General features: G+C 44.9%; 1 protein-coding gene across 1 annotated transcript; it reads left to right on the top strand.

Annotated features, from left to right (window-relative positions):
* The first annotated feature begins 14,665 nt into the window (after positions 1-14,665).
* Positions 14,666-65,115, top strand: LOC119842772 (zinc finger protein 135-like). Its single transcript, XM_043497471.1, has 7 exons — positions 14,666-14,877; positions 22,587-24,126; positions 36,003-36,139; positions 37,105-37,456; positions 50,653-50,825; positions 53,767-53,868; positions 59,204-65,115. Exons 2-7 carry the CDS (start codon positions 22,598-22,600, stop codon positions 60,226-60,228), a joined length of 3,318 nt encoding a protein of 1,105 aa, XP_043353406.1. The 5' UTR covers positions 14,666-14,877; positions 22,587-22,597; the 3' UTR covers positions 60,229-65,115.
* Positions 65,116-72,089: the final 6,974 nt, after the last annotated feature.

The following is a 72,089-nucleotide window of genomic DNA, read 5'->3' as shown; positions in this document are numbered from 1 at the left end:
TCCAACTGAGCAGAGGGAAATGATCCTGTAGTTGGGACCTTCCTTCCAGATAATGATGTGGTATCGTCTCACAGTGAGGATCTCTCTCCAGGGTGGGGAATTCTGGTTATTTGGAAGAGACAGGTATTAGTAATGAGCGATTCGATCATTAGAAATATAGATAGTTGGGTTTGCAATGACCGGGAGAACCACATGGTGACTTGCCTGCCTGGTGCAAAGGTGGCGGATCTCTTGAGACATCCAGATAGACTTATGTGTAATGCTAGGGAGAAGCCAGTGGTCGTGGTACATGTAGGTACCAATGACATAGGGAAGGATAGAAGAGAGGTTCTGGAGGCCAAATTTAGGCTGCTAGGTAAGAGATTGAAGTCCAGGACCTCTATGGTAGTGTTCTCTGAAATGCTTCAAGTTCTACACGCAGGGTCAGTTAGATAGGCAGAACTGTAGAGTCTCAATGCGTGGATGAGATGATGGTGTAGGGAGGAGGGGTTTAGATTTATTAGGAACTGGGGAAAATTTTGGGAAAGGGGGAGCCTATACAGGAAGGATGGGCTCCACCTAAACCAGAATTGAACCAGATTGCTGGCACTTACAATTAAATAGGTCATAGAGCAGTTTTTAAACGAAGAGCAGGGGGAAAGCCAACAGATGTGTAGGAGCACTTGGTTCAGACAGAGACATCCCTTCGGGGAGGATCTATTAATGTCCTAGTAAGGAGGAGAGGATAGAAAATGATAAAATACAGGTAGGATCTGATGAGAGAGAGTGAAATGAAAAAAAGTCCCCTTCAATTACATCATGTAATGGCAGGCAGCTAAAAAGTGACAAGTTTTTAAAGTGCTTATATACCAACGCTAGAAGCCTAAATAATAAGATGGGTGAACCAGAGTGCCTCATATCGATATAATAGGCATCACAGAAACTAGGTGGAATGAGGATAATCAATGGGACACAGTAATACCAGGGTACAAAATATATTGGAAGGAGAGAAGAGGTCGTGCAGGTGGGGGAGTGGCACTATATGTGAAAGAAAGCGTAGAATCAAATGAAGTAAGAATCTTAAATGAACCAAATTGTACCATAGAATCTCTATGGATAGTATTTGCATGCTCTAATAATAAGAGTATAGCAGTAGGGACCGCCTGACCGGGATGTGACTGTGAAATGCTCAGGAAGATTAGAGAGGCTATTAAAATAAAAAACTCAATAATTATAATGGGGGATTTCAACTATCCCCATATTGACTGGGTACATGTCACCTCAGATGGGATGCAGAGATATAGTTTCTTGACACCTTAAATGACTGCTTCTTGGAGCAGCTAGTCCTGGAACCCACAAGAAGAGAGGCAATACTTGATTTAGTCCTAAATGGAGCACAGGATCTGGTCCAAGAGGTGAATATAGCTGAACCACTTGGTAATCGTGACCATAATATAATTAAATTTAACATCCCTGTGGCAGGGAAAACCCCACAGCAGCCTTACACTGTAGCATTTAATTTCAGAAAGGGGGACTACACAAAAATGAGGAAGTTAGTTAAACAGAAATTAAAAGGTACATCGCAAAAAGCAAACTGCATGGAAACTTTTTAAAGACACCGTAATAGAGGCTCAACTTAAATGTATACCCCAAATTAAAAAACATAGTAAGAGAACCAAAAAAATGCCACCATGGCTAAACATCAAAGTAAAAGAAGCAGTGAGAGGCAAAAAGGTATTCTTTAAAATGTAGAAGTTAAATCCTAGTGAAGAAAATAGAAAGGAGCATAAACTCTGGCAAATGAAGTATAAAAATATAATTAAGAAAGCCAAAAAAGAACTTGAAGAACAGCTAGCCAAAGACTAAAAAAATAATAGCAATTTTTAAAAGTACATCAGAAGCAGGAAGTCTGCTAAATAATCAGTGAGGGCCACTGGATGATTGAGATGGTAAAGAAGGGGTGGGCAAACTTTTTGGCCCAAGGGTGGGGAAATTGCATGCAGGGCCATGAATGTAGACTGGGACAGGGGGTTGGAGTGTGGGAGGGGATGCAGTGTGCAGGAAGGGGCTCAGGGCAAGGGGTTGGAGCAGAGGAGGGGTGCGGGGTGTATGAGGGGGCTCAGAGAAGGGGGTTAGGGTGTAGGAGGGGGTGCAAAATGTTGGAGGGAGCTCAGGGAAGGAGGCTGGGGTGCAGGAGGGGTGTGGGGTGCAGCAGGAGTTTGGGGTGCAGGCAAGGGGCTCAGGGCAGGGAGTTGGGGTGCAGGGTGCAGGAGGGGTTTGGGGAGCAGCTCCAGGGTGGCAGCGGTGTGCACCGGGGCCAAGGTAGTCTCCACTGGCCACCAATGAGAGCTTCAGGGGAGGTACCCACAGGCAAGGGCAGTGCGTTCAGCCCTCTGACCCCCTCCCCCAGGGGTTGCAGGGACATGGTGCTGGCTGCTTCCGGGAGTGAAGCGGGGCCCACAGTGCCACGGAGGTGGCAATCCCATGGGCTAGATCCAAAGCCCTGAGGGGCTGGATCTGGCCCACAAGCTGCAGTTTGCCCACCTCTGTGCTAAAGGAGCACTTAAGGATGATAAAGACATTGCTGAGAAACAACATTAATTTTTTGCATTGGTCTTCACAGCTGAGGATGTAAGGGAGATTCTCAAACCTGAGCCTTTTTTTTAGGTGACAAATCTGAGGAACTGTCCCAGGTTGAAGTGTCATTAGAGGAGGTTTTGGAACAAATTGATAAACTAAACAGTAATAAGTCACCAGGACCAGATGGTATTCACACAAGAGTTCTGAAGGGGGCGGGCATTAGGGTGTCTGTGTGTTTGCGTCAGGGAAGCCTGGCTGTTTAAAAATAGCCAGAGCCTCGCGAACCAGCTGAGCAGCGGGGACAGCAGAGCAGCTCACAGCAGGAGTTTGCCTGGGAGTTCGCCTGGAGTGAGCCCAGTGAGGCTTACATCTTGCCAACGTCTCTGAGGAAGCTCCGTAGTAGGTAGGTGATATGGAAGGGGGGGATTCAGCTGTTGTGACCTGCACTGGATGTGCCATGTTTGTCTTTCTTCCACAGGACAGAAGCGACTTTGTCTGTACAAAGTGCAAGCTGGTCTCCATATTGGAAGAGAAGATTGAAGGTCTGGAGCAACAGGTAACAACCCTGCGTTGTATACGAGAGACTGAGGATTTTCTGGACCAAACTCAGGATAGCCTTCTAGGGGCACAAAGCTCTAAAGATATAGAGCAGGTTGCACAGAGGAGCCAAGAGGCCAGTGAAGAAGCTTGGCAACATGTGACCTCCAGAAGAGGTAAGCGGAATGTCCAGGTTCCAGTAACACAGACACAGGTAACTAACCGCTTTCATGTTCTCTCCACAGGTACCAATGCGGAGAGTGGACCAGATGATATGTCTGGGGGGAAAAAGCGGAAGGAGACTCCGCTGGTTGGGAGGCATGAGATGCGATGTCCTGAGGTTGGGGGTTCCACGACCACCACTCCCAAGAGGAGAAGGCGGGTGGTGGTGGTCGGGGACTCTCTCCTCCGGGGGACTGAGTCATCTATCTGCCGCCCTGACCGGGAAAACCGAGAAGTCTGCTGCTTGCCAGGGGCTAAGATTCGTGATGTGACGGAGAGACTGCCGAGACTCATCAAGCCCTCGGATCGCTACCCCTTCCTGCTTCTCCACGTGGGCACCAATGATACTGCCAAGAATGACCTTGAGCGGATCACTGCGGACTACGTGGCTCTGGGAAGAAGGATAAAGGAGTTGGAGGCGCAAGTGGTGTTCTCGTCCATCCTCCCCGTGGAAGGAAAAGGCCTGGGTAGGGACCGTCGAATCGTGGAGGTCAACGAATGGCTATGCAGGTGGTGTCGGAGAGAAGGCTTTGGATTCTTTGACCATGGGATGGTGTTCCATGAAGGAGGAGTGCTGGGCAGAGACGGGCTCCATCTTACGAAGAGAGGGAAGAACATCTTTGCCAGCAGGCTGGCTAACCTAGTGAGGAGGGCTTTAAACTAGGTTCACCGGGGGAAGGAGACCAAAGCCCTGAGGTAAGTGGGAAAGCGGGATACCGGGAGGAAGCACAGGCAGGAAGGTCTGTGAGGGGAGGGCTCCTGCCTCATACTGGGAATGAGGGGCGATCAACAGGTTATCTCAAGTGCTTATATACAAATGCACAAAGCCTTGGAAACAAGCAGGGAGAACTGGAGGTCCTGGTGATGTCAAGGAATTATGACGTGATTGGAATAACAGAGACTTGGTGGGATAACTCACATGACTGGAGTACAGTCATGGATGGTTATAAACTGTTCAGGAAGGACAGGCAGGGCAGAAAAGGTGGGGGAGTAGCACTGTATGTAAGGGAGCAGTATGACTGCTCAGAGCTCCGGTACGAAACTGTGGAAAAACCTGAGTGTCTCTGGATTAAGTTTAGAAGTGTGTGCAACAAGAGTGATGTCATGGTGGGAGTCTGCTATAGACCACCGGACCAGGGGGATGAGGTGGATGAGGCTTTCTTCCGGCAACTCACGGAAGCTACTAGATCGCATGCCCTGATTCTCATGGGTGACTTTAATTTTCCTGATATCTGCTGGGAGAGCAATACAGCGGTGCATAGACAATCCAGGAAGTTTTTGGAAAGCGTAGGGGACAATTTCCTGGTGCAAGTGCTAGGGGAGCCAACTAGGGGGAGCGCTTTTCTTGACCTGCTGCTCACAAACCGGGTAGAATTAGTGGGGGAAGCAAAGTGGATGGGAATCTGGGAGGCAGTGACCATGAGTTGGTTGAGTTCAGGATCCTGACGCAGGGAAGAAAGGTAAGCAGCAGGATACGGACCCTGGACTTCAGGAAAGCAGACTTTGACTCCCTCAGGGAACAGATGGCCAGGATCCCCTGGGGGACTAACATGAAAGGGAAGGGAGTCCAGGAGAGCTGGCTGTATTTCAAGGAATCCCTGTTGAGGTTACAGGGACAAACCATCCCGATGAGTCGAAAGAATAGTAAATATGGCAGGCGACCAGCTTGGCTTAATGGTGAAATCCTAGCGGATCTTAAACATAAAAAAGAAGCTTACAAGAAGTGGAAGGTTGGACATATGACCAGGGAAGAGTATAAAATATTGCTCGGGCATGTAGGAAAGATATCAGGAGGGCCAAATCGCACCTGGAGCTGCAGCTAGCAAGAGATGTCAAGAGTAACAAGAAGGGTTTCTTCAGGTATGTTGGCAACAAGAAGAAAGCCAAGGAAAGTGTGGGCCCCTTACTGAATGAGGGAGGCAAGCTAGTGACAGAGGATGTGGAAAAAGCTAATGTACTCAATGCTTTTTTTGCCTCTGTTTTCACTAACAAGGTCAGCTCCCAGACTGCTGTGCTGGGCAACACAAAATGGGGAAGAGATGGCCAGCCCTCTGTAGAGATAGAGGTGGTTAGGGACTATTTAGAAAGCTGGACGTGCACAAGTCCATGGGGCCGGACGAATTGCATCCGAGAGTGCTGAAGGAATTGGCGGCTGTGATTGCAGAGCCCTTGGCCATTATCTTTGAAAACTCGTGGCGAACGGGGGAAGTCCCGGATGACTGGAAAAAGGCTAATGTAGTGCCCATCTTTAAAAAAGGGAAGAAGGAGGATCCTGGGAACTACAGGCCGGTCAGCCTCACCTCAGTCCCTGGAAAAATCATGGAGCAGGTCCTCAAAGAATCAATCCTGAAGCACTTAGAGGAGAGGAAAGTGATCAGGAACAGTCAGCATGGATTCACCAAGGGAAGGTCATGCCTGACTAATCTAATCGCCTTTTATGATGAGATTACTGGTTCTGTGGATGAAGGGAAAGCAGTGGATGTATTGTTTCTTGACTTTAGCAAAGCTTTTGACACGGTCTCCCACAGCATTCTTGTCAGCAAGTTAAGGAAGTATGGGCTGGATGAATGCACTATAAGGTGGGTAGAAAGCTGGCTAGATTGTCGGGCTCAACGGGTAGTGATCAATGGCTCCATGTCTAGTTGGCAGCCGGTGTCAAGTGGAGTGCCCCAGGGGTCGGTCCTGGGGCCCGTTTTGTTCAATATCTTCATAAATGATCTGGAGGATGGTGTGGATTGCACTCTCAGCAAATTTGCGGATGATACTAAACTGGGAGGAGTGGTAGATACGCTGGAGGGGAGGGATAGGATACAGAAGGACCTAGACAAATTGGAGGATTGGGCCAAAAGAAATCTAATGAGGTTCAATAAGGATAAATGCAGGGTCCTGCACTTAGGATGGAAGAATCCAATGCACCGCTACAGACTAGGGACCGAATGGCTCGGCAGCAGTTCTGCGGAAAAGGACCTAGGGGTGACAGTGGACGAGAAGCTGGATATGAGTCAGCAGTGTGCCCTTGTTGCCAAGAAGGCCAATGGCATTTTGGGTTGTATAAGTAGGGGCATAGCGAGCAGATCGAGGGACGTGATCGTTCCCCTCTATTCGACACTGGTGAGGCCTCATCTGGAGTACTGTGTCCAGTTTTGGGCCCCACACTACAGGAAGGATGTGGATAAATTGGAAAGAGTACAACGAAGGGCAACAAAAATGATTAGGGGTCTAGAGCACATGACTTATGAGGAGAGGCTGAGGGAGCTGGGATTGTTTAGTCTGCAGAAGAGAAGAATGAGGGGGGATTTGATAGCTGCTTTCAACTACCTGAAAGGGGGTTTCAAAGAGGATGGCTCTAGACTGTTCTCAATGGTAGCAGATGACAGAACGAGGAGTAATGGTCTCAAGTTGCAATGGGGGAGGTTTAGATTGGATATTAGGAAAAACTTTTTCACTAAGAAGGTGGTGAAACACTGGAATGCGTTACCTAGGGAGGTGGTAGAATCTCCTTCCTTAGAGGTTTTTAAGGTCAGGCTTGACAAAGCCCTGGCTGGGATGATTTAACTGGGACTTGGTCCTGCTTTGAGCAGGGGGTTGGACTAGATGACCTTCTGGGGTCCCTTCCAACCCTGATATTCTATGATTCTATGATTCTAAGGAACTCAAATGTGAAATTGCAGAACTACCAACTGTAGTCTGTAACCTATCATTTAAATTGGCTTCTGTACCAAATGACTGGAGGATAGCTAATGTGACGCCAATTTTTAAAAAGGGCTCCAGAGGTGACCCCAGCAATTACAGGCCAGTAAGCCTGACTTCAGTACCGAGCAAACTGGTTGAAACTACAGTAAAGAACAAAATGGTCAGTCAAATAGATGAACATAATTTGTTGGGGAAGAGTCAACATGGTTTTCATAAAGGGAAATCATGCCTCACCAATCTACTAGACTTATCTGAGGGGGTCAACAAGCATTGTGGACAAACGGGATCCAGTGGAGATAGTGTACTTAGATTTTCAGAAAGCCTTTGACAAGGTCCGTCACCAAAGGCTCTTAAGCAAGGTAAGCTGTCATGGGATAACAGGAAAGGTCCTCTTATGGATTGGTAACTGGTTAAAAGATAGGAAACAAAGGGTAGGAATAAATGGTCAGTTTTCAGAATGGAGGTAAATACTGGTGTCCCCCAGGGGTCTGTACTGGGCCCAGTCCTCTTCAACATATTCATAAATGATCTGGAAAAAGGGATAAACAGTGAGGTGGCAAAATTGGCAGATGATACAAAACTACTCAATATAATTAAGTCCCAGGCAGACTGTGAAGAGCTACAAAAGGGTCTCTCAAAACTGGGTGTCTGGGCAACCAAATGGCAGATGAAATTCAATTTGATGAATGCAAAGTAATGCACATTGGAAACATTATCCCAACTATACCTATAAAATGATGGGGTCTTAGTTAGCTGTTACCACACAAGAAAGAGATCTTGGAGTCATTGTGGATAGTTCTCTGAAAACATCTATTCAATGTGCAGCAACAGTCAAAAAAGTGAACAGAATGTTGGGAGTCATTAAGAAAGGGATAGATAATAAGACAGAAAATATCATATTGCCTTTATATAAATCCATGGTACGTCCACATCTTGAATACAGCGTGCAGATGTAGTTGCCCCATCTCAAAAAAGATATATTGGAATTGGAAAAGTTTCAGAAAAGGGCAACAAAAATTATTAGGGGTATGAAACGGCTGCCATATGAGGAGAGATTAATAAGACTGGGACTCTTCAGCTTGGAAAAGAGATGACTAAGGGGGGATATGACAGAGGTTTATAAAATCATGACTGGTGTGAAGGAAGTACATAAGGAGGTGTTATTTCTCATACCACAAGAACTAGAGGGTCACCAATGAATTAATAGGCAGCAGATTTAAAGCAAACAAAAGGAAGTATTTTTTCACCTAACACACAGTCAATCTGTGGAACTCCTTGCCAGAGGATGTTGTGAAGGCCAAGACTATAAAAGGATTCAAAAAAGAACTAGATAAGTTCATGGAGGATAGGTCCATCAATGGATATTAGCCAGGATGGGCAGGGATGGTGTCCCTAGTCCCTCTGTTTGCCAGAAGCTGGGATTGGGTGACAGGGGATGGATCACTTGATGATTACCTGTTGTGTTCATTCCCTGTGGGGCACCTGGCATTGGCCACTGTCAGAAGACAGGATACTGGGCTAGATGGACCTTTGGTTGGACCCAGTATGGCTATTCTTATGTTCAACCCCAGAACCTGGCTGCTCTCAGTGCAAGGAACCATCATTTCACAGAGATCAACCATGGCCCAGAGCAGGCCCCAGGGACACCACCCCCCTTCAAACACATCAGGCTCAGAAGGTTGCCCTTGAGGCAATAACAAGCAACTGGATCAAGCCCTGTGAGTCTGCTTTAAGCTTTTCCAGCCTGGTGCAAGAGCATCAAGAACATCTGGGGCCTCCTGCTAACACAGCTGGCTGAGGTAGAACATGGGCAAGATGGAGGTGAAACCCCTTTGAAAAGCTGGCCTCTGGGAACTTAGGCAGAGCCAAGTCATGAGACACTTGTCCCTCTCTGAGACAGCAGAAAGGTCAGAGGCCCAGAGGAGGAAACATGCCTGAGGAAGGTGGTGGTAAAATAGTGAGTTTGTCCCTTTTAAAACCCTTAGTTATGGGAAGAGTAGCACCATCATTATATACCCAAGTCTCCTGTGGTGTGGGAAGGGGACAGTACATAACACACAGGCTCTGGGGACTATCAGGGCTGACTCACCTGAAATATGGGGGACCAGTGAAGATGCCTGAGCAGAAGCTAAATCCCTCTCCCATCTTCCAATACTCAAGGTGACAGGAATCCTTACCCAGTGAGGTCATGGTATAACAATTCTCCTGCAAGGTGTTCCTGTACAGGTGTTGCTAAGCCAGGTCTTAGAGAGCTCACGGATGCTCAGTAAAACACACAGCCAGCTCCAGAAAGGTCCCCCGCTCTGCAGTCATTCCCCTTCCCTATGCCCTGGGAGGATGGGATGATCTGGAGAGAAATGTGGCTGTTTATTCTGGAGCCTATCAGGGTGAGAAGGACAATTAGGGAGGTCTCATTAGAGGCTTTAGTGTATTTCATATCATGATTCTCCCCAGGCTCTGCTATTGTGGAGAAATGCAACAGCCAAAATATTCAAAAAGAGCAACATAAAGCAAACTCTTAAATATATCTTCAGGTAGCATCTGGCATTTAAAAAATGTTGAGCCTGAAACATCGGGGGTCATTTCTGACGAAGCAGGACTTTGATAAGCAGCCAGATACCTGAACGTGGATTTGGAAGCTCAAATGCAGACTCCTGTATTTAAAAATCCTGACCTGGTTGCTTATTTACAGCCTCCCACTGGGAGTGACCACATGAAACATTCCCACTAATAGAAATTAAATTAAGTCAACAGGACCACTCCTATTCCTAAAGACATGCATGTGTATGTGTTAGCAGCAAAATAAAACCTGTAAAGTAGTAAACAAATCCTACTTCAAGCTCTTAAATCCATATTCATCTTTCTCAGTATGGAGCCTGAGTTTGAAAATATTTTAAACTTGCAACACTGGGACTCAGTTCTGGGTACTCAGCACTTGTGATAATCAGGCCATTTATCCAGGTACCAGAATATGGATTTCAAAGCCCAAATTCAGACTTCTGTATTTAAAGATCCTAACCTTGATTATTTTATTAGTCCTTAGAATACACCTTCCACTAGGAGGGAATGCAGGGAGACAGTGCTAAAGCCACCCAGTGATAGAGATTAAACAAAGCCCGTGGGACTATTCATAGGCCAAAGAAAAGAACGTGTAAGTGTTAGGAGACTCAAATCTTACTGAAGGACAGAAACCAGCGTGCATGCACGATGGAGATTTATTCAATCCTTGTAACAAATGTACATCAAAACAGACCTTTAACAGACACAGAGGAATGGATCTGACTTTAAACGCTCCAGCCTAGAGCCAGAAAGCATCAGAATTGTTCAGGAATTGTTAAACACCCTTTTTATGGAAAACAAGTGAATCTGACCCAACTCCCCCTTCTCAGATCCCGCTGATCCGCCAAGGCTCCCAGATCACATAAGCGGGCAGCCAGAAGCAGCGTCTGACCCGGGAAGTTCCGTCCCGCCTGTGCTGAGCTGTACCAGCTGCTGCCGTCACTACCAGGAGAATCTGCCTCCGGCAAGAGAGGCGGGCGGCGGCCAAACGCCCCCCTTATGTGGGGTGGGAGGGGACAGCGCAGCTGCCAGGCCGGATCGGCGACTCCCCAGCGGGGTGTGTGCGGGGAGAGCCCTTCCCTAGCGCCCCTCGGGGCCCAGCCGGGGGGACTTGCTCCGGGGGCTGGAACCAGCCCCGAGCGCTGCAGACACCAGCCCCTGAGCCGGAGCCTGCAGGTGTGGGGGGGGGGGGAGACCCGGGGGAAGGGCTGGGGCCGGGCAGGAAAGTGACTCTGCCCCAACGGCCCCTCCTCGCCCCAGCTCCGCTCCCTGCGGTGGGATGTTACAGAGAGCTGCTGCCTTTCGGAACCTGCCGCTCTGCCGGCATAAAGCGGGCTCATAGGACCCTTGGCGGATCCTGTCAGAGGGGTTAATGGGGGGTGTGGGGTGGGCACAGTCTGTGCGGCGGCAAACTGGCTGCAGGCAGGGGAAGGAGAGGGGCTGAAGGGGAAAATCAGGGGCAGGAGCCAGGGTTAAGGAGGTACGGGCACAACCAGTGGCAGAGGGGAAACCCCTGGGACAGGGGAAGGGATAAAAGCTCCTCCTAGGTGGGCCGAGCCCAATGTCAGCATTGGCTGCAAAGGGGGAGGGGGAAGGGGGTCAGAGCCTGGGCTTTCCACCCTACACCTCACAGGATGGTGCAGTTCAGCACCCTCTCCCAGGGCTGTGTTCTTAAAGGCACAGGGCATCCCAATGCCTGGGTAAAGCAGCTCTTCTCACTGTTCCTCAGACGTTCTTGTCAACTGCTGGAAATGGCCCACCTTGATTGTCACCACAAAAGGTCCCCCCCCCCCCTTGCTGGTAATAGCTCACCTTAAGTGATCACTCTCCTTACAGTGTGTATGTTAACACCCATTGTTTCATGTTCTTTGTGTATATAAATATGACTATGCTCTGTATAACCTGTAGGCTCAAAAGGTCTGTTATACTCCTCTCCCTCTTTGAATATCTGCGAAGTGGCTTTCCCCCGCCCCTCCCTCCTGGGATGCTTGTGGGATGAATGGGCTGGTTGAACAGCTGGAAGATCAGAAGAGCTCCCAGGTAGACAAGATATCTGGGACTCTAATTAAGCAGCGCTCACACACCCAATGCATGGACACTGCCTGAGGTGGAGTGTGACCAAAATAAGATTTTTTTTGGGGGGGGGGGGACATGAATTATCCTGTTACTCCTTTAGTTTTTCCAAAAGGGAACCAAAGCAAAGTGCTTTGTCTCCACAATGTTTTCATGGGGAGATAGCTAATGCCTGTTAGTTATCCCAGGGTGTTTGAGTCTGAATGTCTAGAGCCCCCCATTTGGGTGGGTGCCATGAAAAAACATTTAAAGCCTTTGAAACTAAAGAAATTAACAGAGGCTTTCAACCTCCCCCCCCCAATTTATCTTATTACCATCCCTTATAAAGGGCATGTCTATGGGGTGTAACACTAAGGATGTGACGTTAATGCACATACGTTACAGAGAGAGGAAAAAAACTAAGGAATGACAAGAGGTTTTGGGCAAAGCCTGATTTGTTTGTCTAGGAGTTATAGCTTCATTAGGATCTGAATTTCATTTTCTTGCTTTAAGATGTGAGACACCATGGGAGAGACCTTTAAAAGTGAAGTTAGGTGCACTACTTTTCCATTTTATAGCTAGATTTGCCTGTTTTTTCCCCACAGTTCTAAGGAATGATGATTGCTTTTGGGCCAAAGCATTGTTTGTTGGTCTAGGGATACAATTCTTACTTACAATGCAAGCAGTCCAAGGTTTAAAACCCATAGAAACCCTTATAAAGGTTGTGTTCGCTTTTGTGCCTTAATTTTTTTTTTACTAGGTTTTCCTGTGTCTATTATTGTGTTGGTGGTTTCTCTTTTTATTTTTAATTCTGAGGAATGACAATTTACTTTTGGCCAAAGCATAGCCTCTTGGAGCAGGAGTTATTCTGAGGAAAAAACACAGTGAGGATAAGGCATTTCAGTTTAAGCAGCGGGGAAAAGGCCTTAGAAAATGACTCTGAAATGAGATCGGAGGGGAACATGCTGATATGAGTGTGCCAAAGCACAGAAGTGAAAATTTTGTATTGAAAACTTGTTCAGAGTGTGTAACAGTGGCGATAGTGGGAAGTCCATATGAAGAACAATGGTAGATTTTCTGCCTAATAGCTTGTGTTTAAAAGGTATACATAAATATTTCAAATAGTGTTTTCAATACTTTACACTAGTTTCAATGCATTAACAGACAATCTGTGGACTGATCTACAATGGAAAGAGACTATCATGGAGTCACCCGGGCGATGCTCTGGAACTACTCCATATGAAGCCAGTCAGGACTCTCGGGAAGCCTCCTCTCTGAACATACTGTCTCCAGGGCAGGAAGCTTACAGAGCTTCGACCTTCCTGGGTCTGACCTTGGAGCATTCAGCATCCCCTTCCACACCATGCACTTCCTGCAGTGAGTCCGCCCTGGCTCCCTGAATCCCCACCAGACCCCAGTTCAAGATGTTCATGATACCCCTCCCCTGTCCGTGGCACACAAGGTGTTCTCCAAACAAAAAACAAACCAAGAACACAAAGGTCCTTTTCTCTCTCTTTCCCTAGAGAGATGTGGGAAATCAGAGTAAAAGAAACAAAAGGCAAAGATGTTTGGTCTCTTAAACCAAACCCCAAAAGACTGCCTATCAGCTTGTATAGTTTCTTTAATTAGGGTCTACCTCCAGCCCCTCCTTTTGGGACACCCTGCTTCATAGGTGGTCCGTGCAGCTTCAGGGGTGGTGGGGCCTGCAAGTGCCTCCCTCTTGGCTGATCTGTCTCTGTTGTCAGCAGCCTCTGAAGCTCAGCTGTCTTTTTCCTGTTCACTACTGTTTCTTGACAGGTTTCAGAGTAGCAGCTGTGTTAGTCTGTATCTGTAAAAAGAAAAGGAGTACTTGTGGCACCTTAGAGACTAACAAATTTATTAGAGCATAAGCTTCTGATGAAATGAGCTGTAGCTCATGAAAGCTTATGCTCTAATAAATTTGTTAGTCTCTAAGGTGCCACAAGTACTCCTTTTCTTTTTACTGCTGCTTCTTGTGACAGTTTTCCCCCTTTAAAGCTCCCCCTCCAGGCAATGCAGGCTTTAAAGGTACCTCTGACTGGAGCTCAGAAGAGCTTAGTATCTTCTCCACTAGAGTGAGGGCATGCCCCTTCACTCATCAATTAATATTGTCCATGATTATTTGTTATTAAAAATATAAGCTAAATAGTACACCATCCAGCAGTACAATGCTAACCAAGGCAAATGCCAGAGTGCTAAAAACAATGGAGTAATAAAAATTATATTTAAATGAATAATTGACAGTGATTACAGACAATTGCCTTCAAAATGAGGCAAATCAGAACAGCAGATGAGAGAAATCTGTGAAGTATGTAAACTGACAAGGAATTATTTTAAACACAAAAGAACAGGGTGTGTGTGTGTGTGAGAGAGAGAGAGATTTCAATGAACCAGGTTTTGTTGGTAGCTCGCTACATCATTTCAGATAGAGAAAGAGCTTCTGTATCTAGGCAATAGGCTACACTGCGCCAGGAAGCGGGAGCTGAGACGGACCATCCAGCGAACAGCACAAGCCCCTCTGCCAGCAATCTACACCCTGTTTGGCAACCACTACTGCTGGCTCACCCCGTTTGCAGTAACTTTTATCCCCTGCACCCGTTCCCTATCAGGGTTTCCCCTCTTACAGGGTCTGGCACAATATCTCCCCTTTCAGAACCCCAACTCCTGCTCCCTGTCCCCGATTTTCTCCATCTGCCTGCCCCTGCCCCTTACCCTCGTTTCACACGTTGGCTCCTGAACAGTTTCTGCCCATCCTCCCTGCTCATTTCCCCCTCTTGTTGCCCCGTCAGCTTCGTCTTGCAGGAAGGTCGGGGCAGAGCGAGGGCAGCGGCTACGGCAGGTGTCACTGAGCATTCGCCTGGCTCCAGCCTGCCCTGGAACAACAAAGGAGCTAAACCTGTTGCTTCCTGCGCTGCTGTTGCGGCCCCAGAATGTGAGTGTGGACGGGTCGGCGGGGGCTGTGGCCACCAGAGGGCTCTGAGCATTGCTAGGGGCGGGGAGACGGCGAACAACTCGCTGTCTGCTCATTTAAACTTCCTGGGTGGGACTCGGAAGACCTTGCTGCTGCCGCACCCATGGTGATCTAGGAGCCGATCAGCTGCTCCCCAGCGGGCTGTGTGCGGGGAGAGCCCTTCCCTAGCGCCCCTCTGGGCCCAGCCGGGGGGACTTGCTCCGGGGGCTGGAACCAGCCCCTGGGGCAGCCCCGGGCTCTGCTGACGCCAGCCCCGGAGCCTGCAGGTGAGGGGGGGAGACCCGGGGAAAGGGCTGGGGCCGGGCAGGAAAGTGACTCCGCTCCAACGGCCCCTCCTCGCCCCAGCTCCGCTCCCGGGGAGGGGGCGGGGGTCTGCGAGTCCCGGAGCTGCTGCCCTCCCTGATCCCCCCCCCCCCGGCTCTGCCCCCCTGAGCGCCTGCAGGAGCCGAACCAGCTCCAGGAGAGCGACCGCCCCGGGCCGGGCCAGGGACCAAGTCTCCCAGCCCGAGGGGAGGGGAGGGGGGCAGGAGGGAGACAGGGGCAGAGACTGGCAGGGGCAGCCGGATCAATCAGTGGGGAGGAAGGTTCCCGGCTCCCAGCGCTGCCCAGCCCCGTTCCCTGCAGCACCCCGGGCAGATTGACTTTCCTGGGAGAAGGGGAGGAGCAGGGAGAGGAAAAGCCAGTTCCTGCATCTACCTATTCTCCAGGGCTATGAGGAAGCAAGATCTGTAAAGATGACCACTCGTGAACAATCTGATAAAGTGGCTCAAGGCAGACATCACACCGAGGGGTCTGTCTGACTGTGTATCCCCTCCCCTCTTCAATATTCGGATGGGAAGAGGAGGCAGAATTGATCCCCTACTCCCCCTTCTCTGGGAAAGGGTGTTGGGGACCAGGACATGGGTGGTCATGTCTAGTGGTCAGAGCAGGAGTCAGTCCTAACGGTCAGAGCCATGAGTCACAGCCAGCATCAGGAACCTGCGGCTAGAGCCAAGTGTCAGAACTGGAATCTGAGGCTGGATGCCAGAAGCCAGGGTTAGAGCTGAAGACAGGAATGGGAGGTGAGGGCTAGAAGCATGTTGCCTGGAATGAGGCAAGGAAGGGCAAAGTTGAAACAAGGCAGGAGTAAGGCTGAGAATAAGCAGGAGCTACCACAGCCCTGGGCAATACAATGAACCACCGGAGCAGGTCTGCTAACCCCTGCTAAATGGGGGCCTGCTGTGCTCATTACTGTGCCTGGGCTTCAGCCAGCAGGTCCTTGCTCCTGGCCAAGGACTGGGAGGGCATTTGATTGATTTATCTCCCGGGCAGTTATTTGGGTTTGTTCTGCCTTGTTTTACCCAGGTTAGCAGATGTCATATCCTTGTGGCTTCCTGCCCAGCAGGACTCACACCTGGCTGGAGCTCTCCTTTTCTTTGAGTGTTCAGATGTGATATGGAGGTGGAATTGGTCCCCTCCCTTCTTTCCTCTGGAGAAGGGGGTTTTTTGGGTGGGGTGGGGGGAGTTTATTTCCTCATTTGTTGATCTCCCCAGCAGTTACTTGGGTTTGTTTCTGTGATGCAAGAACCCCAGGATGCCAGCTGGCAAGGGGGTTACAGGAATGTCCTGGGTCTTGTATGTACATTCTGACAGGTTTCAGAGTAGCAGCTGTGTTAGTCTGTATTTGCAGAAAGAAAAGGAGGACTTGTGGCACCTTAGAGACTAACAAATTTATTTGAGCATAAGCTTCCGTGAGCTACAGCTCACTTCATTGGATGCATTCAGTGGAAAATACAGTGGGGAGATTTATATACATAGAAAACATGAAACAATGGGTGTTACCATACACACTGTAAGGAGGGTGATCACTTAAGGTGAGCTATTACTAGCAGGAGAGCGGGGGTGGGAGGGGGGAGGAACCTTTTGTAGTGATAATCAAGGTAGGCCATTTCCAGGAGTTGACAAGAACGTCTGAGGAACGGTGGGGGGGAATAAACATGGAGAAATAGTTTTACTTTGTGTAATGACCTATCCACTCCCAGTCTCTATTGAAGCCTAAGTTAATTGTATCCAGTTTGCAAATTAATTCCAATTCAGCAGTCTCTCGTTGGAGTCTGTTTTTGAAGATTTTGTTGAAGAATTGCAACTTTTAGGTCTGTAATCGGGTGACCAAAGAGACTGAAGTGTTCTCCGACTGGTTTTTGAATGTTATAATTCTTGATGTCTGGTTTGTGTCCATTTATTCTTTTACGTTGAGACTGTTGAGCCTCTGATAGTGTGGCTGATGTGATTAGGCCCTATGATGGTGTCCCCTGAATAGTTGGCAATGGGCTTTGTTGCAAGGATAGGTTCCTGGGTTAGTGGTTCTGTTGTGTGGTGTGTGGTTGCTGGTGAGTATTTGCTTCAGGTTGGGGGGCTGTCTGTAAGCAAGGACTGGCCTGTCTCCCAAGATCTGTGAGAGTGATGGGTTGTCCTTCAGGATAGGTTGTAGATCCTTGATGATGTGTTGGAGAGGTTTTAGTTGGGGGATGAAGGTGATGGCTAGTGGCCTTCTGTTATTTTCTTTGTTGGGCCTGTCCTGTAGTAGGTGAATTTTGGGTACTCTTCTGGCTCTGTCAATCTGTTTCTTCACTTCAGCAGGTGGGTATTGTAGTTGTAGGAATGCTTGATAGAGATCTTGTAGGTGTTTGTCTCTGTCTGAGGGGTTGAAGCAAATGTGGTTGTATTGCAGAGCTTGGCTGTAGACAATGGATCGTGTGGTGTGATCTGGACACCAACATTCCACACAAAGATGGACTACAAGCCGTCAGGAACAGTATCCCCGATACTGTCAAGGCAAACCTGGTGGCTGAACTTTGTGACTTTGTCCTCACCCATAACTATTTCACATTTGGGGACAATATATATATTCAAATCAGCAACACTACTATGGGTACCCGCATGGCTCCACAGTATGCCAACATTTTTATGGCTGACTTAGAACAATGCTTCCTCAGCTCTCGTCCCCTAATGCCCCTACTCTACTTGCACTACATTGATAACCTATTCATCATCTGGACCCATGGAAAAGAAGCCCTTGAGGAATTCCACCATGATTTCAACCATTTCCATCCCACCATCAACCTCAGCCTGGACCAGTCCACACAGGAGATCCGCTTCCTGGACACTACGGTGCTAATAAGCGATGGTCACATAAACACGACCCTATACCGGAAACCTGCTGACCGCTATTCCTACCTACATGCCTCCAGCTTTCACCCAGATCACAGCACATGATTCATTGTCTACAGCCAAGCTCTACGATACAACCACATTTGCTCCAACCCCTCAGACAGAGACAAACAAGATCTCTATCAAGATTTCTATCAAGCATTCTTACAACTACAATACCCACCTGCTGAAGTGAAGAAATAGATTGACAGAGCCAGAAGAGTACCCAGAAGTCTCCTACTATAGGACAGGCCCAACAAAGAAAATAACAGAAGGCTACTAGCCATCACCTTCATCCCCCAACTAAAACCTCTCCAACACATCATCAAGGATCTATAACCTATCCTGAAGGACGACCCATCAGTCTCACAGATCTTGGAAGACAGGCCAGTCCTTGCTTACAGACAGCCCCCCCAACCTGAAGCAAATACTCACCAGCAACCACACACCACACAACAGAACCACTAACCCAGGAACCTATCCTTGCAACAAAGCCCATTGCCAACTCTGTCCACATATCTATTCAGGGGATACCATCATAGGGCCTAATCGCATCAGCCACACTATCAGAGGCTCCTTCACCTGCACTTCTACCAATTTTCAGAGTTGCAGCCGTGTTAGTCTGTATTCGCAAAAAGAAAAGGAGTACTTGTGGCACCTTAGAGACTAACAAATTTATTAGAGCATAAGCTTTCGTGAGCTACAGCTCACTTCATCGGATGCATTTGGTGGAAAAAACAGAGGAGAGATTTATATACACACACACAGAGAACATGAAACAATGGGTTTATCATACACACTGTAAGGAGAGTGATCACTTAAGATAAGCCATCACCAACAGCAGGGGGGGGAAGGAGGAAAACCTTTCATGGTGACAAGCAGGTAGGCTAATTCCAGCAGTTAACAAGAATATCAGAGGAACAGTGGGGGGTGGGGTGGGAGGGAGAAAGACCATGGGGAAATAGTTTTACTTTGTGTAATGACTCATCCATTCCCAGTCTCTATTCAAGCCTAAGTTAATTGTATCCAGTTTGCAAATTAATTCCAATTCAGCAGTCTCTCGTTGGAGTCTGTTTTTGAAGCTTTTTTGTTGAAGTATAGCCACTCTTAGGTCTGTGATCGAGTGACCAGAGAGATTGAAGTGTTCTCCAACTGGTTTTTGAATGTTATAATTCTTGACGTCTGATTTGTGTCCATTCATTCTTTTACGTAGAGACTGTCCAGTTTGGCCAATGTACATGGCAGAGGGGCATTGCTGGCACATGATGGCATATATCACATTGGTAGATGCGCAGGTGAACGAGCCTCTGATAGTGTGGCTGATGTGATTAGGCCCTATGATGGTATCCCCTGAATAGATATGTGGACAGAGTTGGCAACGGGCTTTGTTGCAAGGATAGGTTCCTGGGTTAGTGGTTCTGTTGTGTGGTGTGTGGTTGCTGGTGAGTATTTGCTTCAGATTGGGGGGCTGTCTGTAAGCAAGGACTGGTCTGTCTCCCAAGATCTGAGAGAGCGATGGCTCGTCCTTCAGGATAGGTTGTAGATCCTTGATGATGCGTTGGAGGGGTTTTAGTTGGGGGCTGAAGGTGATGGCTAGTGGCGTTCTGTTGTTTTCTTTGTTGGGCCTGTCCTGTAGTAGGTGACTTCTGGGTACTCTTCTGGCTCTGTCAATCTGTTTCTTCACTTCAGCAGGTGGGTACTGTAGTTGTAGGAATGCATGATAGAGATCTTGTAGGTGTTTGTCTCTGTCTGAGGGGTTGGAGCAAATGCGGTTATATCGTAGCGCTTGGCTGTAGACAATGGATCGAGTGGTATGATCTGGATGAAAGCTAGAGGCATGTAGGTAGGAATAGCGGTCAGTAGGTTTCCGATATAGGGTGGTGTTTGTAATATATGCCATCATGTGCCAGCAATGCTCCTCTGCCATGTACATTGGCCAAACTGGACAGTCTGTACGTAAAAGAATAAATGGACACAAACCAGACATCAAGAATTCTAACATTCAAAAACCAGTCGGAGAACACTTCAATCTCTCCGGTCACTCGATTACAGACCTGAGGGTGGCTATCCTTCAACAAAAAAACTTCAAAAACAGACTCCAATGAGAGACGGCTGAATTGGAATTAATTTGCAAACTGGATACAATTAACTTAGGCTTGAATAGAGACTGGGAGTGGATGGGTCATTACACAAAGTAAAACTATTTCCCCATGTTTTTTCCCCCCACCCCCCGCTGTTCCTCAGACATTCTTGTCAACTGCTGGAAATGGCCCACCTTGATTATCACCACAAAAGTCCCCCCCCCCCCGTAATAGTAATAGCTAGTAATAGCTCACCTTAAGTGATCACTCTCCTTACAGTGTGTATGGTAACACCCATTGTTTCATGTATTCTATGTATGTAAATCTCCCCCCTGTATTTTCCACTGAATGCATCCGATGAAGTGAGCTGTAGCTTACAAAGTTTATGCTCAAATAAATTTGTTAGTCTCTAAGGTGCCACAAGTACTCCTTTTCTTTTTATGTACATTCTGTTTCACCAAAGCACAGCCTGTGTGGTCGTAAATGAAAACTGGGGTAACAGTGGAAATTAATGTTGTTGTGAAATATTTGTGGAGATCCTGTGGAAGGAGGTGTGTCTAGATCCTGAAAATATGGTTTAAAGTCTTTGTCATGGGAGAGTTGGCAAACAGGTTTTCTGTCAGATAGGAGAAGTTAGTCACCTCTCTCTGTTGAGGTGAAAATTAAGTACTGGAATCCAGCCCCATGGATACATACTTACATACAAAGTCAATGGAGATATGTAAAAACAGGGGAGCATCACTCAGAAAAATAAGCTGCAGGTGGTCATCCTGACTTGGGGAACAAAGCATGAATTTTGGGGATATAAATGGAAGGCAAAGAAGACACCCTTTTATCCTGCACCTAGGAAGTAAACAGGTGGTTCGGTTACCTTCATGAAAACAGGATCTCAACTAACCTTGGTTGAAATGCTGCAGAAGACGCTGGCTGAGATAAAACTTCTTTAGACAGGAGGTTAGTCTGTTAAGTCTCTAGAAAGAGTGTTATGACTTTTGTTGTATATGTCTCCAATATCCTTACTCACTGCCACTTGAACCTTGAATCTTTGTTAATGAATTTATGTGGTTTTCTCTATAGATATGTCTAAGTGCTGTGGTATTAAGCTAGATGTTGGTCCTGAACTGAAACTGGCTCTGTGGATGAGGGGAAAACAGTGGACGTGCTGTTCCTTGATTTTAGCAAAGCATTTGACACAGTCTCCCACAGTATTCTTGCCAGCAAGTTAAAGAAGTATGGGCTGGATGAATGGACTATAAGGTGGATAGAAAGTTGGCTAGATTGTCAGGCTTAACGGGTAGTGATCAATGGCTCCATGTCTAGTTGCCGGAGTGCCCCAAGCGGAGTGCCCCAAGGGTCGGTCCTGGGGCCGGTTTTGTTCAATATCTTCATAAATGATCTGGAGGATGGTGAGGATTGCACCCTCAGCAAGTTTGCAGATGACACTAAACTGGGAGGAGAGGTAGATATGCTGAAGGGTAGGGATAGGATACAGAGGGACCTAGACAAATTAGAGGATTGGGCCTAAAGATATCTGATGAGGTTCAACAAGGACAAGTGCAGAGTCCTGCACTTAGGATGGAAGAATCCCATGCACTGCTACAGACTAGGGACCGAGTGGCTAGGCAACAGTTCTGCAGAAAAGGACCTAGGGGTTACAGTGGACGAGAAGCTGGATATGAGTCCACAGTGTGCCCTTGTTGCCAAGCAGGCCAATGGCATTTTGGGATGTATAAGTAGGGGCATTGCCAGCAAATCGAGGGACGTGATCGTTCCCCTCTATTTGACATTGGTGAGGCCTCATCTGGAGTACTGTGTCCAGTTTGGGGTCCCACACTACAAGAAGGATGTGGAAAAATTGGAAAGAGTCCAGCGGAGGGCAACAAAAATGATTAGGGGACTGGAGCACATGACTTAGAGGAGAGGCTGAGGGAACTGGGATTGTTTAGTCTGCGAAAGAGAAGAATGAGGAGGGATTTGATAGGTGCTTTCAATTACCTGAAAGGGGGTTCCAAAGAGGATGGATCTAGGCTGTTCTCAGTGGTGGTAGATGACAGAACAAGGAGTAATGGTCTGAAGTTGCAGTGGGGGAGGTTTAGGTTGGATATTAGGAAAAACTTTTTCACTAGGAGGGTGGTGAAACACTGGAATGCGTTACCTAGGGAGATGGTGGAATCTCCTTCCTTAGAAGTTTTTAAGGTCAGGCTTGACAAAGCCCTGGCTGGGATGATTTAGTTGGGGATTGGTCCTGGTTTGAGCAGGGGGTTGGATTAGATGACCTCTTGAGGTCCCTTCCAACCCTGATATTCTATGAATCATACTAGCTAGTGTGTATGCTTTTGCTTTGGGGACAGCAGACCTGATATTTTTGTGTATGGTCAGTGGATAAGGGGCTGGACATTACAGAGGAATGCTTCATAGGGACTTGGGGATTAGGGTGCACCTATTGTTAACCTGCAAGGCAAAGTAAGGGCTGGCATATCCAGAGGAGAGTGCTTTAGTGGCTAGCAGACTGGTAGTGTCAGGGAGCTGACACCCAGCTAAGTACAAGTATGTCTGCATCATGCTGGATGCAGGTGGTAACTAGATGACTCACAGTCCTAGGTACCCCAAGAACCATCAGGGTCCATCTTTGCTTTTCCTCTCTGAAGTTCCTTTTCCCCCCAGCACAGCAAGTGACTCCTGTCTGGATTGTCTCCCTATCCCAGCAGGTGAGAGGATGGTGAGTGAGAACAAGAAGGAGAATCCTCAACAGGAAGGTCCTGAGCATGTGGAACCAGGTGAGATGGTATCAGGAAGATCAGAAGGGGATGTTTCTCAGTGTGCTGAACAGGGAGAAGCCCGTGAAAGTCAGTGCAAGCCAGAGAGGCAGCAGAGAAACCATGCAAAGGAGAACCAGTGTAAATCCACTCACAGGAGACAAGTGGTCAAGAAAATCAAAGAAACTGTTCAACAGAGAATCCCCAGTGGAGATAGATCCCATACATGCAGTTTCTGTGGGAAAAGCTTCTGCTGGAGATCAGCCTTTATGAGTCACCAGAGAACCCACACAGGAAACAGACCCTATAAATGCAAGGAGTGTGGGAGAAGCTTTAGTCAGAGCTCAACTCTCACTATTCACCACAGAATCCACACTGGGGAGAGACCCTACAGATGCAATGAGTGTGGGAAAAGCTTTAGTCGGAGTGGAAACCTTCTAGCACATCAGAGAATCCACACTGGGAATAGATCCTATAGATGCAATGACTGTGGGAAAAGCTTTAGTCAGAATGCATACCTTCTATCACATCAGAGAACCCACATGAAGCAGAAACCCTACATATGCAATGAATGTGGGAAAAGCTTTAGTCATAGCTCACAACTTCTATTGCACCAGAGAATCCACACTGGGGAGAGACCCTACATATGCAATGAATGTGGGAAAAGCTTTAGTCTGAGCTCACACCTTCTAATGCACCAGAGAATCCACACGGGGGAGAGACCCTACAGATGCAACGAGTGTGGGAAAAGCTTTACTCGGAGTGGAAACCTTCTATCACATCAGAGAACCCACACGGGGGAGAGACCTTTCAAATGCCCAACGTGTGGGGAAAGCTTTGTTCAGCTCTTGAAACTTGTTAGACACCAGAGAATCCACACTGGAGAGAAACCCTATAAGTGTAATGAGTGCGGGAAAAACTTCAGTGACAGATCACACTTTAATAAACATCAGAGAGTCCACACAGGAGAAAAGCCCTTTAAGTGTTCTGAGTGTGGGAAAAGCTTTGGTTCAAGCTCAGATCTTATTATACACCAGAGAATTCACACAGGGGAGAAACCCTATAAATGCATTGAGTGTGGGAGAAGCTTTGGTCGAAGCTCAGACCTCACTAGACATCAGAGAAAACACACAGGAGAGAAGCCCTACAAATGCCCCAACTGTGGGAAAAGCTTCAGTGACAGCTCTGCCCTCACTAAACACCAGAGAATCCACAGAGGGGAGAGACCCTACAGATGCCAGGAGTGTGGGAAAAGCTTTCGTCACATCTCAAACCTTCTATTACATCACAGAACCCACACAGGAGAGAGACCCTATAATTGTCCTGACTGTGGGAAAAGCTTCAGTCGAAGCTCAAATGTTATTACTCACCAGAGAATACACACAGGGGAGAAACCCTTTAAATGCCCCGAATGTGGGAAAAACTTCAGCACACGTTCAGCCCTTACTGCACATCAGAGAATCCATAGCAGAGTGAGACCGTTACCAATGTCTTGACTGTAGGAAAAAGTTTCTGTAACAGCTTAGCTCCTATAATCTCCAGGGAACCCACACAGGGAGAAATGCTACAAATACAATAAGTACAGGAAAAGTTTTAGTTGAACCTCACACATTCTATCACATCAGAGAACCCACACTGGAAAAAACCCCAATAACTGCTCTGATTGTGGGCTAAGCTTCACTTGGAGATAAACTGGTATTAAGCATTACAGAATCCACAATGGAGACAGCCTGTAAATGCTTTGAATATTAGGATCAGGCGAGGCTGGAGTGGCCATGCAATAAGGACGCACAGTAGTTGTTAAAACAGAGATTGAAATCCCCTTTCTAGAAGAGAGCCCTGTAGGACAAGAGGCTGGGATAAGATTCCCATGCTGTGATGGGATTTGATTATTGCTTCTCAAGAAGCTCTGAACATCCTCTGTTCAGCTCCTAAATTTGTTTGGTGCTAGAAAGCTCTCTTATATTCTGTGACTTCTCATGTATTCTTCATAGTTTTTAGACCTGGATCCACCAAGGGACTTAAGTGTTACAATGCTGTGTTGTGATACCACACTTCTAGATAATCACAGAAACAACACTGGGATCCACAAAGCCTGAGTTAGGCACCCGGGCTGTCTATAAAATGAATGGGGAGAAAGAGACATCTCAGAATGTGATTCACAAAACCAAGCATGCTAGGTGGGGAGCCACCTAAGCTAGCCAATGGGAGATGCTAAAGAGATGGGGGTATCTTGAGTCCTGCCCTTTTCTTGTACATAGGTACCTAAGTCCGGGCTCCAGGGAAGCACCTCTCTCTTCTTGTGATTCATAAACTGGGGATAAGTGCTCCTCTGCTGATGGGGCCCCATCCACTTGGAGTGTTCCAAAGCCACCTAATGCTACACAAAATACCTGGGGTATGGGAAAAGAGGACAAGGACCTCTCTTATACCCTTTAGTCCAGTGGTTGAGGTACTCACCCAGGAGGTTCAAGTCTCCTCTATGCTGTTCAAATCCCTTCACCACCCCAAGCAATCTGCCACCTCCCAAGTGAGTACCCTAGCCACTGGATATTCAGAGGTGGAGGTATTCCTCAATCTCCTTTGTTGAATCTGGTCCACTAAGAACTAAGAGGTGGCAGATTCTATGCTAATGGAGGATTCCAAGAAAAGGATGGAAAGGAATTTCTTGTGATGCCCGAATGCCACCTGCTGGATGGACAGAAACTTGCTATGACAGTTTGACCTGTCCAGTTAATGAATGACCACCTGCAATAAAAGAAAATGCCTCTCCAAAAGAAAAAGGACAATGGAAACTTGCCTAATATGTCCTTTAGGGTAGATTGAGTCCCCCCATTACAACCACATGAAGTGATAATGCATAAAAAAGGATTGTCTAGTCCAAAACCTAAATTCCCTGTAAGCTGTGCAGCGGCATGGCCGCACAGAACCTTATTTAGCGCTGCGCAAATGCTTAGGGAACCCCCACCCCCCCACTCACCCTGCAGCCTGGACTTACCGTGGCCCAGATCCAGGGATGGCCAGATTGGGCCCAGGCACAGCTGGAGCAGCCCGGACCCAGGAGCGTCCTGGGTGGCTCTCCCCCAGCTCAGACTTGCTGGGGCCGGGGGAGGGGCAGCTATCCTGTAGCCGCAGCCGTAGTCCCAGCCCCAGAGCTCCTGTGGCAGGGACAGGTGCCTCTTCCCACTCAGCCCAGGTGCTGCTGTGGGGAGAGAGCACTGGGGGGAGTCCTCTTTCCCTGCTGTAGCTCTGGAGCACCCTCTTGCACCCCAAACACCTCGTCCCTGGCCCCACCCCAGAGCCTGCACCCCCAGCTGGAGCTCTCACCCCCTGCATCCAATCCTCTGCCCCAGCCCTGAGCCCCTCAGGCCTACCCCAGAGCCTGCACCGCCAGCCAGAGCCCTCACAGCCCTGCACCCCAACCCTGAGCCCCCTCCCACAAGAATTCCTCAGCCCCACCCTATCACATGAATTTTGTTACGTGCACCAATATGAAGGTGACGTGTCACACATCACCTTCATATTGGTGCACATAACAAAATTCATTCGACACGTGTGGAAAAATTAGAGGGAACACTGCAAAAACCTCTGTCCTGCAAAACCTACCTCCAGCAGATTGTGATTAGACTATAAGCCTCTGATTTAGAGAAAACTGGGTCATTCCACATGAGAAGTGTTTGTTTAACTCTCCCTCAGAGAGCAACTTTCTTTGACTGAGAGAGTCTTTGGATGCTAAACTCCAGAATCCCAATAGTAAGCAGCTTGGGGAAAAAGATGTTTCCCAGAAGACAATCCTAAGCTACAAAGTGGAACACTTCACCCACAAAAATAGAAGGGACTGAGAGGGTGAGCAGAACCACTTCTTTAAAGTTCAGAAAAAAATAGGAAATCAGTGCCCATTGCTAAAATTCAACAGGTACTTTGTGTGCTTGGAAAGATGATAGACATTAGTCTTGGAGCATGTTTTCCTAGAATACCTAATCCACTGGAGTTTAGATCTATTCCATAAAACCAGACTTTTGGACTGGTAGGAACTGTTACTTGGAAAATACCAAAGTCATATAAACCTATCAACTTCCATCCAACTATGAAAAAATATCCCAATTAAAAATAGTAAAAAGGAAATGAATTAACTAGAAATTGGAAAAAGAAATAGCCTTAGTCTACTTTAAGGCTCTATGTCTACACTGCGCATCTTACAGCGGCACAGCTGTGCCACTAACGCCTTGCCACTGTAAGGCACCCAGTGTAGCTGCTGTTTGTCAGCAGGAGAGAGCTAAGAACACTCCCTCAACCTTCTCGATTAACTTTAATTTGAATATGTAGTGTTGGCATAACCATGTGGGTCCTTGGATCTTAGAGAGACAAGGTGGGTGAGATAATAGCTTTTACTGGGCCGACTTCTGTTGGTGAGAAAGACAAGCTTGAAAGCTTTTCCAACAAAAAATATTATTTCATCCACCTTGTCTCGTTAAATTGAATTACCGTTTGATTAATTAAACTGCTTTTTGAACTTGTAAACTTGCATATTAACTCCATCAATCAGAGTTAATCCTCTTGGCTCTGAACTGTTGTATAATAATCACTTTGGGTGATTCTTGTACCACAGCTTGTGCAGGGTTAATTGTAATTATTTTCCAGCTAAACACATGTCTAAACAATGCTGAATTTTCAACTGTAATAATTATATAATTGTGAATTGTTAGCTTCACAATGCTACCTTCATAAGATAGAAGTAAGAGAAAAAGTAAGAGTTTTACTAGATTTTGTTAAGTTGTCACTACTTTCACTTCTCCCATCCTATCCAATTTATCTAGTTTTGTCCAAATTCATTTTTAGTTTAAAAGTTTTAGAAGCAAGTTGAATCTCCTTGTTGTATACCAGTTATTATACTGAATTTATACTTGGTTATCTGATACTGTTTCTTTAAGTTTAGCTGTTTAATTCCATCAATAATGCTTAGCTACTAGTTAATCTTAATTAGGATAAACAACCTGTGGATTTTTTTAGTATCCTAAATAAATAAGTGCATACCATTGTGGTTAATCCCCATAGCTTTTTGAAATTTATACTCAGTTTTATAACACTAGTCTATTTAATACTTGTTTTAAAATTTAGAATGTCATATTTAATTAAGAGGTTATTTTAAGAATAGGTAAATTGTTTCTTATTTTATTTACCATTTTCATCTGGTGTCCCTCATTTGCATAATCCTTATTGATTTGATTTTTTATTGGTTTCTTCTGTCATTTCTGATTACTTAAATAAACTCTTCTTTATTGAAAGCCACGTACAGTGATTTATTTTACAACATTGTTTAGTATGGGTGGAGAAGAATCCTTAGTAAATTTTTATGTGGTTACTACCTGAGTGCAGTCTCACTAATAACCATAATCAATAATTCCATCTTTTGATTTGGTGTTCCTGAGCTAGTCAGATGAGAAGCCATTAATTCATAATTCCAATTAATTACTGTGTAATTCCATCTAATTAGTCGATATCTCTCCTAATTATCAATTTTGATAATTGTTTGCTTCTTTTGGTAATTTTACTTTGAAAATTACCCAGCATCTTTCAACTGCATGCTCCTGTCATTCTGGGAGATGGCTTACCCTCCCCATCCTGGCTTATGAATAAGGCTAAGTTTTTGTCATAGATATTTTTAGTAAAAATCAGGATCAGGTCATGAGAAATAAACAAAAATTCACGGCAGCCCATGACGTGTCCCTGACTTTCACTAAAAATATCCCTGACAAAAGGGATGGGTAGGTTCAGCACCCACTGCTGCTGGGGCTCCCTGGTCCCCCACTGATGTGGTGCATGGGAGCTGCAGAGTCCCCCTGCCCTTGGGACTGGGCTGCTGCGGGGGGTCCCCTAGCCTGGGCAGCTGGCAGCTGCAGGGTCCCCCCACCAGGTTGGCTGGGATCTGTGAGGGCGGGGCTGGCTGGGAGCTCCAATCCCAGGGAAGCAAATGTCATGGAGGTCAATGGAAGTCGCAGCTTCCATGACCTCTGTTTCATAATCGTAGCCTTGCTTATGAACCTGGACACTTGAATGTCAGGAGAAAGGAGCTGTTGGGCTAGGCCCTACATAGGTGCAGATTTGCAGTGGAGTGGGCATTTTGGGAGACTGAAGGGAAGGAGGAGGAGCCTTCTGAGAAGGCTGGAGGCTGATGAGCAATGTCTGCCTCATGTGAGAGGTATTTGCTGTGTTTTGCAGAACATCCTTGAGAGCATGGGGGAGATTCTCACTGATGGCTGGGAGGGAGATGGGGAGGGCAGAGACTTTCTGTATGCTATGAATAGCCAGAGAGAGGACTTCTACAAGGTGCCCCAAGTAGTCAGGGATATAATGTGCTCAGATGTCAGAGAGTAGTGGTAGAAAACAGACTCCAACGAGAGACTGCTGAATTGGAATTAATTTGCAAACTGGATACAATTAACTTAGGCTTGAATAGAGACTGGGAGTGGATGGGTCATTACACAAAGTAAAACTATTTCCCCATGTTATTCCCCCACTCCCACCCCCCACTGTTCCTCAGACGTTCTTGTCAACTGCAGGAAATGGCCCACCTTGATTATCACTGCAAAAGGTTTTCTCCCCCCCCTCCCCCCATGCTAATAGCTCATCTTAAGTGATCACTCTCCTTACAGTTTGTATGATAAAACCCATTGTTTCATGTTCTCTGTATGTGTATATAAATCTCCCCACTGTATTTTCCACTGAATGCATCCGATGAAGTAAGCTGTAGCTCACGAAAGCTTTATGCTCAAATAAATTTGTTAGTCTCTAAGGTGCCACAAGTACTCCTTTTCTTTTTGTGAATACAGACTAACACGGCTGCTACTCTGAAGCCTGTCATTCTACCCAGTAATCCTTTTCTGTGGATGCATCAGAAAGAATATGGGTAATGGCTGTCCCTGTGAGTCAACAAAGCATGTAAAGACATGTGATGAGGCCATGTGAGCTAAGACTCCATCTTTTCCCAGTAACTTTCTATGCTCATGTGACCCTGGACTCCATCTTGGGTCAGTAACTTTCTATATACAGTGGCTGTGGGCTTTGTTTGAGTTAGTTTCCATGCACATGGCAGAGGATATAAAGGACACCTGAGATCAGGGCCATCCCTAGGGGGGTATGGGGCCCAGGACAACACCACCCACTCTGCCCCAGGCCCGACTCCCACTCTACCCCAAGTCCCTACCGGCCTCTTTCCGGCTTCCACCCCCTCTCCCAAGTGATGCCAGGAGCCGGTGGGGCAGAGCAGAATAGAGTGGGGCGGGCTGGTGCAGGGTCGCTCACTGCTGCTGGTGCCAGGCTCCCCACTAACCCCTAGGCTACCCATGTTCCCCTGAAGTGCAGGGCCCCCCAAAACCCAGGGCCTGGGGCGGTTGCACTGGTCCATCCTATGGATGGGATGGCTCTGCCTGAGACATCTCTGTTTTGCCTCATTCCTGCTCCAATTCTTTGGATTTACAACTAAAAGGAGCAATTTGAACTATGGACTGAGAGCTTTCCACTCTTTTGGAAGTTACAGGAGAGACTTTTGCTAACCAGCAGAATACTCCATCACTGCTATAAACCTGATCTAAGGACATTGCAAACATTTGTATGTATACGATCCTTTAACCATTTATAATTTTATTCTTTTATTAATAAATCTTTAGTTAATTGACTAAGTATTGGCAGACAGCATGATATTTGGGTAAGATCTGAGAGATATATTGATCCTTTGGGATTGGAAGAACCTCAGATATGCTGAACTGGGTTTTTTAGAACCTCTCTCTATATTAGACCAGTTTGTCTGGATGGGAGCCAAGGGCTGGAATGCCTAAGGGGGACTGGGTTTGGCTTCTTGCTAACCAGTGTGGAGCTACAGAAGCTCTTTTGTTACTGGCTTGGTGAATCTAATTATAGAATAAATCACCTGTTTTGGGGACTCTCTCTGCCCTGTTTCTTGCAGTCTGCACAGAGGTGGCATTCTCAGTGGTGGCCCATACCAGGCACTCGGTCACAGCCTCCATGATTTATTTTATGCTGCATAAAATAGCCACTATAATTACACTGGGGTTCTCCTTTTTGTTCCCTGTAGTTACCATTAATTCATAGATCTAAAGCATTTAGTGAGATGTCTGAGTTACTGATTACTACCAGTAGAGTTACATACTTGTGCAGTCATGGGCCAGCTGTTCTCCTTTTGTATACATGTATTCACTACAAAGCCTAGTGAACTCCATGACCGAACTAATTGAGCATACTTCACCGATAAAGAAAGATTGTTCCCTACTGACAGGGCCACGTGTTTTCTGCAGTTTCTTGGCTGCAGATTTAGCGGCAGAATCCATTCTCTGCTACTTTAAAAAACGTTTCTTAGTAGATAAAATTAAATGTAATAACTGCTTTGTTCAACTCCTCATGCAAATGTGAGTGAGTTGATTCCAGTGTTGCAAACTAATCTGGCCATAATGTGTGGTTATATTACAAACCTGGAATACAGGCGACTCGGGAACTGCTCCGTGCTAGAAATAGGAGGCCGTGTGACAGTGGAAGCTACCCAGCAACAGAGCCTGCTTTAGCAAAGAGTCTGTAGTGGTTTAAGGCCTATGGGAATTCCTAGGACAACTTGGGGAGTCATTATTACCTAGACTAGTCACACTGTTCGAGCCTGATGTACTCAGACGCTTTTACTGGATGTTTGGATAAAGAGGATTCTATTGATAGGTGCACAGACAGTTTACAGACTATACACAACCTGAACATTTCTCAGACAAGCTAAAGTCTCAATCATTGCTAGTGTTTTGGGAAGGACTCCTGGATTCTTCCATGGTTATCTTGACAGCCAATGACAAGACATGAATAGTGAGAGAGAGGGAAGGGATGAGATGGAGGTTTTGCTTTTTCTGTTGTTGTTGTTCTGTTTGTTAGTGTCCATCATCAATATGTTTTGGGTTTCTTACTTTAAGCTCTAAATTGTGGGTCTCCAGGTGTCTAGGTAATCAAGGCTGTCTTTCAGGCTCTGATACTGCACCTTAGCCAACCTAGATGTAGCACTTGCCTGCTTGTCTCATGCTACCTCAGCTAATCCTGCTTCTGCGAGAGAAAGGGAAACTTTGCCTGTCAAAAAAAAAAAAGGAGTACTTGTGGCACCTTAGAGAATAACAAAGGCCCTGTTTCCAACTCCCCAGCCTCAGCCTGACAAGGAAACCACTGGAAAGTTGTCACGGTATCACTAATTTAGTTAGGGATGTGACTTTAAAATGAAATAGTTTGAGTGGGGAAAGCCGTAGTATGGATTCCGTTGTACCACTATAAAGGTGACTTACATCCCAGTAGTTAGTCCCCTTTCTGTATATACCATATATACTGACATAAAGCAACTTGAGATGAGAGAAGTGCATCCACATTAAAGGGGTAGCATCGCTTACTTTGACAATACTTGGCAGAGCAATGTTCTAGTGCAGACAAGGCCTGACTGATTGTGGACAAGGTTGTCTCACTTTGAAGGAGATCAGCTTGGGCTTGACACCACCACTTTAGAACCACTCATCTCCCTCTGACAGTAACAGAGTATCTTGCTTTCTTTTGCCTACTTATTCTGCCTTTTCTGTGGCTGCCTGTGGCGTACTGAGGAATCAATTAATGACATCACAGCGTGTTAACTGAGCTGAAAATATTTTTATTACACCCTACTGGACTGTAGGATCACAACTTTGCAGTCATGGCCTCATCAGCATCGCAATCCTCACTTGACAGATACGTAAGGGGTAATGCTGCATGTGACACTCTATACCTTGGGGGAGGCCCCTCTAGCCCCCATATTCCTCATCTGTATATAATTGTGATATTACATATAAAGCATGCTGTCAAGGTTCCTTCCCCACTCTGAACTCTAGGATACAGATGTGGGGACCTGCATGAAAACCCCCAAAGCTTATTTTTACCAGCTTAGGTTAAAACTTCCCCAAGGTACAAACTATTTTACCTTTTCCCTTGGACTTTTTTTTTTTGCTGCCATCACCAAGTGTCTAACAAATATACAACAGGGAAAGAGCCCACTTGTAAACATCTTTCCCCCGCAAATCCTCCCCAAACCCTATACCCCCTTTCCTGGGGAAGGCTTGATAAAAATCCTCACCAATTTGCATAAGTGAACACAGACCCAAATCCTTGGATCTTAAGAACAATGAAAAAGCAATCAGGTTCTTAAAAGAAGAATTTTAATAGAAGAAAAAGTAAAAGAATCACCTCTGTAAAATCAGGATGGTACAGAGTAATCAGATTCAAAACACAGGGAATCCCTCTAGGCTAAACCTTAAATTACAAAAAGACACAAAAACAGGAATATCCATTCCATTCAGTACAGCTTATTTTATTAGCCATTTAAACAAAACAGAATTTAACACATATCTAGCTAGATTACTTACTAAATTCTAAGACTCCATTCCTTTTCTGTTCCCAGCAAAAGAATCACACAGACGGAGAGAACCTTTGTTTCTCCCCCTCTCCAGCTTTGAAAGTATTTTGTCTCCTCATTGGTCATTTTGGTCAGGTGCCAACAAGGTTATCCTAGCTTCTTAACCCTTTACAGGTGAAAGGGTTTTTCTTCTGGCCAGGAGGGATTTTAAAGGTGTTTACCCTTCCCTTTATATTTATGACACATGCCTTGTAAGGTATTGGGGAAAGGTTACGAGCTGCTGAAAGTCACTGTTTCACCTAAATATGTAATGAAGTTATGAGACTGTGTTATACAGTTGTCACTAAAATATGCTGTGGGTTTGAAAGGAGCCGAGATACTGACTTTACAGAGACAATGACAAGGGAGGTAACCAACACCCGGGTGGGTGCTGTTGAACAGAAATTACCAGCCATTGTCTAGCAAGAGAGTTACAATTCAATGACTCACCTACATGAGACCACAGCAGGGGAATTATTCAGCCTGGCCCTGGAGACTCAGCAAGGTCCCCAGAAATGCCTGGTTTTGTGCTCCCCAAACACATGGGTCTGAGGGTATAAAACAGAACACAGTGGCCACATGCTAGGACTTTCTGCTTCACCCACCTACTCTGCAAGCAACAAGGATGCTGAAGACTTGAGACGCCAACTATGGGGACTGGCCCAGATTTCAAAGGTGAAATCTATATATAATGGACTGCAATATCCAGTGGGGTGAGTAAACTGTCTGATCTAGATGTTTCCCAGTCTAACAGAGTTGAGAGTTTAGAATGTGTGATTATATTTTATTTCTTTTGGTAATTAACTCTGACTTTTTGACTATCAATAATGCTTAAAATCTATCTTTTATAGTCAATAAATTTGTTTTACTGTTAATTTTATTAGTGAGTTTGCCTGAAGAGAATGGTAAATTGCCCAAGTATCAAAGGCTGGTGTATATCCACTTTCCATTGGTGAAGTGGTGAAACAATTAATAAATTAGATGATATATTCCCGAGGTACAGTTCTGGGAGCTGGGGTGATTTGTCTCTGGTGCCTTTCTCTGTGTGATTCATGAGTGGATCTGGGAGCATTCATGCAATCTAGCTGGATGTGGAGTCTCCACATGTGGTTGTGCTAAGTGATAACAGCACCTGTAGGGGTTGCTGCTGGTCATTAGCAAGGCATTGTGAGAGACAGTCCAGGCTGGAGAGAGTTTGGGGGGTGGGGGCACAGCAGTCCTACAGTCCCAGGCTGCACCCCGGGAATCCTGTCACAGTACTGAATTTCTAAGGTAAATTTTCTTGGGATCCCCAGATCATAAAGAATAAGGTTTACATCACGTGTGGTTAGTGAGCAGGTAGAAGCCAAGGTGATAGAGATCTTTTCAATTAAGATCACCAAAAAAGTAGACTAATTGGTTACTTTAAATGGGTCAAGGGTTCCACCATTTTGTATATGTGGTATATGTAGCTAGACAGGGTGAGTGAACTGGACAGAGCACTCTGTGACACTGTGCCCCATATTCTTTGCAGTGATATTTTTAGAATATGATTATGACATAATTATGATGCATTCTACGCAAGATTGGCCATATGAGATGTCATTGGAAAAGTTATGATTTGCTGAATATGATTATCCTATTTACAGGTATCATTTTTGTATCAAGTAATGAATATTGACTATGTATCTGTATTTCAAATGTAGTTACACCTGGGTACACCCTTCCCCATCCACTAGACAAGATGTATTCAGTTTAGGTCGTGGGTGGGGAAGGGCCTATTCAGGACAATGAGCCATTAAGAAAACAAATAGGCCTTAGTAGAACCTTATCTTCCACCTGGGAAGCCTTCCTGAGAATGCTACAAACAGTTTGTGAGTAATGGCTGTTATGACTCTGCAAGACATGTGATGTGACCACACGTCTCTAGACTCCATCTTGGGACATCGGTGTTTTTCCACAGATTGGTCTGGGAACCAAGCTTTGGGAACAAAGGGTTCCTGCGATATGCAAAAGCTATATAATCATCTGGTGTTCTTCACTCCCCACACAAGAAGCCTCCTGGAAACACCTGAAAACAAAGACTGAACTGGGAAAAGTGCTGGACCCAGTCTAAAGGGATTTTTAGCCTTTGAATGGAACACCTGGGGATTCCAAGCTGTAAAGCAAGTGCAGCTTGCCCCTTAAGAATCTGCAGCCTGCTTGTATCATCTCTGGATATGAATAGAAGATTCTCACCCTATCTAGTTAGTATATTAAGCTTAGTTTGCATTTTTTTTTACTTGCTAGGTAATCTGCTTTGATTTGATTGCTATCCCTTATAATCACTTTAAATCTATCTTTTGTAGTCAATAAACTTGTTTTTGCTTTATCTAAACCAGTGTGTGGGAATCATAACTCAGGGGCAGCAGGCTGTTGCATATTCCTCTCCACATTAAGGGCAGGGGTGAATTGTATGAGCATACACTGTACAATTCCCTGTGCAGCGCAAGACAGTATAATTTTGGGTGTATACACCAGAGGGGATGCATGCCTGAGGAGCTGGGAGTAGCTTTCTTATGCAGGAGCTGGTCAGAGAGCCTGCTTGTAACTGCAGCTGGGTGTGTCCCTATGTGTATGTAACTTGTAACAGCCGTACAGTGTGAGAGGGAGCCCAGGCTGGTGGATCAGGGGGTGCAGTTTCAGGTGCCACCCTGGGGAAACCCATCACACACTTGCTCCATCATGGCTGCTACCATCCTCTGCTTGCACTGCAGGATCTGCCATGACACTAATGGGTCTTCATTGTCTCCATCATGAAAAATGGCCTGCCCAGTGCCAGGCAGCCAGAAGGAGTCAGATGAGCTGGAATGTGAACCTTAGACTACCTATTGAAATTCTGTCAGGCCAAAATAAGTTACTTGTGAAAGATTCTAAATATCTGTTTTTTTCAGATCAGGCTATGCCTACTACCGTAATGAGAATAGACTGTATTATCTGCGGCTCACCAAATCCGCTGCTTTGTGGGTCGCCCAGGAGAGCATAACACTAAGGGAGCAACCCCTGAGAGAAAAGCCCCACTGCCTTGTAGGTGAATTTGGGAGAAGGTAAGGATATGAGAGTAAACTTGGACAGAAAATCTGGAGTGGAGCCCCAAAGGCGGTCAGGCACTAAAATCTTAATATCTTTCTGGCAACTCCTGCAGTGGATCGGTTACCAGATATATTGGTTCTTCCTCTCCTCCGGATTTTACCAGTGATACCAATAGGGGTATCCTGATGCATGGGCAACTCTGGGCCTCCATATCATCTGCCCAGGTTTGCGCCCTGGAGAGGTACTCCAGCTTCGCCTGGAGCATTGACACTATAAGAGCAAGGTAGCAAAATGACATCCATCTGCACAACGTAAACTAAAGTAAATGATGGAGTATTAAAAGCAATAAGAGTCATAAGTATATATTTTAAATAAATAATTAAAAGGAGTGAAAACCACATTTGCAGTGGATTACAGGAAAGGAAGCCCAATTCAGGCTGTCAGAACAGCAGATAAGCCAAGGTAGGGAACTACTCTGAGGCTGTCTGCATCTGCAAGTTACATGTTCCTAAACTGACATGGAATTCTTTTCAACACCAGAATATATATGATTAAAAACCCCATGATCTTTGGGTGAGTCTAAAATATTTCACGGACTCCAGTCTCCTTTAGCACCTTAGTACACCATTTCTGCCTTGTCTAAGCATTGGGGTACATACACAGCACCTTTAACACCCAGCTCTGGGGCAGAGGGGGTTGAGATCATCTCCCCCTTTTTTAACCCCAGCTGCTTCACTCTGTGCCTGATTTTACCTGTCTGCCCCTCTCCTTCCCCTGCCCACACTGTGCCCATGCCTCCCCTCCGACAGCCCCGTCCTTTTAAATCTCTTTTATTGCAAGTAGCAGAGTCTGGTGGTAAAGGGCAGAGGCTTCAGCGGCTGTTACTGCACCTCAGCAGATTGTGGGTTGAGCTTCCTGGGTCAGACGCGGCTCCATTGTGACCCCGGGATTAATCTACTGCAGCTGCCCAGCGGGGTCCGTGCGGGGAGAGCCCTTCCCTAGCGCCCCTCGGGGCCCAGCCGGGGAGACTTGCTCCGGGGGCTGGAAGCAGCCCCTGGGGCAGCCCGGGACGCTGCCGACACCAGCCCCTGGGGCGCAGACATCACGTGAGGGGGGGAGACCCGGGGGAAGGGCTGGGGCCGGGCAGGAAAGTGACTCTGCACCAGCGGCCCCTCCTCGCCCCCGCTCTGCTCACGCGGGGGTCTGCGAGTCCCGGAGCTGCTGCCCTCCCTGCTCCCCCCCCAGGCTCTGCCCCCCTGAGCGCCTGCAGGAGCCGAGCCAGCGCCCGGAGAGCGACCGCCCCGGGAACAGAGAAGTAAGAGTTGCACTTGCTCCAAAATTTCAAACTGACCCCCCCCCCCCACACCCCAATAAACAAAACCAGGGTATCTGGAGGAGGGGCTGTGAGAAGGGGTAGCACCTGGGTGGGGAGCTCTGAGGTTGAGGGAAAGGTGGGCAGTAATATTGTTATTAATGGCCGGTTTCAGAGTAGCAGCCCTGTTAGTCTGTATTCGCAAAAAGAAAAGGAGGACTTGTGGCACCTTAGAGACTAACAAATTTATTTGAGCATAAGCTTTCGTGAGCTACAGCTCACTTCATCGGATGCATTTTGAAGTGAGCTGTAGCTCACGAAAGCTTATGCTCTAATAAATGTGTTAGTCTCTAAGGTGCCACAAGTCCTCCTTTTCTTATTGTTATTAATAATAACCTTAGAAAAATGTTAATAGCCAGTGTTCCATGTTGTGGGAATGTGCCAATGTAAAACTGCATGCAGTGCAGTTTGTAGCCGTGTTGGTCCCAGGATATTGGAAAGACAAGGTGGGTGAGCTAATGTCTTTTATTCGGTGAACAGAAGTTGGTCCAATAAAAGATATTACCTCATCCACCTTGTCTCTAACCTGTAAACCTCATTGGTTAGAATAATTGCAGACACATCTCCTTAAATTCTGTGATATGGCATTGGCATGAGGAATTTCTGAGACCAGTGCAAAAGAGTAACAATACTCATTTCAAAAGAATCCTTTACTTTTTTTTGTTCTTTTAAAAAAAAAAAAACACGTGTCAGCACGAAGGATGTCACTGAAATGTATCAGAAGAAAAATATTTAGCAGAGAGGAAAAGGCTGTGAAAGTGAGCTGTCACTTATGAGGTACAAAAAAATCAGCCCATCAAGGATGATCCTGAGTCCTTAAACTTGGACATCTGAGAGTGTGTATTGAGTACCCTCACAGATTTCCCAGGAAAGCTACTTCAAAAAAGGGATGATCCTGGGAAAACCTTGCTTGTGGCAACCCTGCTATGAAAATAGAACATTCAATTAGAAATTTAAACTTTTCAGAGATAAGTGATCATTGATATGGCTAATGAAGTATGAAAGCATGTGCCTCAGTGTTTGCAGGATGGGAGAATTAGTTACAGAATTTTGGTTTATTTTTTTAAGTAAAAATGGGTGAGGTTATTTCAATATAATTGGAAGTGCAAAATGGTATTAACTGTTAAAGCAATGTATAAATATTTTAGACATGCATTCTTTGGGAGAGGTCACAGCCAATCAGTGGCTGCAGTCTCCGCTTGCAAACAAATTCCTCTACCCAGGAAAAAAAAAAGTGAACAAGTCCTTAACTTTATGGAGTGTGAGTGTTCTCATTGGTATCAATGTGTGTCTAGGCGGTAGTCAAATACGTGCACCCATTGTTACAAACTTTGATGATTTTATCATGTGTGGCAATACTTGTTGTTTTTATTCTGAAAACACAGCTTTTGGAATCAAGAGACTGCTTTTGAATCACAGAATAATAATAAGAAATTCTATCCTTCATGGTTGTGGACGGAAAGAGAGCTTGAAAATATAAAGCTAGTGCCCCCTAAAGGCTCAGCATCAAAAAGATAAATAAAAAGAATCCCAAATGTATTTTTTAAAAATCATAACTCTTCAGGGTTGAATTTGAATTCTTGAGGTTGTCAATATTATATATGTGTGCTTAGCAAAAATTGCCTTTGAGAGGGATTTCATACAAGACAGCGCTACTCCTTTTGACCTGAGCAGGTAGTCAAAGTTCAGGGGCTGAGGGCTGCTCCAGTTGGGAGGAGAATTTGACAGTGGACTCTGGGACTTTTATAGCTGTCTTATTTATTTACAGTGTCCTGTTTCCTTGAACCCAGGAGAGATCAAAAAACTAATGAACAAAACCCCCAAACAAACCAAAACAGCAGACTGTTTCCTCTGCTCATAGCATTCAGTTCTGCCAGCCAGCTTATTCAGGTTGGTTTACATTTAATCTAAATGCAGGGAAGCTAAGTAGTTTAAAATCTATACCTTTACTCATCATATAACTTTTGAGAGGCTTCCATGCCCCCTTTTTGCTTTAGATCCCACCCCAGACTCCTATTTGGACATGCACACGTTTGACCTGGTGGCCCTTTTTAAAAAAAAAAACGGGGTGCATCAGAACTAAATGTATAAATAGTGCGTGTGGGATTTTTTTGTTTATTTACATTTAAAGCTGCTGTTAAGGTCATTTCAGCAGTCCAGTAGCATGAAGAAGCGTTAAGTCATTTTAAAATAATTTATGAAATAAAGCAGACTATCTCTGAGAGCGAGTTTGCTACATGGAAAGGCAGCTGTAGAAAAACAGAGAGGGATAATATTCAGAAATAAGGGGGGGGGGGAGAGAAAGACCAAGAGAATATAAAGTGGATTATCAAAAATGTGAGAGAGAGTTAGTTACATGGAAAGGGGAAAAAAGGCAGAAGGAGAGAGGAAAATAAAGTGGACAAAAAGAAAGAGTTGTAAAACAGCAAGAAAGGAAAATGTCGCTCTCTGACCAAATGGCAGGGAGAGAAAATGAAGACTATTATTACGAAGTGTGTGAAAGAGTGTATAAAAAATCAAGAAAGAGAAAAGCACCTCACCTAATCAAATGCCAGTAATTCCAGGACAGCAGCCTCAGACAAGCCATGGCTCGAGGTTGAGCCAATTAGAAGATATTCTTTAGACATGTCATAGAATATTAAAATGAATGCATTCCCTGAACCAATCATAATGTGTCACATTAATGGTGGGGCATGGCTATTCTCCATTGCATTGTTTAAATCATTTATATTGAGCCCAGTCAGGAATGGCCTCCTGAGGACTGGATCATTTGGAAAACCCCAAGCAACGATTGTTTGACTGGTGTGTGTATAAAAAACCTACTTTTTTGCAAGGGAATTTAAACTGGGAACCTGTATGTTCCAATCATGGCCTTTTACAAGATGCCTACAGATGCCAAGAAGCTCGGATTGCCTCTGGGGGCACCTGCATGTGTTCAGAAGAGACAGCCTGCCTACGCTTATTTCCCTGAAGAGGAATCACTGATACTGAAGCCCACGTTCTATCCAGAAATCGAACTAAAGAACCAGGGAGACTCCATGGGGCCATCGCCTGTTGTAAATGAGGCAAAAGATGTAAAAGTACTTCAAGATAGGATGCAGAGGCATTTGTTGCTGGCTATGATGCAGGCAGAGTTATGGTCCAAGGTGAGATGGCCTGTATTATTTTATAACAAATTGCTGCAAAATTATAAGAGGCTTAATGTATTTATGCTTTTTGTAGGAAGGGGAGGAAGAAGAGCCTGTATACGTGGACTTGTCGGCCATGGTATCGTTGGATGATAGTGAGGCTGAGAGTCAGGCAGTAACTGATGATTGCTGGTCAAATGGCAATATCATCATGGTAAAACAACTGGAAGTTTTTTCACAGCTTCTGAAAAAAAAATTGCAGTTGTACTTTTAAAATGTGCTTTTTGTTTTTTTGACAGATAACTAAGCCAGAGTCATACAGGATTACATCCAGGGTACGTAGCGAGTTGACATCAGAAGCAGAGCAGTCTGAGCCAGAATTGCAAGATGAGGTAAGACCCCTTATGGCATTTTACAAGAAATTCGTGCAAAATTATAAGGGTTTAAATACATTTATGTTTGTTTGTAGTAACTGGGATCATAGATGAGATGGAGAGACAGACAATGCCCAACAGCATGGCCACTAGGAATAATGACATTTCAGAAACGGAAGAGGGGATGATCTAGGTAGTACAAGTTAAAATTTTTGCCTTTTTAATTTGTAAATTACTACAACAAAATTAAAAATCTATTATTTTTTCTGCTTTTGACAGATATCTTCAGCGGATTAGTTGGATAAAGAGAACCAGCCTTCTGGAAGAATAAATCTGATATGCACATGCTGCTTTTGCAAAAAGGAAACCTACCAAAAAAAGCTGATGCAAAGTAAGGAGGCTGACCGACTGAACTGTAAAGAAGGTGTTATGACAGATATTGTTAGGGTTGTTGTAGACAAAGCCAATTACCACCACTTAAGGGTCAGCTCTTCAATAACTGTGAAGCCTGTGTGATAGATGAACCCACTCGCACAGCCATAATTGTATCCTTTGAGGGTGCACAGAAATGTTTCACCAGGTCAGATGCATTTCTTCTAAATTGAATATGGCATGGCTCTTAAATATAATTATGGCCACAGGCTGAAAACTGAAGGAGCTTAACTTGACCACTCAAACTGTAACTGCCGTTGTTAAAATGATAAGGGAGGTAGAAGCTTCAGCAGATTGTCACTGGTGGCAGGCATTGGAAATAAGGTGCTAGTGAAAACTGTCCTGATGATATGTCAAAGGGTTGTTTAAAAAAGCTTATAAAACTTCTTACATGACAAAACTTCTCCCTAAGGGGTCAAAAAGAATACAACTGAATATTGATAAAGATGTACAAATTGTTTCTCTCAGAAACAAGAATGCAACGGATGTTTATAGGTGCTACAAAACTAATCTTAAATAGAAAGATGTTACCAGCTGTGCATAGTTGCTTCACTTGACTGTATATCTCTACTTTTAAGAATATAATGGTAAAATATGATGCCTTGCTCTGTATTTTTTTTGTTAGTGTTTTCTTACATATACTTAAGTCGTGGAGTCAGAAATGATGGGCTTGATAAAGAGGCAAGGTGTGTGAGGTAATGTCTGTTATTGGGCCAACTTCTGTTGGTGAGAGAGACAAGCTTTGGAGCTACACAGAGCTATTCCTCAGATCTGGAACACATACCCAGAATGCCACAGACTTGTAAAAGAAAATGTATTACTCTCCCAGGGAGGTTGTGAGTTTTGGAGGTGTGATTTCTCCCCCCCCCCACATCCCCTTATTTCAGGCTGCTAACATATGTGGTAAAACTCTGAGCAGTAAGCAGATTGCATCTAGGCTTGTAGACCAAGATACTCACATGCAGCACAAGCCAGCAAGAATCAAGTTTAAAAGAAATAAAATGGTTGTCTGATGTGAATGTATAATGCCAGGCTTATTTGATCATTCTGATTCCCAACTTGAACCTCAGTCATAGTCATAAATAAATGTTAACAGTGATAGATATTTTGTCTAAATAAAACTGGGTGGTTGCCTTAAATAACGATGAAGGTGTTTTAAAGCTCTTTTCAGCCAAGGTTGGGCACCTCAGAAATTTAAGAACTCTTTTCCTCATCTACTTGTAACAAAACTTTAAAGACTTTGTTAAAATAACAAGGTGCATGCGATATTTTTACCAATAAGAAAGTCAAGGTTCTTGGTCATGGAAAAGTTTAAAATCAAAGATGTGGGGGTATTTTAATGCCTATAGCACCTTTTCATACATCGATGTGTCCTGCAGGCCTTCAACTACTGTTGCAACAGAAGTTATCAGAACTGATTGATGTTACTCATACTAACTCATTGAGCCTGTCAGAAATGGTCTATGGGAATAGCTTTATAATAAAGGTGCCACACACTCTTTTTTTCAGAAAAGAGATCCAATAAGGTTTCTAAATTAAAAGGAGCTTTTGAAAAGGGATATCAGCAAGCCTTTACTGATTAAAATATTTGTGTCTGGTATTTCATCAAAAGGACAGCAAATTGTGTACACATTAAAAGATTAGATTAAAAGAGGAAGTTGTAGGCTCTGTTTGCCCTGAAAAATTACAAAAAGTAAACATTAGCCAAATCTGTGTTTACAAAATAGAAAAGATTCTATCAAAGAAAAGACGGGGGAGAGGAAAAAGTATTTTCTGGTGAAATGGAAAGCAGGCCTGGAAAATTTAACAATTGGGTCAAAATGTCTCAAGTTCAAGACCTGTGATAAGGAGGAAACTGACTGAAGGTGGGTTTTGTCATCTTACCTAGAAATGCATCTGTGGGGACGTTTCCTCAAAATACTACTTCCAGCTTTATACTTTAAATGTGATTTAATAGGCAATAGGTTTAAAACAAACAAAAGAAAGTACTTCATCAATGCAGAGTCACCTGTGGAACTCATTGCCAGAGGATGTTGTGAAGGCCAAGACTATAACTGCGTTCAAAAAAGAACTAGATAAGTTCATGGAGGATAGGTCCATTTATGACTATTAGCCAGGAATGGGCGACAGGGGATGGATCACTTGATGATTACCTGCTCTGTTCATTCCGTCTGGGGCACCTGGCACTGGCCACTCTCTGAAGACAGGATACTGGGCTAGATGGACCGTTGCTCTGATTGACCCAGTATGCTGTTCTTATGGTAATTGGGATATTGGTTTATCAAAAATCCATTATGGTCACTTATGGACCATAATTTCTTTTGCTTTACCATTTGTGATAGTCTGGTAGTACCAGCCCTTTTTATATTGCTATTATTAAAACACCCAGCATTTATTAGAGAACATCAACAAAACTATTAACAGCGATCCCAAGAAACCAGAGCTCAGTATCATTGATGAGGCCGTGACCATAAGGACTTGGTTAAAAGCAAATGAAGAAAACTATTTTTTCCATACCTGGGCTGGAGAGAGGGGAATTGGTGATAGGACTGGGAGTATTCTTGCATGATAGCCCCTCACCATGCTGACATTAGAGTGGTGGTGGGGGTTAATTCTTCATACATGTACATGGATATAGTGGAACAGCGGTTAGTGGGAGACTACTCTCTTCCGTCGCTGTGCTGTGTTCCTAGCCATGACAGCACCAACAAATTTATCACTATCACGGGTGACAAATCCCATTAAGTTTCTATGTGTAAGCAGCACATCAGAACCATCCCTACTGAAGTAAAGACAGAATGGACTAAACACGTTTCATTTTGTTTTGATCATTAAACTGCATGTGCACCCCTGGAAAGTTGAAGGATGTTGACTACACAAAATTAGGGGGACCCCTCTCTGTATAGGAACTATTATAAGGCTCAGGTTGGTTATGCCTTTCTGGGTTATCCTGGATTACCTGATAAGTATGAGGATGGTTTAGGAAGGATGTTCCACAGTTTTTTTAGAAAAACAGTAACAATTTTGAGAAAGAGTCTAGAAATCAGTAAGCCCTATATGAAAATAGCTGTTAAAATTACAACAACAATGTAGTAAATTGTGTGTCTAGCGCTGTTATGAATGAAGTGGGCATGCACGTAAAACAAGAAAATTCTGGTCTTGCAGTGATAAGAAGAAAAAGAGCGGCATCAGGCCTTCCATTTACAGGGTCTCCCTGCCCTTTAAAAAAGAAAATAAAAGCTGTTAAAAGATGCTGCAGCCATTAGCCTAAAAGACTCCCTAAGAAGAGGAAGCTGAGCATCACCCAAGGTAACAGGGATGTATTTTAAAACACAAAATGGCTTTCATTCATGGCAATTCTGAAGAATTGTCCCAAATCAGAATTGAATCTGTTTCAATTAGCCCAGCTCAAACCAGCATTGAGAATAGCTTTTATGTCAAGGTGCCACCTTTGGCTGCCTTAACTGTGAATCCCCCTTTAGAATTTTTTAATTTTATTTTGAGGCCTGGGACTCATTACTTAGAGCTCACAGCACATTGCTGTGCTTGTGCCATAAGGTTCTGAAAGAGATGGTGCAGACACGAATGAAGATGCTAGGGTCATCTTAACAAATTACCCCATCACCACCCTTTTTAACCAGCTGGATGTCACTTTAGGTGTCTGTCTTATCAGCCAGAGCAACAATTGTTACGCTTACAGACTCTGGATAGAATTGATTCTGAATTACAGCAATCATACCCTAGCATACCCTAGTTTCCACAGGCAGGTTTCAGAGAGAGACAGCAGGGGCCCACAATAGCACCGTTTTGGACAGTGTGGATAACAGTTTTTATACTCAGGGCCGACCTAACAGCCCAACAGAAAGCTGGATATGCTGGGACCTTTACTCAGTGATTTGTTTTTTCAAAAAAAATTGCTTCTGAAGGACATGGACCTGAAAATTAAACTTGCATGTAGCAAAGAAACTTTTCCCCCGATGAGTGGGAATGCCACTCGGAATTATAAAGTGCACATTATTTCAGCATCCTGTTTTGTGAAACAGGTGAAAGTTACTCGGGTTTGTTTGGGCCAGGCAGAGGCTGTAACAGCCACCAACGCTACGTACCCTGTGGACTGGGTGGGCATGATGAAGGTGTTCAGTATTCTGAGTGCAGTCATGTCAGTAACCAGGAAAACACCTTTTGGGGGCAGTTACCAGTTCGTTAGTGGCTTTATAAATCATGATGCCTTCAGTGGTAATTACGTTAACAGCACTTTCAACTTTAAACATTATGACATTAATTTTGTGGCCTTATATGTGGATAGTGAGCAGGTGCAAGTTAAACCTCTACAACCTGATTTTGAGAAATGGAAATGCATGAGGGACAGTGTTTTCCCCAAGAATTGAAATGAGGAGTATGTGTTCAAATTTACGGGAGATGGGAGAAGGGTCAGGGCCAATGAGGAGTGAGACTGTGAGGGTGAAAGTGGGCTGTATGGCACCAAAGTAAAAACTGAAAAATGTTTCATGACCATTTTATGAGATTTAACTCATGTTTTAAAATCATCACACAAATTAAAGTTGGCTACTCAATCCTTCTATGAAGCACTACGTCTACATCCTTCTTGTTTTTTCGTTATTATTTTGCACAACACTGTTCATGAACTTCTTGAATGCAATGCATTCATCTTTGGTAGGTTCTCATGTGTCCGGTACTTCCATTCCTTCAGTTGATATGCTCATTAGTTCATTCACATGATCAGGCAGAAGGCGACTTCTTTCAAAACACAAAATTCTATTCAATGATGAAAAAGAATGCTCAACTGTAGCTGTTGTGACTGGGAGTAGCAAGAGATAAATTCCTACTTCTTTCAGCCCAGGAAACATAGCATAAAGATCAGGTCGAGCCACTATTGATGATAAAAAAGAAGCTGAAGTCAAATCTTCATTCATTCATCGTAAGATATTCCACTCAGTGTTCAAATTCTCTATTCTGTCCTGAGCACATGGCAGCCCCATTGCTGGTAGTGCCTCACTCCACTCAACTGTTGGTGTTTTATAGGACAGGCATCTGTAAAAGCTATATAGAGGTTGAGTAGAATCTAGAAGTCACTGTTGTAGATTTTTAAGAATCAAGTCTGTGTACTTTTTCAGTTGTCTTAACAAACACTTCTTGTCCTCGTCACTGAAGGATTCAATATAAATGCCTTCATTAGTCAACTTCTGGACTGAAGTCTTTGCTTCTTCCAGTCCTTTTTCAATGGATAGCTTCTCTGATTGATCCAAATGTAGCTTCTATTGCGGGACAAAGATCTACTACTGTTGTACCAGATGCCTGGATGGCATTGTTTAATGGCCCAAGTGGTTTCAATAGTAGACTTACAAGAGAGAATGGCAATAGTCTTCTCTGAATGTAGTAGCAAAAGTAATCCATCTAAGCACTACTTAGATCCATCCCATCTTGGTAGATACTTTCCAAAGCCAATAATAACGGCTGGAGTAATTTTAAGACAACAGCCAAGTATCGCTCATGAGAAAGCCAGAGGGTTTTCCCAGGTTAGACTAATTTGAACTTCAGTCCCAGTGTCTCTTCTATATTTTCCAAGATATTCAGTCTTTTTGGACTCTTGCTGAAAAAAGAATATAATGAAGACATTAAATTTATAGCTTTTTTAAATGTCTTTTGAAGAGTCTGCAGTTCGTACTAGCGCTAGCTGGAATAGATGGCCTCTGCAGTGTGTCTAGGAGAGACTAGGGTTACACTTTTCTCTGAGCAAAGCTTGTGCTCCACCATGTCTTCCAGAGAAGTTTGCAGCTCCATCAAATGCACAAGCAGCCATCTGTTTGGGGTCCAATTGACAAGAATTTAATTCTTCTAAGATGTGGGTTGTCACAGATGCAGCCAATCTAGAAAGGCATCTCCTGGCCTACCACTGACATCAAGATAACATACCCAATGACTTAATACTTGATGCCCATTTGCATTGGTGCATTCATCAGCCATGTATGCAAATTTTTTGAATGTTGCGAGAGAGTTCTTCACTTTTTCAACTGTTGAGTCTTTCACTGTTGCACCACATGTGTCTAGCCAGTCAGTTGAGTTTCTTGCAGAAAGATAGTGAGCATTTGCTGGTCTTATTCAGAACCAGTGTTCAACTTCAGGATGAACAAGTGGCAATGCACTTAACATTAGCCTCTAGTTTGTAGTGTGTGGTATCTCTTGCCTAAATAGAAGGTATGATGCCACAGCCATGTTTGTTCACATGAACTGTGTTGTGTCTCCAGCATTCTTAATAGCCTCATTAACACTCACCGGTGTTGTCATTGGTCAGTGGAAACTCAGAGGTCAGAAGTGCTTTCACAGGAGTTCACCTCCCAGGTGGGGAGCAAGAGGGCACCTTGCTTGTTCCTCCAGCTGTTCACTGTTCAGTCTGGCCACTGTTGTTCATTGTGCCACTGTACACTCCATTGCTCTGTTGCCAATGGCCCTGTGCCGTCACCTTCTGCTGCCACCTGCCACTGTGACCTCTGCGAGTTGGTCTCTTGAGGTTCCACCCAGCTCTCAGTGATTTCAGCTGAGCTCTCAGTGGGGGTACCTCGCTGCTAGTGCAGATTGGGCCTGCCACAAAAACACTCTCCCACAGCAGGTCTAAGCACTTAGACCTGATTCTCAGTGATTTCAGCTGTAGTGGTCACTTAACACAACAAAAGACTATCTCTGGAGCCTAATCTGCTCTGTCTTTAAACAGTGGAGAGGGGCAGCTCAAATAGTACTTCTGACTCAGGCAGACCCTCAAGCAAAACACCTGTCCCCACCCTCTCTCTTGATGCCCTCAGTCATCATAGAATCATAGAATATCAGGGTTGGAAGGGACCTCAGGAGGTCATCTAGTCCAACTCCCTGCTCAAAGCAGGACCAATCCCCAGAGGCTAAGTAGAGTTCTACGGCCCTTTACTCATACAATAAAAATAACAACATTTCTTTACCCCCGCATTCAAGTGATTTGTAACCCAATCCCAGCCAAAATCTATCACTTGGGCAACACAGCTCTGTTTGCTGGATACCTAGGTAGATTAGGTGTGAATGTAAATACACTCTGGTCCTGAAGCCTTTCCCCCCAGCCCCCAGCTCATCACTAGCTGTCAGGGAAAGCTCATTTAGACTTTGCTTACAAATCATAATTTGAAATTATTAGGTTGGCCAACATCTCCGAGATAAATGCACTGACATGATCATAAAAGCAACAGCTGTATAAGGAAGCTAGTCTATGTTCATACCTTTTCAAATCTATTATACTTTTTCAGATACACGTATTTTATCATACACTTTATATGCTTTTAAAATGTGTATTAATGTTTCAATTTCAATTCAAATTTCCAAACAATCACTAAATTGGCAACATTGCATGTAATTAGTTCACAAAACTGATGGGGGGGGAAGGGAATTGGGGGGGGGGTAAATAGCCCTATGCGGGGGGTGTAGGGAAATCCCTGATGAGGGAGTACTTGGATCTCATGCAGGCAACTGGGAAAGATGTAAAATACTGAGCACACTTGGTCGATTGTGGTGAATTTGCTCAGGCCTACATGCCGTATGCCTGTAACCTGACCCCAGACCAGGAATGCACTGATCATTATTCTCTTATATATGCTCAAATAAATTTGTTAGTCTCTAAGGTGCCACAAGTACTCCTTTTCTTTTTTGTGAATACAGACTAACATGGCTGCTACTCTGAAACCTGTTACTCTCTGATTGAAACTGGAAACTTGAGAGCAGATTTGTTTTGCCCCAGCACTGCCCTCTACAGTCAGTATGATGGTGTATGGGGTTTCTGATAACATGCTCAAGTTTAACACAGAAGGAACATCCTATCTGACTCTACTGGATTTTGAACACTGTGCAGTTAACACATATTTTATCATAGGATGCTTCTTTTTAGATATTTTTCCCAGTGACCTGCTCCTAAAGGGATCTATGTCTGGAAGACCCTTGGGGCTTATTGTTAATACCAACACCCACAACTTACCCAGGGAACACTGTCTGGCCCCTTTACTACCCAAACATGGACCAGGCAAGTTTTTTGATTCCCCCAGATTTCCCCCAGTCAGTAACTTCTTTCCTAAAGCTAACATGACTTTTTAAAACTGTAACTCTAATAATATTGTGTTTCACCAGGGACACACATCTCCCTACTGGTAACCTGTGGACAGAGACAACATATGGGGGGGTGGGGGGGTTACATGCCCTCCCCAGATTTCTGGCAGGGTTTGCTGGCCGGGTGCTCTCCCTGTGTGGCAGCTTCTGGGACTGGCCAGCTGCAAGCTGTGGTCCCGGGGAGAGGCAGCAGCAAAACAGCTGAGAGCTGAAAGGAGAGTCCATGCTTTTGCTGCTGCTGCTTCTCTCCAAGGAGCTAAAGCAGCAGCTGCTTCCTGCACCTCCCAGGCTGGGAGCTTCAGGGAGGGACCACTAAGAGTAAGGGTGGGGGGATGTGGCTGGGGAGGCATGACTCAAGCTGTTGGGTGGGGGGGGTGAACCTTTAAATGGTGCCCTTCCCACTATCAATAGATACCAGTCATCTATGCCTGTGGGTGTCATAGTATATATATTTTTAAAGAAATGTGGTAAAAGCTTACCTTCCGATCACAGTTTAAAATTGTACCCTGGTGATGTGCCATACCATGATCATATGGTGGTGCGGGTTGTAAAAGGGGAAAATCAGGCGTGTCCAGATGCATCCCAATTTTTTTAACATATCTTTCTGGTCCCCTTGAATTCACGTAATCTCTAGTCTCTGGGGAAGTCTGGGGGGTTAGTCTTGGTGGGAGGGGGCTGGGTCCATGCTATAATAAAGTGATGGGTGGTCAGGATCTTGTATTTAAACAAGAGCCTAAATTTAGTCATCTAAATCCATATTCAGGCACCAGAGTAAGTGGATTGATTTCAGTAGCTCTGGGCACTCAGACCTGAACCTCAGTGTTGCAGGCTCAGCATTTTTGAAACTCTGGCCACTTTTTGAGAAAAGTGAATATGGATTTAAAATGCTATTGTTTGAATAAAGCTATTAAAAACATTTCCTCAGACTCACAGAGTCCAGAACATCTGCGTGCGGGGAAAGAACCTTGGGGAACAGGAGTGTGAAACGGACGAAATCCCCTTCCAAAACATCCCCAGTCACCCTTCTAACCCAGAGAGGCTGCAGAATAACATCCACATTTTGCTTCAGGTTGTCTCATTCCCTTGAGAGACGGGGAAAGGAAATGGCTGGAGTGGAGCTGGTAACCTTTGAGGATGTGGCTGTGTATTTCACAAAGAAAGAGTGGGCTTTGCTGGACCTGGGTGAGAGAGCCCTGTACAGGGACGTCATGCAGGAGAATTATGAGACTGTGACCTCGCTGGGTAAGGATTCCTGTCTTCTTGGGTAAGATAAGCTGTTGGGGAAGTGTCTCTGAAGTATCTGGGTTGACTTCTGTGCAGGGTTCTTCATTGGTCTCCCGGATTACAGGGGAATCAGCTCCTATAGTACCCAAATCCTGTGTGTGAGTGACTGTCCCCTCCTCATCCCCTATCATAGGACAGGAGATTCAGGGCCATAATGATGATGCTCTTCCCTTAACCAATGTTTTCAAGTGAGACAAAGTCACTCTCTACTGACCGTTCCCAAGGCTAGTCACATCCTCTGGGGCCTCTGACCCATCTGCCATCTCAGAGATGGCCAAGTTTCTCATGTCTCAGCTCTGCCTAAATCCCCAGTGGCCACATTTTCAAACGCCCTTCACCTTCATCTTGCCCATGTTCTGCCTCAGCCAGCTGTGTTGGTGGGAGGTCCCAGATGTTCCTGACTCTTCTACCAATCATAAAGGGCATGGACGAGTGTCAGAGTGCTGCTGTTCATGCCTCATGGGCTACCACTCGTGCCAATGTGCTGAATCCCTGGAAGGAGGATGTTGTTCCTGGTGTCTCTTGCTGGCTGTGGTTGGTCTCTGTGAAGTGCTGGTTTCTCAGAGTGAGAAGGGCTGGGTTGTGGGGCTGAGTGAGGGTTTGTGAAGTGCTTTATGATCTGGAAGTGTTTGGGGGGTATGTCACCAGAGTAGAAAAAGTGAGGAGAGCTGCTCTTGTGTTTCAGACACTACACTGGGACCTGGATTAAGTTCCAGACTCTGCTATAGCCTCCCTGTCTGAGCTCTTGTAAATCACTCAGACTGTGGCTTTCAAAGCGACCCACGGAGTTACACATCCAACCCTGTTGACTTGGATGCCTGGGCCCTTTTAACAGTCCTATATTTATTCTCTCTGGTCTTCAGTTCCCCCTGTGTAAAATGGAGATAAAAATCCACTGTCTATCTTGTCATTTTAGACTTTGGAACAGGGACTGTGTCTTACTATGTGAATGTCTGGTGCCTAGGAAGGGTGTTCCAGTGGTTGGGTTCTGGAATCAAAGAAAGGAGATCTGTCTTCTCCACCACAGTCCCACATTACACTCTCATAAGCAAACTATGGAAATGTGGTCTAGATGGAATTGCTATAAAGCAGGTGCACAACTAGTTGAAAAACTTTACTCAAATAATAGTTACCTACAGATTGCTGTTAAATGAGGAAGACATATTTTGTGGGGGTTCATAGTGATCTGTCCTGGGTCCAGTACTAGTCAATATTTTCATTAATGACCTGATGGAGTCAAGTGGCAAGTATGCTAATAAAATTTGTGGAAGACACTAAGCTGGGAGGGGTTGCAAGGACAGGATTAGAATCCAAAACAGTCTTGACAGATTGCAGAAATTACCTGAAATGAGCAAGATTAAATTTAGTAAAGACAAGTGAAAAGTACTAATACACAATGAGAAATAACTGGCTAGGGAATAGTACTGAGAAAATAATCTTGGCATGATAGTGAATCACAAATTGAATGTGAATCAACAATGTGATGCAGTTGAAAAAAAAGGCTAACGCCATTCTGGGGTGTATTAACAGGACTCTTGCATGTAAAACACTGGAGGTAATTGTCCCACTCAACTCAGCACTGATGACACTAGAGTACTGTGTTAACTAGTTTTGGGCACCACAATTTAAGAAAGATGTGGACAAATTGGAGTAAATCCAGAGCAGAGCATTGAAAATGATAAAAGGTTTAGAGAACATGACTTGTGAAGTCAGGTTTAAAAAAAATGGATGTGTCTAGTGTTGGAAAAAAGAAGACTGAGGGAGGACCTGATAACAGTCTTCAAATATGATAAGAGCTGTGTAACGAGGATGAGGATCCATTGTTCTCCATGTCCATTGAAGGTAGGATAAGAAATAATGGGCTTAATCTGCAGCAAGGGAGATTTAGGTCAGATATCAGGAAAACATTTTCTAACTATACGGAGAGTTAAGCACTGGAACAGGTTACTAATGGAGGCTAATGGAATCCCCATCGTTGTAGGGTTTTAAGAACATGTTGGACAAACACCTGTCAGGGATGGTCTAGGTATACTTGGTCCTGCCATGAGTTCAGAGGACTGGACTTAATTACTTCTCAAGTTTCCTTCCAGCCCTACATTTCTATGATTCTGCAGTTTCAGGCCAGGTGGGATGAGCATGGCTACTCCACCTCCAGAGCTGGTTTCTCTGGGTCTGTGGTGTATGGAACAGGTTGAGAGGATGAGATCCAGCACCAGTCCTTTGATGTCTGCCAGAAGGGCAGCTATGGGGGCAGAGCAGGTCTCATGGGTGATGAGGAAGGGCTGAGTGACCACCATGTGGATCTGCCCTAGTCCTAGTCTATCATGACTCATGAGAGGAGGTTCTTTGCTCTCTGCCCCTCACTGGGGGCAGGTGTCTATTGATCTTCTTTCCAGGCCATGGGTGGTGTTTCCTCTGTTTATTTCTGAACAACTTGCATTGGGGAAGCACCTAGAAGCCCCAGTCAGGGATCAGAGCCTTTCTGAGCCAGGTGGTATATGGACACATAGTGAAAGACAGCCCCTACCTCAAAAAGTTCACAGTCTATGTAACATCTTCCAATTGTGGCTTGTTTTGTGAAGGGATATGAGTTGTGTGATGGTGGGGGGGAATTGGCAGTGATTAAGACTTTAGTTGTATCCCAAATACCTTCAAAGTGTAGCAATTCTCCTCAGCTCCCCACAGGAATAAGGCAGGGCCATTCCTTAGGTAGAATGGATGAGCTGTTGCTCCAGAGCAGTGTGTCATGCGATCTTTTATGATTTATAGCCCAGTCTCTATAGGGTGGGAGGAGAGAGGAAGGAGCCTATCTGGGTGGGCTATTCAGATCCTCAGTTTGGAAGGAATAACAATTTCATTTTAATAAACATGATCAGCACTTGTTTCCTTGCTCCCCAAGCAAAACCTGACATGATCTCCCGGCTGGAACGAGGAGAGGAGCCATGGGTCCCTGATCTCCAGGGCTACAAGGAAGGGGAGAGCCTGAGGAATGTCCACATAGGTGAGGATTCAGCTAAACTGAATAAGAGATCAATTATTGCATCCTGTTGGCAGACATCACATCTGAATTTTCATCAAGCCTGTCTGACCCTTCAGCCCCTACCTTCCTCTATATTCAGAGGATGTGGAGGAAGGATGCATCCCCTCCTCTCTTTCCTCTGGGGAAGGGTTTGGGAGGCTGTGACATTTTGGGGTTCGACCCAGACCATTAAGGACTTATGTCACTGCCTGTCCTACAGCTATGATGCCTTAAATGCTCTGCTACTGTGGCTCATAGCCCAGACACCAACAGCCAGCAGACAATCCTGTAGGTCACAGCCTGGCTTCCGCTGCCTAGTTATTGTTTGCAAAGTGAAACCAACACCCTTCCAGTTCTGAATTTCCTGAAAACTGTCTCCTTGCAGTGCCCAGACTGCTCCTGGAATGCACACAGAAGTTGTTTGTTGCTCCTTTAAAGAGGCAATACACTGCAGCTCATTAATTTCACTGGTGTTTGATTTCAGAGTAGCAGCTGTGTTAGTCTGTATTCACAAAAAGAAACGGAGTACTTGTGGCACCTTAGAGACTAACAAATTTATCTGAGCATGTGCTTTCGTGAGCTACAGCTCACTTCATCAGATGCATTCGGTGGAAAATACAGTGGGGAGATTTATATACACACACAGAGAACATGAAACAATGGGTTTTATCGTACACACTGTAAGGAGAGTGATCACTTAAGATGAGCCATCACCAGCAGGGGGCGGGGAAGGAGGAAAACCTTTCATGGTGACAAGCAAGGTGGGCCATTTCCAGCAGTTAACAAGAATGTCATCTTAAGTAATCACTCTACTTACAGTGTGTATGATAAAACACATTGTTTCATGTTCTCTGTGTGTGTATATAAATCTCCCCACTGTATTTTCCACCGAATGCATCCGATGAAGTGAGCTGTAGCTCACAAAAGCTTATGCTCAAATAAATTTGTTAGTCTCTAAGGTGCCACAAGTACTGGTGTTTGACAAACCCTCCTATCTCAATCCAAACACTGAGCTGGTTTAGATAAAAAGTAAAAAAAGTTTATTTGATTAAAGAGATAGGATTGAAGTTAGTTCAAGTACAAGGGATAAAGATAGAAATTGTTACAAACAAACAAACTAAGACTAAACTTTAACTTCAGTTTACAATTTTTATCTAAGCAGGTTTCTAACCTATATTCAGTTCCCAGAGACTTCAGCCTCCTTTGTTGAAGGATCCACTTTTCCCAGATATATAAGAGCACCGGCTTCTCGTATCTGCACAGGAATGGATAACTATGGGATTATATACCTTTTCTTTTTCTAGTCCAGTAAACCTACAAAATTCCTTGAAAATTAAGCCCAAGACAAAGTTCCTTTCCCTGTTGGGTCTGGATGCCATGCTGTCTTCTCTCCATCCCTAGCTTGTAATTTTTAGAATGCAAATTATCTTCCTGCAACCTCCAATTCAAATGAATAGCTCACTGAATTTGGCCATAACTGGTTTGAAGTGCTGGCCTCTTTGTGTGGAGAAAACCTGTTCATCAACTCCCTCTACATGCTCAGATTAAACATATTTTAGTCATATATTTCCAGTGCATATCTAGCATGTCCTTCGTGGTACATACATCAAACAAGAATATTAATGATCAGCGAGTTGTTAATTTTCCAGTGCCAAATTACATGACACCTTTTAGATATAGATTACAGTAACTCCTCGCTTAACATTGTACTTATGGTCCTGAAAAATGCGACTTTAAGCGAAACGATATTAAGTGAATCCAATTTCCCCATAAGAATTAATGTAAATGGGGGGGGCTAGGTTCCAAGGAAATGTTTTTTGCAAGATAAAAGACATTTTGTATATATTTACAATATAAATTTAAACAAACAATTTAATACTGTACACAGCAATGATGATTGTGAAACTTGGTTGAGATGGTCGAGTCAGAGGGTGGAAGAGGGTGGGATATTTCCCAGGGCAGGGCCGTCCTTAGGCATACACAGCATACGCGGTTGCATAGGGCACCCAAAAATTTGGGGCACCCTTGGGTCTTAGTGTACACCCTCCCGCTTTTTCCTATCCCTGTTCTGACCCTTCCTGCAGGCACCCACCACAGCTAGCTGCTGCAGCCTGATGAGTCTTCCTCCAGAGGGGATCTGTTAACTTAAAAGTGAAAAAGCCTTCCAGCCTGCCAGACCTATTAGCACAACACTCTTCAGAGTAGCAGCCGTGTTAGTCTGTATTCGCAAAAAGAAAAGGAGTACTTGTGGCACCTTAGAGACTAACAAATTTATTAGAGCATAAGCTTTCGTGAGCTACAGCTCACTTCATCGGATGCATTACTGCATTTAAAATAATGCATCTGATGAAGTGAGCTGTAGCTCACGAAAGCTTATGCTCTAATAAATTTGTTAGTCTCTAAGGTGCCACAAGTACTCCTTTTCTTTTTAGCACAACACTGAAACTGTTCAATGAAACTGTTCATTGAAACTGTTCAAAAAGCCATTCAAGTGGTAATGAAGCCATTTAATAGGCATTTGCCAACCTCCAGGTATATACTGTCAATTTCTGAATTTACTGACAAAAACAGTTGTGCATTACTGCAATATTTACTCAGAATATGTTAGTCTACAGGACCTTAGTTAAAAATTTGCTTCACACATATTTCATTAGTGTGTTGCTGAAGATTATAAAATCACATCTCTAAAAAATCCTTGCATAGATTTTTAGATGCACAATCTGAGTATTCATCTTTAGCCATAAATTCTTGGATCTTCAGACACATTGTTTTTTAAATAAATCCTTCAAAAGACCACCCTTATTTAAAATACACATTTTAATTTTAATTACTATAGTGCAAAAAACTTGCTTCCAAAGCCTTCCTGTCCTTTCTGTCCATTGCTTTCTCCCTTCACACCCCCACTCTCCTCCCCCCCGCCCCCGTTGAAGAGAGCCCTTAAAGGGACAACACCCCTTTCCTTCCAGATGGCTGGACAAACAAGTTTCCCTTTCTTTACTTCTGACTATTTGATGAACTAGTTTTAAGAGACCCTCCAGCAAAATAAGTATCTTAGTAAGATATAAAATCCTTTGTTATGCCTAAAATCTTTGGAAACATATTTTTTAAAGTTGGCGAAATTTCATAAACATGTCTATTGTTATGGAGATCACACAAAGTAAATTAGTGTTCCCTTTTTCTAAAAGCAATGAACATTGTTATGAACACACTAAACCTTTGTGACTGATTAATTTAAAATAATGTCTTTGTTTCAGTGAGTTAAATATGTAGTAATCTGGAATAATTACTTTATGAAGGCTTAAGAGTACATTTAAAATATAAAATCAGCTTAGAAATACTGATTAAGAAAATTGAAACAGAGAAGAGCTGCATCATGAATTCCATAATATTTAATGTTGTATTCAGCAGGACAGCTGACTTGCCCTTATTACAAAGTTTTTGCAAATAAATCTCTGACAAACTTCAGGGTATATCAAAAAACCTGTGACTAACACTTTTTATTCTCAGATTTAGTGCTTTTAATTAGATGCCTTCTGCATGTCGAGTCTTCACCATCTGGCTTGCAGTGGAAAACGTGTTCCATTTTCTTTAGAAAGAAATTGCAAAAGAGAGTTTTTTTCAAATGTCATTTGCTACATTTGGGTTCAGGGATTTGGCTGGAAGGGGGTGAGCAGGGAAGGGGAGGGAAGAGAGGAGGGAGATAGTGGAGAGAGGGTGCCGCCTGGACGGAGTGGGGGCATGGCCTGGGGTAGAGTAGGGCTGGAGTATGCACGGGGCCACAGGCAGAAGAGGTGGGCTGGGGAGCTAGCGTCCCCAAGCAGCAGCTTCACCCACTGCCCCTGACAGCAGGTAAGAGCAGGTCAGCTCCTGCACTCCCAACACATGCTGCAATCTCCTTAGGAAGGGACCGTATTCACAGAACTGAATGCACCAGCGCTGCACATTCTGCGTGAGGGAGAGGGTACGGGGGTCTCTGCGGGGAACTGTGGCTCTCTGCTGCCATGAGGTGGACCGGGCGGCTCAGTATCCTTTGCTGACTCGTCCCCACCCCCCCACTCCGGGCTACGAGCCCAGGCTGCCATCGAGCATAGGGGCACCAGTTTAATAATATTGCACAGGGCCCCATAAATCTAAGGACGGACCTATCCCAGGGAATGCCCTGCTGCTAAATGATGAACTCGCACTCGGCTGAGCCGTTAAGGGTTAACACATTGTTAATGTAGCCTCACGCTCTACAAGGCAGCACGAATGGAGGGAGGAGACATAATAGACACATGGCAGTGGCTGCAAACATTCCCTGTGGAAACTGAAAGTGATGATGAACCCACCCTATCCCACTGGAGCACACCACTCCCTCCACTTTCCAAAGTACTGGGGGGCGAATGTGTGGATGAGACAGAGACACACACCGTGTGTGTGTGTGTGTGTGTGTGAGAGAGAGAGAGAGAGAGAGAGAGAAATGTGTATTGCTCCTTTAAGTATGCTGACTCCACTCTAAGTACACTGCCTTTTTAAGTAGATCAGCAAGTTGACACAGAAGTTGCTGCCAGCAAGCTCCCTCCATCCTGAGCCTTGTCTTGTGCCCCTTCCGCTCCCCACTCTGTGGAGATGGGGTACAGGAGCGGGGGGAGGGGGACACCCTGACATCAGCACCCCTCTTCCCCCCACCCCTTGCACAGCAAGCAAGAGGCTCCTGGGAGCAGTTCCAAGCCCCCCCCCCAGCTCGCTGCAACAGGCTGCTCTTCCTGCAAGCAGTGGACAAAGCAGGCAGCTGCCAAACAATGTTAAAAGGAAGCATCACACAACTTTAAATGAGCATGTTCTCTAATAGATCAGCGACGTAACAATGAAATAACATTAATCAGGATAACGTTAAGTGAGGAGTTGCTGTATAATAATAATAAAAGGAATACTTGTGGCACTTTAGAGACTAACAAATTTATTTGAGCATAAGCTTTTGTGAGCTACGAAAGCTTATGCTGAAATAAATTTGTTAGTCTCTAAGGTGCCACAAGTACTCCTTTTCTTTTTGTGAATACAGACTAACACGGCTGCTACTCTGAAACCTGTATAACAATAGTGAGTTGTTGTCCACTGAGATGGCCAGGCCAGCTGAAACTCACTGCTACAGGAAGCCCCTGGCCTTCTGGCATTGAGTTGCTCTTAGGATCACAGGGGGTTAGTAGGATTCAGCTGCTGCTATTTTAATCTCCCTAGTAATTATTTGGTTTTGATCCCCTTTCCTGTTCCCCTTACTGTTGTTCCCTTCCCCCCAGCACTGAGACTGCCTCCTGTTTGGATTCTCTCTTTATTTCAGAAGGTGATGGCATGATGAGTGAGAATGAAGAAGAGAATCCTCAGCAAGAAGGTCCTGAGCAAGTGGATCTACATTGGTTAGTATCCGGAAGAGCTGAAAAAGACGTTTCCCAGAGTCCTGAGGAGCCAGACATCTGTGAGAGCCAGCACAGGCCAGAGAGGCAGCAAGAAAACCACTCCAGGGAGAGATGGGCTAAATCTAGTCACAGAAGCAGGTGGGTCAAGAAAATCAAAGAAACTGTTGAACAGAGAAATCCCACTATAGAGAGACCCTACACTTGTGGTGATTGTGGGAAAAGCTTCCCTTGGAAATCAGTCCTTATTATTCACCAGAGAATCCACACAGGAGAGAGACCTTATAAGTGTCTGCACTGTGGGAAAAGCTTCAGACAGAGTTCAGCCCTAATTACACATCATACAATTCACACAGGAGAGAAGCCCTATAATTGCCCTGACTGTGGGAAAAGCTTCAACTGCAGTTCAACCCTTATTCAACATCATAGAATCCACACGGGAGAGAAACCCTACAAATGCAGTGAGTGCGGGAAAAGATTCAGTGTGAGCTCTCACCTTCTGTCACATCAGAGAACCCACACAGGAGAGAGACCCTATGAATGCTCCAAGTGCAGGAGGAGTTTCAGTCAAAGTTCACAGCTTCTATCACATCAAAGAACCCACACGGGAGAGAGACCCTATGAGTGCCCTGTGTGTGGGAAAAACTTCAGTAGGAGCTCAACTCTTATTACTCACCAGAGAATCCACACAGGAGAGAAACCCTACAAATGCAATGAGTGTGGGAAAAGCTTCAGTGTGAGCTCACACCTGCTATCACATCAGAGAACCCACACGGGAGAGAGACCTTATGAATGCCTCCAGTGCGGGAAAAGCTTCAGTCAGAGCTCACACCTTATTAGACATCAGAGAATCCACACAGGAGAGAAACCCTATAATTGCTCCAGCTGCGGGAAACGCTTCAGTCACAACTCATCCCTTATTAAACATCAGAGAATCCACACAGGAAAGTAATGATATAACTACCCCAACTGTGGGAAAAGCTTCAGAGTGCAGATTTCACTAATCACCAGAGAATCAGCATGGGGGAGACACTGCAAATGCAGTGAGTATGGGAAAAGCTTCAGTCAAAGCTCACAACTTCTATCCCATCAGAGAACCCATACAAAAGAGAGACCCTATCAATGCCCCGAGTGCAGGAAAAGCTTTAAAGAGATCAAATCTTATTATTCACCAAAGAATCTCATGGGGAAGAAACTCTTTCAATGTCCCAAGTGTGGGAAAAGTTTCAGAATGACTCAGCCCCTACTACACAACAGAGAATTCACAGTGGGGAGAGACCATACAAGTGTATGGACTGTGGGAAAAATCTTCAAGAAAAATCTTCAGTTAGAGCGTATCCCTTATTACACATCATGCTATCCACACAGGAGAGAAGCCCTATATCTTCTCTGACCGAAGGAAAATATTCAGCTGAAGCTCAACTCTTAGTCAATGGCAGAGAATCTACATGGGAGAGAAACCCTACAAATGCAGGGAGTGTGGGAAAAGCTGAGCTCACATCTTCTAGCACATCAGAGAACCCACAGGCAAGAGAGACCCTATAAGTGGCCCGACTGTGGGAAATGCTTCTGGCAGAGCCTAAACCTCATAAGAAATTCCACACAGGACACACATCATAGAAATGCCCTGGTTAGGGATGACCTTTGCCAATTCCTATGAATTTCAGAGGGTCAGGCTAGGCTGGAGTAGCCATGCAGTGAGCATATGCAATGTGTAGTTACTAAAACAGAAAATGAAATAACTCTTTTGGGACAGAGTTGTACAGAGCAAGAGGCTAGGATGGGATTAGATTGTAACTTCTTGAGAAGCTCTGAACACTGATCATGCTCCATTCAGTTGTTATACATGTAGAACAATGTTTATGTTATATGCTATGACTTCTCATTTATTCTTGATAGTGTTTTAGGCCCAAATCCAACATGGGATTTATGCATTGTGACACTCAGATCATTACAATGCCTAACTTTTAGGTTGTTCACAGGAACAACCCTGGGATCCACAAAGTCCGAGTTAGATATCCAGGCTCCCTATACAATGAAGGGGAAGAGAATGCATCTTAGAATGTGATTCACAAAAGCCTTTGCACTAGGTGGGGAGCTGCCTAAGCTACTCAGTAGAAGATGCCAGTGAGAAGGGTATGTCCTAAGCCCTGCCCATTTCATGGAGATAGGCACCTATCTCTGCTTCTGATTCATGAAGTGGGGAAGTTAGACACTCCTTTGCTGATGGCATCCAAGCCAGTAGGTATGTTCAGAGGCTGCCTACCTCCACACAAAACAGCTGGTGTGGGAAAGGAGGATCTCACTCGTAACGTTTAACCCCATCATTAGGGCACTTGTCCAGGATGTGGGAGACCTCCCCCATTTCAAGTCCCCCCTCCATCTGATGAAACAAAGGTAATTGAGCAGGTATCTGTCACCTCTCATGTGAGTGCCCTGGCCATGAAACTGTGAGATATTCTGATAGATCCCTCAGTATCTCCTTATGAAACAATTCCACCTTATATAAATACTAAGAGTCCTTTGGCTAGAGAGAGAGAGAGTTGGAATGACTCTGCAGCATTGTGGTTAGGGCAACCACCCCATAAGGTGGGTGACTGTGTGTCCAGTTCCCTTCTTCTTTACATTTCTTTGAAGACAGAATCCTATGTCCCACCATGAAGGAGACTTCACACTGAACAACAGAAGACAGGGTGAGAAATTCCACCTGGTAAAAAGTGCAGAAGGATTTAGGGAATCCATGCTTGTTGTTAAAATTCCATAGGGAATTTATGGACTTTGAATGAAGTCAGAATTGTTCTTTCAGAGCATAATTATTGTTTCCTTAGAAAACTGAATCCGTTGGAGTTCAGATTTATTCCATAAATCCAGACTCTTGGGACAGTAGGAACTCTTACTTGGAAAATGCCAGTCATATAAGGCTAACAACTTCCACCCAACTATGAAAAATATTGTAGTGCTTCAGTGAAAACACTGCCTCCATTGATGGGAGAGTTTCTCCTGATGGCATAGGTAGCCATGGAGAGGCGGTAGCCAGATCAATGGGAGATTTCACCCATCAACCTAGCACTTTCTACACCGGGGGGTTAGATCAGTTTAAATGTGTAGCTGAGAGGGGAGGGATTTTTCAGACCAATGAGTGATGTAGTCATAGCAACCTAATTTCATAAAGTAGATCAGGCCTTAGATCTCTCTCCCTTATAACTTATAACATGTGAGATTGAGAAAAGCTATCTTCCAACTTCAGCATCTTTACACAATATTTATGTTCTAACCTCTAGAATACTTTTATTCTAATTTTAATTGTGTGGTGTGTTTTTAACTACAAGAGTTATCAAATGTGTTAATACCTTATACCCTACACTAGCCTCCTTTCATCCTTGGGGTGGTAGCTTAACTAGTTTATCTTTGTGTATTTAAAATACCATAAGTAGGGTACTTTGTGGTAATTCTCTTTCTACACTTGAACACTACAGTGTTTACTCATTGGTATACAGAATTATGTTTAATAATCTCTCTTTTCTGCCAATTAATTCAATCACCAGGATCTTCCTGCTAGCTGCTTGTTAACTCTAAGAACACTCCCTCAGCCTGCTTGATTAGCTGTAATTTGAATACCATGGTTAATCAAACTGCTTTCTGAACTTTCACACTTGTAAAATTGCCTATTAACTCCACTAAATCAAAACTAATCCTCTCTGCTCTCCACTGTTGTATAATAATCACATTGGGTGATTCTTGTACCCCCGCTTTTCTATGTAATTGTAGTCATTTCCAGCTAAAGATGTTTGTCTAAACTCTGCTGAATTTCAAGCTGTAGTAATCATATGACTCTGACTTCGCCTTAAAAATCTCACTTATCCTCAAAATACTACCATTTTTGAGACAGAAGTAAAAGTAGTAGCAACAGTTTTGCTTGTTTTTGTTACATTGACAATACTTTCAGGTATATTCTCCTACCCAACCTATCTAGTTTTATTCAGAGTTAGTTTAAAAGTTTGAATATCAAGTTGAAGTATAATTGTTGTAATTTATTTGCTTTACTAAGTTTATACTGAGTTATCTGATACTATTGCTTTAAGTTTAACTTTTAAATTATGATAATTTTTAGTTACTAGGGCAAACAACCTCTTAATGTGGTTTATGAATATTTAATGGAATACCATTCTGATTAATTCTCATAGCTGTTTGAATTTTATATTCAGTTTTATAACACTACTCCATTCATAGAATCATAAAAAAGTAGGACTGGAAGGGAACTGAAGAAGTCATCAAGTATAGCCTCCTGCACTGAGACAGTAAATCATACCTGATAAGAATTTGCACAACCTGTTCTTAAAAACCTCCAGCAATGAGGATTCCACCACCTCCCTTGGAAGCCTATTTCAGAGTTCAACTACCTTTATGTTTAGAAAGTTTTCCCTAATATCTAACCTAAATCGCCCTTGCTGCAGATTAAGCACATTAGTTCCTGGTTTTCCTGAGCTAGTTAGATGAGAAGCAATTAATTCATAATTCCATCTAATTAATTGTGCCATTATCCTCATATACAATATGAGTTTGAAAAAGGAAAGGTAGCTAAAAGCTCAGGGCACTGGTCACTCTGTGAGCCACATGATTTCTCTATTGCTTTTTCTCTTTATGTATCTTCTGCTACAATAAACATAGATTCATAGATACTAAGGTCAGAAGGGACCATTATGATCATCTAGCCCGACCTCATGCACAACGCAGACCACAGAATCTCACCCACACACTCCTGCGAAAAACCTGTCACCTATGTCTGAGCTATTGAAGTCCTTAAATCGTGGTTTACAGACTTCAAGGAGCAGAGAATCCTCCAGCAAGTGACCTGTGCCCCATGCTACAGAGGAAGATGAAAAACCTCCAGGGCCTCTTCCAATCTGCCCTGGAGGAAAATTCTTTCCCGACCCCAAATATGGCGATCAGCTAAACCCTGAGCATATGGGCAAGATTCACCATCCAGATACCCAGGAAAGAATTTTCTGTAGTAACTCAGATCCCACCCTGCAACATGTTACATTTTTTCAACCATCACAGTGCCATCATCATCATTGAAGATGGAGGGAGGACTGCAGGGGTCTGGGAGGAAGGGTGAGCATTAAGCATAATGGGAAAGCAGACTGAGGGTATGGCATGTTTGGCCACTGGTTGAGGGGTTTGATAGTTCAGGGAAATAAATCCTTTAGAGTTTAAAGTCTCTGGCATGGGTGCCATTTTTTTAACACTCAAGATGGAGGGTAGGGGAAGGCAGAGCAGTCAGAGAGAGAGAGAGAAAGTCATAACTCTCATCTGTCCAGCCAGTACCTGGAACAAAGTTGTTTAAATCCCCCTATATAGTTGTACTGAAATACAGCTGTCATAAATACTAAGGGAAGGGTAAACACCTTTAAAATCCCTCCTGGCCAGAGGAAAAACCCTTTCACCTGTAAAGGGTTAAGAAGCTAGGATAACCTCGCTGGCACCTGACCACAATGACCAATGAGGAGACAAGATACTTTCAAAGCTGGAGAGAGGGCGAAACAAAGGGTCTGTCTGTCTGTCTGTGTGATGCTTTTGCCGGGGACAGGATAGGAATGGAGTCTTAGAATTTTGTAAGTAATCTAGCTAGATATGCGTTAGATTATGATTTCTTTAAATGGCTGAGAAAATAAGCTGTGCTGAATAGAATGTATATTCCTGTCTTTGTGTCTTTTTTATAACTTAAGGTTTTGCCCAGAGGGATTCTCTGTGTTTTGAATCTAATTACCCTGTAAGGTATTTACCATCCTGATTTTACAGAGGTGATTCTTTTTACTGTTTCTTCTATTAAAATTCTTCTTATAAGAAATTGAATGTTTTTTTTTGTTGTTGTTGTTAAGATCCAAGGGTTTGGGTCTGTGGTCACCTATGCAAATTGGTGAGGATTTTTATCAAGCCTTCCCCAGGCAGGGGGGTGCAAGGTTTTGGTGAGGATTTTTGGGGGAAAGATGTTTCCAAACAATGCTTTCCCAGTAAACCCAATCAAACGTTTGGTGGTGGCAGTGGAAGTCCAAGGGCAAAGGGTAAAATTGTTTCTACCTTGGGGAAGTTTTAACCTAAGCTGGTAAAAGTAAGCTTAGGAGGTTTTCATGCAGGTCCCCACATCTGTACCCTAGAGTTCAGAGTGGGGAAGGAACCTTGACAACAGCACATAACACTGTCTAGTAGAGCTCCCCTCCACAACAGTCTCATGATGGGTCTCCTTCTGGATTTTGGGGGCTGTCTAGCCCCTGGATCTCTGGCTCAGGCATGCCAAAGATGTACTGGCTCTTTAAGAAAAACTTCTCCTAGTCAGTATCTGGGGTCACCTAATTTTCTTGTGGGGTTGACTCCAAAGTGCCCAGAGTCCCATGCTGGCATTCAGTGGTGGCCTCATTTCAAAAGTCCAGCCCAGATCTTCATAGTAGGGCAGTCATTGGGAGCATTGCTGGAGGTCCTGTTTGCATCTTTTGAGTTTTTGTAGCTCTGACAGAGCATCTTTGCTTTGGTGCAGCACCGAGCCATATTCCAGGAGTGACCCTTCTCCTGTATGTGCTCTGCCAGTCACTTATAGATCCTGACAATCCAGTCACTCTTGTTCAGATGGAACTGGGTGTGCTCATCTCTCTAGGGAGCAAGGCAGTGCATGATCACCAGATGGGATCAAACAGAAACATGGTGCGTATCTGCTGTAATGGGCATGGGACTCCAGTTGTGTCAGCTTCCCATGAGTAGAACTGATAAAGAGGTGCATATGGCTGTGAGCAAGCATTTAAATGGGGTGATAGCAGCTGGTCATGATGGCCCTAGAACAGTACAGGGCAGTGAGGTAAATACACAGGCTAATCTGGACATGCAGCAATGCAGCATGGAATAGCAATGGGATGACTGCCAGAAGTGGTATAATTAATCCAAAATAGGAACCGTTTACTAGTCAACCTCATTGTGGAACAGAATAATGCCACTTCCAAGAGGATGAATTAAAGTGGGATAAAACATTAGATAAATTGAAAAAATAACTTTTGTTTGTGAATGGAAGGATGTTTATGCCAAAAAAGGTAAATTTATACCTGGAAACTTTCCCTAAAGTCCAGGTATATTATGTCCACTGCATTTCCACTGTCCACCAAACTGGTTACCTTGTCAAAATAGAAAATCACACTGGTTTGGCAGGAATTGTTCTTGGTAAATCCAGGCTGGCTGCTTGTGATCACCCCTTCATCCTCCAGTATTCACAAATAGAATGTTTCATACATTGCTCTAGTAGCTTCCCAGGTATCGAAGTCAGGCTGACTGGTCTATAATTCTCCGGCTCCTCCTTTCTCCCCTTTTTAAAGATGGGCATCATGTTAGCCCTGCTTTAGTCATCTGGACCTCTCCTGTCATCCATGAGTTTGCAAATATTATTGCCAGTGGCTTTGAAATTTCTTCTGCTAATTCCTGCAGCACCCTGGAGTGAATAACATCCAGCCCTGCTGATTTGAATTCATTCAAAATAGACAGAAGATCGCTGATGTGTTCTTTATTTATCCCGATCTGCAGCCCTTCCCCTTTATTGTCTAAATTACCATTGCTAGTTGTCCAGTTACATGGTTTTTGTGTGAAGACTGAAGCAAGTAGACATTGAGCAGCTCTGCTTTCTTATCATCTTCTGTTACCAGCTCACCTTCTCCACTGAGCAGTGGACCCACATCATCCCTGATCTTTCTTTTTTGCCTGACATATTTGAAGAACCTCGTCTTATTGTCTCTAACTTTTCTTACCAGTTGTAATTCATTCCTTGCCTTGGCTTTCCTGATTTTGTCCCTACATGCTCACACTATTCCCATGTATACTTCCTTGGTGATATGCCCCTGTCGCAGAGTCACCGGGTCAATGCTCTGGAACTACTCCATACGAAGCCAGTCAGGAGTCTTGGGGAGCCTCCTCTCTCTGAGCATACTGTCTCCAGGGCAAGAAGCTTCCATCTTCCTGGGTCTGACCTCGGAGCATTCAGCATCTCCTTTCACACCATGCACTTCCTGCAGCGAGTCTGCCCAGGCAGGGTTCCTGGGGAAGCCAGCAGGCCCTGCACCCCAACTCCACAGTAAGATGTGACTCTCAGCCAGCCGGTAAAACAAGATTTATTAGTTGACAGGAACACAGCATAGGGCAGAACTTGTTAGCACAGAAATCAGTGACTTTCAGCCAAGTCCATCTTGCGGGGAGGGGAGCCCAGGGCCAGGGCTTTGGTCCTCCCCGTGAGTCCCAAACCAGCCAAGGCTGACTCTCTTCCAGCTGCCTGGCCCCTGCTTAGTAGTAAAGCAGCTATCTGCACTGTAACTCCCTAGGTGTACACACTGCTGAGCCACTTAATGAACAGAAACTGCACAGTTGCAGCGCTGCAAAAAAACCCACCTCAATGAGAGGCATACAACTTTCTGCGCTGGGGCTACAGCGCTGCGGTGCCAGTGTAGACACCCTGGTCAATTACAGCGCTGTGATTGGCCTCTGGGAAGTATCCCACAATGCCTGTTCTTGCCTCTCTGGTCATCGGTTTGAACTCTACTGCCCTGCCCTCAGGTAACCAACCATGGTCTCCACCCTCTTAAATTCCTTGGGAATTTTGAAAGTCCCCTTCCTGTTTGCTTGGTGATGCGTGCAGTGGTCTCAGCGCATCTTTCCAGGTGGCCATGCCTGCTTCACACACCAGGCGATTCTCTGCTTAGAGCAATGCTGAGCTGCTGGACCTCATCAGTATTTCAGGAGAGGAAGCTGTCCAGTGCCAGCTGCGCTCCAGCCATAGGAATTATGATACCTACAGACAGATTTCACGATGCATGACAGAAAAGGACCATGACTGAGATACACTGCAGTGCAGGGTCAAAGCGAAGGAGCTGCAGAACGCCTACCACAAGGCACGGGAGGCAAACTGCCACTCTGGTGCTGCACCCACGAGCTGCTGGTTCTACAAAGAGCTGGATGCGATACTCGGTGGTGACCCCACCTCCACTGCAAAGGCCAATGTGGAGACTTCGTTTGCTTGCGTGCCAGTCAAGAGTGGACTGAGCCAGGAGGAGGAAATCTTGGATGAGGATGTGGAGTGGGAAGGGAACCCAGAGGCAGAGGATGACTCAGAGGTCAGAGATGCATGCAGCCAGGAGCTCTTCTCTACTATGGAGGAGGCTAGCCAGTCACAGCTGTCGGATCTTGGCAAAATGTAAACAGGAGAGGAGGCCCCTGGCTTTGATTTTGGGAATTGCTGAAGCAAGTTGTTGGGGGCAGGCGGGCTGCAGAAAGCAGGCTTGTGTCTGTATGAAGCACGTACTACCACATGCCTAGTCTGAGCGGTGGAACAGGGTGTTGATTGACTCCCTCACTTCATGGGAATCTGCCTCAGAGATCTCCAGGAAACTCTCATGGAGATACTAGGCAATCTGCTGCCGCAGATTCTTTGGCAGAGCTGCTTTGTTTCTTGCCCAATTAAGGGTAACTTTCCCGCACCACTCTGCTGTCACTGGGGGGGATGGGCTGGACGATTGCTGCAAACAGGCGAGCCCCATAAGAGCCAGGGTGGAAGCTGTAGTCCTGGAGAAGACCCTCCCTTGATTCCCTGCTCACCCTCAGCAGTGAGCTGTCTTCCATAATGAACACAGTTTGTGGAAAATGTGGGGACAGGAATGATTATAATGCCCCCCCTACAGTGCTGGCTCTCCCAAAGAGCCATGTGCTCAGTGTACAGTATGGTCCTGGAACACTGATTTCCCCTGCCCCTGCAGTTACTCACCATTTTAGGGGTCTTTTGGCTCATGTGTTCTTGCATGGGGTGAGCCAGTTAGTAACAGGTATATGAATAGTGGATGTGTTTTAAATTAGTGGTCTCTGTGTTGCAAACAATACTGCTTCTGTAAAATGTTGCATTTTGACCTTCACTGATATGACCTTTGGAGCCCAGCCTCCCTCTTTGTTATTGGCGGCTGAACGGCAGAATTAGAAAGCGGCCAAGAAGAACTAAAGAGCACTTTCTGTGTGATGTTATGATGCACTCTGTGGCTGAAAGACAAGAATTGAAGGAGTGATGGGACAGCAAGAGGAGGGACTGAAAGGAGAACACGGAGGAAGCCACGGAGCGGCTCTTAAACGTTATGGAGCAGCAAGCGGACATGCTCCAGGCGCTACTAGCACTGCAAACTGAGCAGCTCTGTCCCCACCCTCCCCTGCAGCTGCTGTTTAGCCCTGCTAAAGTACAGTACCTACTGCACTGTACTCCAAAGGAGAAAGTTGGATATAATACCTGGACATACACATATCTTTAACTGTCCCGGGACCCCACCTCCTCCTGGGACCCTCCCTTCCCCCATCCCCCTCAGTGCTGATGTGTTTTTTTGTTTGTCTCTCTCATCCGGTTGTTGTTTTTAAATAAAAGAATTGTTTTGGTTTGAAATCTTTATTCTATTAACTGAAAGCAAACAAAACCCTGCAAAGCAACAGGCAATTTTCTTACACCTTCATAGTGCATCATCTGCACCAATCATAACCACCTCCTAGCATTACAAGCACTGCACTCCCGAGCAGAGCAGCAAATATTAGTGGCTTTCAGGTTCAAATTGCTGCCTCCTGATCCTTATGGCCCCACGCTGTGCCCCTCTAATAGCCCTGGTCTCTGGCTGTTCAAATTCAGCCTCCAGGCACTGACCCTCAGTGTTCCAGCCCTAAGTGAAGCTTTCACCCTTCCCTTCACAGATATTATGGAGCATACAGCATACATAGGAATAGTGTCATCAGCCAGGTCCAGCCTCCCATATAGGCAGTGCCAGCGGGCCTTTAAACGGCCAAAAGCACACTCAACAGTCATTCTGCACTTGCTCAGCCTGTTGTTGAACCGCTCCTTGTTGCTGTCAAGGTACCCCGTATATGGCTTCATAAACCACAGCATTAAGGGGTAGGCAGGGTTTCCCAGGATCATAATGAGCATTTCAACTCTCCCTACAGTGATTTTCTGGTCTGGGAAGAAAGTCCCTGCTTGCAGCTACCTGAACAGGCCAGTGTCCTGAAAGATGCATGCGTCATGCACCTTTCTGGACCAGCCTTTGTTAATGTCCGTGAAACACCCACAGTGATCCATATCATCACTGGAAAACCATTGAGAAATACCCCTTCTGATTAATGTACTTTGTGGCTAGATAGTCTGGTGCCAGAATTGGAATATGCATGCCATCTATCGCCCCGCCGCAGTTAGGGAAGCCCATTTGTGCAAAGCCATCCACAATATCATACACGTTGCCCAGAGTCATGTCTTTTGGAGCAGGGTGCGATTAATGGCCTGGCATACTTCCGTCAACATGAGTCCAACGATTGACTTTCCCACTCCAAACTGGTTAGTGACCGATAGGTAGCAGTCTGGAGTAGCCAGCTTCCACAATGCAATCGCCACGCACTCCTTCAACAACAGGGCAGCTCTCATTCTTGTGTCCTTGCGCTGCAGGGCTGGGGCAAGCTCATCACACAGTCCCATGAATGTGGCTTTCTTCATCTGAAAGTTCTGCAGCCACTGCTTGTCATCCCAGACGTGCATCACAATGTGATCTTAAAACTCAGTGCTTGTTTCCCGAGCCCAAAAGCGGCGGTCCACTGTGGTCAGCACCTCCATGAATGCCACAATTAATCTTATGTCGTAGCTACTATGTGTGGCAAAATCAATGTCACACTCCTCTTGCCTTTGTAGTTTAAGGACTAACTCCACTGCCACTCATGACGCGTTAATCAGAGCAAGCTGCATATTGGTCAACAGTGCAGGATCCATTCCTGCAGACCGAAGAGGCAGAGCATGCAGTACACAAACCATTGAAAGATTGTGCCAAATGCGGACAGAAGCACAAGGATTGCTGGGATGTGAAGCAATGCACCACAGGTCATTGGGACAGGACTCAGGATGCCCCGTGACCCCCTCCACCTTCCCACAACTCTTAGCGGCAGAAAAGAAAAAGGTGCTCTGTGGGATAGTTGCCCAGAGTGCACCACTCGGAATACCACTGCAAGTGCCGCAAGCGTGAACACACTATTGTGCAGGTAGCTGACAATGTGAACACACAACAGTGGTTTCCCTTCAGCACCCTCTGAGCGGTGCTATAACTGCCGGCACTGTAACTCTGCCCATGTAGACATACCCAAAGAGATGAGATTTCCTCCCACCCCACCACACTCCCTGGCATCCTGTGTCTGGAAGGATGGTAAAAGTCTTATGGTATGGGACATTGTAAATAAAGAACATGGTGTTGACCTTGCTACAGGAGTGTGTGAGGGCTTTTATCAACAAGCACTGCAGGATGAGGGAACCTGTCCCTGTTATAAGAAGGGGCTTGCCCAGTATGTTGCACGCTGTGGTGAATGAGAACAACTAGAGAGGGGAGCTGATGAGAAGGAGTGCCAAACCAGGCAGCAGGGAGAAAGTGATGTTCTGGGTAGCAGAACAGCAAAAAGAGTTGCAGAAAACCCTCTAAGAGTTTCAGAAGACCCAGTGATAAGCGATACCGTCCTTGTGTGACATTCTGTATCCCAAAGCAATGCCCTAGAACTCCCATTTTCACCATGGTGATATGATTATGATATAATTATGATGTATATTGTACAAAATATGTCATGTGAGGTGTCAATGGAAAAGTTATCGTTTGCTGAATATGATTCTATTTCTATGCATGTATCATTTTTGCATCTGAAGTAATAAATATTAAGTATGTACCTGTATTTCAAATGTGTTTGCTCCTTTGTTAACTCCCATAAAGTAGTTTACATCCAACCTAGCCAGCACATTGT

The sequence above is a fragment of the Dermochelys coriacea genome, chromosome 14 (assembly GCF_009764565.3).
Source record: "Dermochelys coriacea isolate rDerCor1 chromosome 14, rDerCor1.pri.v4, whole genome shotgun sequence".
Lineage (NCBI taxonomy): Eukaryota > Metazoa > Chordata > Testudines > Dermochelyidae > Dermochelys > Dermochelys coriacea.
The sequence above is the reverse complement of the archived record's forward strand: the minus strand, read 5'-3'. Positions and strand labels throughout refer to the sequence as shown.

What these genes read in the sequence shown, in the direction of transcription:
- LOC119842772 (XM_043497471.1), top strand. Translation starts at nt 22,598, where the DNA reads ATGGTGAGTGAGAACAAGAAGGAGAATCCTCAACAGGAAGGTCCTGAG. An exon ending in TGAGACTGTGACCTCGCTGG is followed by an intron (nt 50,826 to 53,766) that starts GTAAGGATTCCT and finishes TTGCTCCCCAAG; the next exon opens with CAAAACCTGACATGATCTCC. An exon ending in CCTGAGGAATGTCCACATAG is followed by an intron (nt 53,869 to 59,203) that starts GTGAGGATTCAG and finishes TCTTTATTTCAG; the next exon opens with AAGGTGATGGCATGATGAGT.